Here is a 72,089-nt window from a genome sequence, read left to right as displayed (position 1 = left end):
TCATTGTTCTTTGACATCTATGGTCTTTAGGTATGCTATGGCTGCAATCGCCTTGACTGAAGCATCGCAGAAGATATACATTCTTTGCATCTTGACTTCAGTTGATGGAACGGAAGCATAGAGTTGTGCCACGTGATGGCTGGTCAAAGCTCCAAACAGACTTCTTCCAACCTGTCCACAGGTCCTTTTTCTCAATGGGAAGCGGATCATCCCAATCAGATGTCTCTGTGGTGAAGTTTCTTAACATCATTTTACCTTGGATGGTAACAAGCGCTACGAATCCCAGAGGATCATATAAGCTGTTTATGGTGGACAGAACTCCTCTGCGTGTGAAGGGCTTTTCTTCCTTGCTGATTTGGAAGGTAAATGTATCTGCCTTTAAATCCCAGAGAAAAACAAGGCTCCGCTTCATTGGAAGATCCAAGTCCTTTAGATCACTTGAATGGTCTTGGGGTGAGAAGGCCTTCATTAACTCAAGGCTGTTGGAGGCGATTTTGTGAAACCTCAGATTAGATAGGGCAAGCATCTCTTGAGCCCTTTTCAGGAGACTGATTGCAGTCTTGTTCTTGGGTGTAGATTTCAAGTAGTAGTCCACGTAAAAATCTTTTTCCACAAAGTATCTGACATCAGACCTATACTTTGCTTCACCCTCTCGGGCTGAATGTCTGAGACCGTAGATAGCGACTGCAGGGGAAGGACTGTTTCCGAAGATGTGCTCTCTCATTCGGTACTCTACAATGTCTTCATTGGGGTCGTTGTTGCGGTACCAGAAGAACCTCAAGTAGTTTCCATGTTCTTCCTTGACGAAGGAAGAAGTGGAACATCTGTTGTATGTCACGCATAAATGCTACGGAATCTCTGCGTAAGCGGAGAAGTACCTCTAGAAGTCTGTTGTTGAGGTCTGGACCAGACAGTAAGACATAATTTAGTGAGACACCTTCGCACCCCTGCGCTCGACTCGAATACTACTCGTATATGCCCTGGTTTTTTAGGATGATACACGCCGAATATGGGTAAGTACCAAAACTCCTCAGAGTCTTGGAGTATGGGTGCCATTTCTGCATGGTTGTTCTGGAATATTCTTTACATGAAAGTGTAAGCCGTGTACCGTGGTGGGCTCCCCAGGATACAGCGCAGTCACGAAAGAGAAAAGCAACTCTGACACCAGCTTTTGTAAAACAGACTTTTTACTGTAACGGGTAGTGATGAGCGGCAGGGGCAATATTCGAATTCGCGATATTTCGCGAATATTTGGGCGAATATTTGCCATATATTGCGAAAATTCGCCTAAAATATTCGCATAAAAAATTTGCATGAACTGGTATTTTAAAAAATCGAATATTCGCGATTACGAATATATTTAGCGATATTCTAAATATTCGCGAATTCTCAAAGTGCCGATATTCGCGATTAAAATTCGCAATTTGAATATTCGTGATCAACACTAGTAACGGGTAATCAAACACAACCCCAAATGCAATGAACATAAGATTAGATTACATACACTAAGCCCGGAGGCTGAGGCCCCTGTGTCGCACAGCACGGTGCTCTCCAATGGTAGCTGGAAAATACTTGAGCAATTTACCTACTGCAAGCAGAGCTAACTCTGCCTCGCCATACCTGTTATTACCCTTAAGAACAGGAACAATTGTGTGTGGTGTGAGATACAGGCCAGCCCGCGGTGCGACACAGCAGCTTAAAATCTTGCACTGACGAGACATTTGAGGTGGAAGCAGAAAAAATGAAGCAATCCTTTGTGAAAATTGCACTGACGAGGAGACATTTGAGGTGGAAGCAGAAAAAATGAAGCAATCCTTTGTGAATAAAAAATACCCAACAAAACGGCTGGAACAATCATTGGATAAAGTAAGATCCTTAGACAGAAAAACCTTCTTTGAAGATAAACCAGAGCGAAAAGAACAAACATTGGAGGACAACCAAATGAGGATGGTTCTGCCATATAATACAGAATATAGAAAAATTCTAAAAATCATTCAGAACCACTGGCTCCCAACTTAGGTCTAAAGGTGGCACCATCCATTAGAAAAAATGGTAAAGAAAATAAAATAAAGAGTATCCAAAAATGGGCAGATATAATAGGCTTCTTTAGATGCGGGAAGTGCTCAAATTGCACTATAACATCATTCCCGAGGAAGACCGCTGAAGTAACATCAACTGCGAATTCTCATACCCACTCCATCTCTGAATTTCTGACATGTTACACTACCAGCGTAATATACGTATTGGAGTGTCCATGTCAGAAGCAGTATGTGAGATGTACAAAAAGAACACTTAAAATTCGCGTTGCGGAACATATTTCGAATATAAGGAAAGGGTATACAAAACACACAGTTTCAAATCACTTTAAAATCGCCCATAAACAGGATCCATCTGGCCTTAAATATGCAGCAATAGAGAAGATAGAAAATGATTGGAGAGGAGGTAATCATGTCCGCAGAATGTCTCGTTTGGAGTCACGGAGAATATTTGAATTTGACCCCATAGTACCAAAAGGCTTAAACGCAGAACTGGAGCTCTTTGGCTTCTTATGAGGAACAATTATAGGGGTGGGCGCCTCCCGTCGATGGGAAAATGACAGCTTAAAAATAGCTTGTTTCCCCCTCTGCGGAATTCCCTCACCCCCAATACTACTTGTTTACACGTACCCTCTTAGATTTTGCACATGCTGACCAGATCTTCACCTATTTTATTATTTTATTATATTAACACAATAATATATTTTAATACGTTTTATGACTGTACAATTAAAATGTATATGCTTGTATGTATCTAATTGTTGCGGATATCGATTTATCATGGTAACATTGTTGCAGCACGAACATTCGAATATAGTTCTCGAATATTCGAATATATATAATCGAATGTGTATGTTCATTTGCAATTACAATATTATAGTAGGTCGGATATAGAAAAGATTAGGCGATCTATATATGATTCATTCCGATGCAGTCCGGTGTTCCAGCTTTTAGGGTTAACTTCAAAATACTACCCATAATTCCCTATAAAAGGCCGGTATCCGGAGAAAGACCCTCACTCACTGAAGAAGGGACTTGAGGTCCCGAAACGCGTTTGGGAAAGGAGGGTCCATCGTCTACGAACGTGATCACGAAAGAACAGGATCCCCACAGCAACTATCTTCGAAGCAGTTATCATCGCATTCGAAATATCGACAAAGCTATTATCGAATTTAAAAGTACGGAACTTCCGTGTCATATGACCAAGGTTTGAGGTCACGTGGAGAGGTTGGCTTTCATACCCGGAAGCACATACCGCCGGGAACCTCGAGGACCGCGGACTCACAAGGTCGGAAAAAAGCACAACTTATAGTGTTTACCACGGAAGATTGCTAAAAGAAAGAAGCAACCTCACGGAACACTCTGCAAAGGGGTAGCCATATTCAGAGGTAAGACCAGTGCCATAGACCACGCGGGACGCCCCGTCCAGGCACATCCTCAGGAATCCGGCACCCGCAAAAACCGTGAGTTATCTTGAACTAAAACTGTGTATAGCTTATATATATTTGTCTTTACTCCATAAGGAACAAATCAGGGGTTAACGCACCCACAATAGTGCGAACAACCTGACTATTTTGGGACATATCGAATACCTTGTAATCAAGGAACTATAACACTGCTGCTAATTATTTGAAACCTGTGACTAACGTTGTTATACTAACACACAGAGACTACCCATAATTGATCTATATCCAGTTGAATCAACCAAGGATACCAAGTTTTCTTATTATTACTTAATTTTTACAAAAATTTTTATTTCATTTTCATATGGTATTTTAGTAATTTACGTATATTGTGTATTACTGACTTTTTTTTAACTAATTCCAATTTTAATAAATATAGTGTATCCAGGGGTTAACAGTGAGTGCCTGCTACCCTTTTTTATACTCTTACCGGCCTATACAGTGTTTCCCCCATCCTTTTTTAAAACTGATTTTATGGCACGTCTGGTATTAATCCCAATCAAAACGCTGGACTGACTGAAGTAAAGGTGAATTTCTTTCCTGATCTCCGGTGAGAACTATAACTTGAACTGGTAAGTCCTTGTGGTGAACAATCAACAGTCTTTACGGCCTGCCACACACATAGACCCTAACTACCTAACTAACTGCAGGTCTGAACTCATTCTCTGGTATTTTCAGGCGCCAATACTACAATGTGGTGCGTGCATGATTTTACTGACCCAGGTATGTTTTTTTCATCCAACGATGTTGCAGCAAGTCTTTTCAGCACACATTCGGCCCTGCAGAGAAGATAACGCTTTGTTCCAAAGCTCCTAACAGCCTTCCTGGAAACAATCCTTTTCCTCCAAACGGGCTCTGGGACTTGGACTGTGATCAGCCTCACTCAGGTGCAGCTTCGGCCACTGTAGGAAGCCCAGAAATTTGGATGCCAGTGGATACGGTTCGCACACCGTCATGTTCTGTCCAGCTGCTTCTAAGATTTTTGCTGCTCTGCTTCCTGCTTCTCTTAGACAGACATAAAACTCCCTCTTATAAATATTATAACGTAAGCAGTCTATTACCTGTAACTGGGAAACAGCGGCATCTTGTGGCCAAAACGCAGAATGACAATCTTAATACTTAATTATACACAAACATTGAACAGTGAGAGCTGTTTCACAATCTCACAAAGAAATGTTCTTTCATCTCTGGTGTCCTCTGAAGTTTGTGTTTGAGGGAGATATGTGTAAATCAGCTGTAGACAAGTTCTTTGTTGTTAGGTAAGCGTGGTTTCCGGGGTTTAAAAGGTGCGACCCAGCTTTTTGACTTGTCTTTTACTATTCCTTGATCCATGATATCCAAGAACAGTCTGTCTTCTATGGACACTGCAACCCTGTTGTCTTCTCTTGTCCTGTGGAAAACTGTGCACCCTAAGTGATCTAGCTCACCATCACAGGCATGGTCTTCACAGGAGGTATCTGCGCATGGACAAGGCACAGGAGCACCATGTGGCAATTCTTTTATCAGGAAACTACTTTGACCTTTGACATGGCTGGAATAGGGAAGGACATCCATTTTCAAGTGTGTTGGTGAGCATAATGTTGACTGAGGTCGGCTTGTGTGCTCCTGTAGCTGGCCAGCTAAGACCTGTCCTAGGTTGCTAATATAGCTTGTGTGTTTATACAGCTAGACTTGCCAATAACCTTAATACAGTTCCTATGTTTGTGTGTTAAAGACAAAAGCAGAGTTATTTACACTGACTTCATGTTTGGATGTCATATAACTGTTATATTTTGTGTTCACAGAAGCAAAAAAGACACTGTGCCTTTAAGATTCATTATATAATGTAAGGTAAGCTCAATGACACAGCAGAAACAACAGAAAGCATAGAGTTAAACTGTTGTTGCTGGGCAGGAGTCTAGACCAATCACAGCCAGCCTCACACACAGCTTATGTGGGAAATTCCCCTAGAAGGAGCTGCTAGAATCATTATTCACTAGAGGGAGAAGCTGAACAGACACACTCCACTAAGAGCTGTGTTTTATGGAAGCAGAAAGGCCAAAATAGGTATTTAAAACAGTTATATAATGTTCCTACTGTTAATATAGTGATTAGAACTGTATACTGAACCAGTTATATGTGTGTTTACTTACAGTTCCACAAATTTCAAACCAATTGCAAACTACAAAGTTCACAATTCAAATTCCATATTGCAATCCAAATTGCATGCAACCATACCAGATCATACTCAACCAATCTGCAAATAGTTACTGCTAACTTTGTACTGCAAATTGCGACCAAATTCAGCAAGTAGAACTATTAGTTAGACCTCAGATATATCTCTCAGAGAGATCATAAAGTGCTTAAATAACTTAAAGTGAGAGTACAGATACTGAAGAGAGAAATATATCCACCATTTTATGTTGAATGACAAGATTGAACAGTTGAACCACCATCGTATGCATACTGCCATTTTGTGATATCTTTTCAACACGTGTTTTGTACATGGACTATCTGCTGCAGAGGCGGCAGTGTTATATATGTAGAGAAAAGTTGAAGTTAATAAAGAAGTTATTTGAAGCATTTGGTGTGCTCTTTAAACCTACTGTTTCCATAGAACGGCGCTACAGGAATTACAGAGTAATGGACAGTCTGGTTAAACTAAAAGTCAGAGATATCAAAATCCTTCTAATGCCACAGCGCAAAAGGCACTTCATAGTGCTGCGCCTGCCACAGCTCCTGCTAGACAGACGTCTCCTATGATGACCCATCCTAGGTCAAGTCTCTGGGCATATGGAGCGTTTTGGGAACCGTTAATCTGTCCTCTAGCCTTATGAACTCGTAGTATGTCTCTTCCAAGGAGTATGTACTTCTGTGTCCAGTTCTGGTATGAGATGCCTCAGGTGGGGGTGGTATGCCGCTACCTCTGGTGTAGGTATCTCAGACCGGTTGTCAGGTATGTGATTGCACTCCAGTATATTTGGCAGGGACAAGCAAGTCTGACCATCTATGGACTCTACCTTGTATCCAGTTGCCTTCCTCCCCGCCGTCTCAACGGTACCTACACATGTCCTTAGGGAGTAGGGAGAACCAGGCGTGTCGAAGAAGGTGGATTTAGCTAAAGACCTGTTGCTTTGATCTTTTAAGATTGCATATATCTTGATTGCCTTATTTCGGTGACCGACCGGGTAAACTCTGACAAAGCAGATTTTTGAGCAGGACTTCCCTCCTGCGAGTCCTTTACAGATCTCTGTACAGTGAGAAGTGACTACTGCGGTGTCTCTATCAGTGTCTATCTGCTTTCCATCATGCTCCTCTGCTTGGGATGATACCTGAGAGGGTGGTCCAGGGTGTAAAGCCGTGTTTTGTTCTGTGCTACAGCACTCTGTGCATGTCACACTGACCTTACAGTTCGTGGCGAAGTGCGACAGTGTAGTGCAGCACCTGAAGCAGATGCTGTTTTCTTTGAGGAATTCTTTGCGGTCCTCTAAAGACTTCTTCCTGAAGGCTCTGCATTTTAGTAGAGAATGTGGTTTATTGTGCAGGGGGCATTCCTTGGTAAGATCTTTGTGTTTGTTTTCTTCTTGAGAAGACTTAAACGGCCTGTAAGGAGAACCTGTGGAGGCAACGTTAGTTTTATGGACTGCCACTGGTGTTTTATGAGGTTTGACACCAGGCGTAGTGGGACATGACAATGTAAAGTCAAAACTGGGATAGTTTCTGATCCTTGCCTGTTGAGTAACAAAGTCTACAAAACACCACGAAGGGGGGAAATGGTACATTATGAACCTGGTAATAATAAGAACCATGCATGATCCACTTCTCCTGTAGGTTATAAGTGAGTTTTTGGATAATCGGATTGACACCTCTGGCGGTGTCCAGGAATGCTAGCCATGGCAGATCTCCATCTGCCTGAGCAACCTGTACCTCTATCAAGTCGCTGAGCTTCTGGTAACGCCTACCCACTATTCTGGGAAAATTATCTATTCTCTTATATAAAACATTTTCTATAGCTTCTATTGGCCCATAACACTCAAGTCTTTCCTACACCATCTTTAGGCCTTTGCCCGGAAAGTTTATGTTAATGTGTCTGATTCTTTTGGCATGCTCAGCAGACTCCCTTCCAAGCCACTTCACCAAGAGATCTAACTCCTCACTACAGGAAAGATCTAAGTCCCTTATGCTGTTCTCGAAGAACGCTCGCCATGCCCTGTAGTTATCGGGGCGATCGGTGAACTTTATAAGTCCTTTGGTAACCAGCTCCCGTTTAGCAAAGAACTTAGCGAAGTCCATGGCTGCCTGGTTAGCGCCAATACTACCCGCTGTGTTATTGTTATGCTGCGTGTGAGGTGTATCACCATATGTTTTAGGTGTTTCTGGCTTAGGGAAGTCTGTATAATACTGTTCTGATACGAAGGTTGTCCCTTTAAGCCAAAGCGAAGGTTGCAGCTTTTGTTCTATAGGGCGGAAGTTGTGGTCAGCATCGTTTTGTTGTATACCGTCCTGCTTGAGGTACTGTGCTTCAAAGTAGGATCTTTGACACTGGCTGATATTCTGGATCATAGTCATCATCTGTCTTGGGATGCTGATGGACGTATTCTGAGACACGCTGTGTTGGATTTTTTTCATCTAGGTCTTGCCCAAGTACTTGGTTGTGTTTCTCGGATTCGGGGAACTCTACGGCTTCTAGGAACTCTGCTTTGGCCACTGTGGCTGCCGCTTCTTTCTCTGCGGCAAGTTTTTCCAGTGATGCTTGTAGGCATGCCGTCTCTTCTTCCAGTGGCGCTTGCAGGCGTGCTCTCTCTTCTTCTTCTAGTGACGCTCTCCCTTCTTCCTTTAATGCTTGCAGGCATGCTCTCTCTTTTTCCAGTAATGCTCTCTCTACTTCTACTTTTGTGCAGCAAAGGAAGACCTTACTTTTGCACTTTTGCAGCCTCAGCTTCTGCACGGGCGAGAGCAGCTTTTTCTTTTATTGAGGACTTGCTAGAGCAGCTTGCTCATGACCTGGTCCTGTATGATGATGCCTGGCTAGCAGACATTGTGTGCCTTTTGCTGGCTGTTTAATGTTTCTGTGTAGACTCAGTCTATGTAGAAACAGACTTCAGCATGGTTTGGATTGTGCTGCACTTGCTTGGGGCTGCACTCTGACTTCTTATGACTGTATGGCAGCTGCTGCGATCTTGTACGCAGGACAGCGTGTGTGGTGGCGGCTCTGTATAGTCAGATCCACTATCGCTGGTGACTAGCATCTGTTTTACTGTTCTGTCTTCATACACGTTCACACAGAGTGCAGTCTGACATTCAGCATAAACCATTCCTGTCTTCCAAATAAGAGGACTGTTTTCTGTAGTCTAACTTGTTTATTGGTAAAACAGGAGTATTTGATGATTGGAAAACAGGAGCATTGTTGGTAAAACTACAAGAATACAAATAGCATGTATAAAATTAAAGCATAGAATGACATGTACTATAACATTACATTTTTAAAAATGGCTTCCTGTACATAGGACTGCATGTCTAACATCTAACAGTTATATCAACTCCCTGAGTAACAATACAACTAACTGAACAGCTCTGTCCCTGAAACAAAGTTAGATGTTTCACCAGATATGCTTGCACAAGGATGGTGGAGTTTGAGAAGGAGATCAGCATAGGACAGCTCTGTACTGTGTCCTGGAGAATGGAGACTTCTCTTTCCCAGGATGCTTTGCACTACACACAATGCAGCAGTCTTTGTACTAAGAAAAACAAGGTGCAATATATTTTTTAAGACCATTAGATGGTGCTATAACCAAACTAATCACTACAGAAATACAGAAACTCAGACAGACGTAATTTGTAATGATTCTTAACTCTGCTGGGGCAGAACATTCGGTAATGGATTATTACAGTGAAAAACTCTCAAGCCGAGTTCGGTTTCAAGGTTTTTCACTGTAATAATCAATTACCGAAGTTATTCAACAAAGTCTCGTGCAACTTCGTGAATAACTTACTTCGGCTTATCAGAGCCCATACATTCTAATACTGTACGGAGACGAATCTCCACACAGTATTGTAATGAATTTTTTGGCGAAGCGACTTCGGATGTAGCATACGAAGTTGCTTTGCTCATCTCTATTGGTGACCTATCCTCTTGATCGGTCATCAATATCAGATTGGTGGGGTCTGACTGCTGGCACCACTGCCAATCAGCTGTTCAAAGAGCAGGTGTCTTCTGCCTAAAAAAATAGCGGCGGTGCTGTCTAATTAAAACTGCTTCTCCCATTCCAGTGAATAGGAGGAGCAGTTGTAATTACACTGTGCCACCTCTGCAAGTGAAACAACGCGGTGTCATTTTGAAGCAGAAGCTGCGTTCGCACGAGCGCCGCCTCCTCTTTAAAGGGAATCGATCCTCACCGATCAGATAAACGGGTGCAAAGTATGACTGGCAAATTCTGAGTTCAAGTCTGAGTAGGTTCAGTTCTGGAAAAATACCTCTTTCCTAACCTCAAAAAACACCTGAAGAGAAGAACGTTTTCAAGCTCCACAATAACAGGAAGTCCAGTACGATGTCCTGCCATCCACAGGGAAATGGGGTGTGTGAGCGGTTAACTGGGCATTTCTTTACCTGATCCATAACAAGTGAGAGGAGCATGCGGCCATGATGGGCCTATAACCACACTGTTCACAATACGACTGCATCCACACCCTACCAGTTCCTTCTTCGCTGTCCTCGAATATTGCGGCTGTCCCTATTGTCAGTCACCCGTTATGACCATCAGCAGTGGATATAAGATTTGTATGCACCAAGTTCAAATGTGCTGACCTTGAAACCATGACCTATCTTTTCTCCATAACAGTTTTTTTTTTTAGAACAATCAGGTGTTGGTTTTGAACAAGAACACGGTTCGGGCTAGTAATGGCGCTCAAAATTTAAAACTGAAACTATGCACCATGGTTTGAAGGGCGGAACCAGTTTCTCCAGTGTAAGAAGTCTCCATATGAAAACTGCGGCACTGTAAATTGCCTTTGGAAGATGAACCCTTGACAACAAAGCTTAAAGGCTAAGTACACCTTCAGAGACAATTTTGTAATGATTGTATGTTACTTATTTTTGGCTAAAAATATTTTTTTCAATTGGCCTTTATTAAATATATTGAGCTGCTCGGTCAAAAAGGGTTAACTGTTTTTCTAGCTGTGTGACTGGTACTTTCTCTTTCACTTTGTGCGGGTCATCTAATAAACCTTATCTCTAAATTACTGAGCGGTCAAAAATACTTATTTAAGCCACATTCTTATTAGCAAGATAAGAACTGAGCTATAATGAGTGTTTATGATGTCAGAGAGCAGAGATAAGGAGTCCATCAGCTCCTGGTCTGATCGAAAAGACAGAAAATCCAAACGGAGCTCCTAGAGCATCTCAGCTTTATACAGAAAAAAGGATGACATTTTTTTTTTATAAAGACCGATTAAAAATATATATTTTTAGCTCAAAATGAGGTGTAGATAGCCTTTAAGAGCTTCCACTGAAGTTGGAGTAGAGACTGTGGGTCAGTGTGGGTTGTGGATACACCAGCCTAGAGATAGTGACCAGCGGACAGTGAGAGACTGCCCTGAGTGAGGGGCCTGTTGGTCCATGTCCTGCAGAGTGAGTGGACTGGTAAGGTTAGGAGGAACAGTAACTGCAAGACAAGCTCCAGATGTGATGCCATCCCTCCTCCTTCATAGCAAGGTTGAAGTGTTGTGCTGTATTGTACAATATATACCGTAATGCAAATTTACAGTTTTATAGCTGTATCCAGAGAGTAGACAGACCAGGAGAACCTAAAACACTGATCTGAACTGCACTGGGAGGTCAAGTACACAGGCAGGAGGGGGACACAGCAGGAAAAGAGGTTGGATAATGATGGTAAGAGGCAGTAACGGGGAGGTTTATCAAAACTGGTGTAAAGAACTGGCTTAGTTGCTCATAGCAGCCAATCAAAATGATCCTTTCATTTTCCAAAGGAGCTGTGAAAAATGAAAAGGTGGAATCTGATTGGTTGCTATGAGCAAGTAAGCCAGTTCTACTTTACCCCAGTTTTGATAAAACTCCCCCTTAAGACTGTATTACACAGGCAGATCAGCAATCAATTGTTGGGAGGGAAGTGTTCCCTCAGCATGGGGAGCAGTGATCATTATGCTATCACTCCTTCCATGCTGTCTAGTGTTTTGCCGGCAGCAGATCGCTATTAGACAACATGATCTGCTGCCGGAAAGCACAGATTTTTAAGCATGCTTAAAAATCTGAATTATCCAATGAACGAGCGTTTGCTCGTCCATCCGGCAATCGGCGGCAGTATAAGGCTAAGTTCACACGAACGTGTGTGATCCGTGGCCGTATTGCGGCCCGCAAATCACGGGCGGCAATACACGGCCACAGTTCCGTGTGAATTCCGCATCACGGATGCGGACCCATTCACTTCAATGGGTCCGCAAATCCGGAATCGCGGAACGGCCGCGCGGGACGGGACCCCTCGGAAGCCCTACGGAGTGCCTCCGTGGGGTTACGTCCCGTACTTCCGTTCCGCAAAAAGATAGAACAAGTCCTATCTTTTAGCGGAACGGCCGGATCGCGGACCCATTAAAGTGAATGGGTCTGCGATTCGATGCAGCAGACCTACGGCCGGCGATCGTGCAAATAGCGGGCCGCAGCACAGGCACGGGTCACACACGTTCGTGTGAATGCGAACGCTCGTTAACGATTATCGGCCTATATATTACAGGGGTTTTCCTGTAGGATTAGAGGCCTTCAATGTGGGTCTAGGGAAATTAAGTTTCTCTAACTCCAATGTCTCTACAATGAGAAACTAAATTTCCATTGACCCATGTCCAATTCATTGTTCCCAGGCTCATGCACACGACCGTATATTTGTCCTGCAATTGTACTTTTTATGAATCTGATGTGGACCAATACATTTCAATGGGGCCCCAAAAAATGTGGACAGTACATGTGTGCCATTCGCATCTTCACACCCCTTCCATGGCCCCGCAAAAAAAGACAGAACATGTCCCATTCTTGTCAGTTTTACGGACCAGAATAAGACACTTCTACAAAAAAAATGGAGGCGTGCACTTGGCCAGGATCACTGTTTTGCAGATCCATGATTTCCAAATGGCTAAACATTTACGGTTGTGCGCACAAGAGCATGTGTGATCAGAAAATGATATATTGTTAAAATAAAGTTTTTATGTTAAACATTTTTTTTTAAAGGTACCTGTGACTCTGCTCACACCTGACATATATAGGGCGGGGGCACCTAAACTCCTATGAGGGCTCCTGAGAATATATGCAGCTTTCTGCATAATTTTCAGCCACCACTGTTAGTCACCTATGATGGCAATGAGACTTAATCCTGGCCAAGGCCATATGACCGATGAATGTGATGTCATTGGCCTAGGAAGAGGATGCAGAGCTCATTGGAGTACCAAAGCCTTTTGAAATAGCTGGTTGTGAGGTGCCAGGAGTCGGTAGAACACTGATTCGGTATTAATAACCTATGCAGAGTATACAGTGCATTGTGAAAGTCTTCAGTAGTGATGGACGAACATCGAACAATACATCAAATGTTTGTGAACCGCAAGTTCGCGGCAGGCACCTTCACTTTAATGGCAGGCGAACCTGAAAAACCTTCAGGTCATATTTGCAGCCACCAAATACTTACTAGGAGTGCACAAATAGTCCCACAACATGGACAGTGACATACTAGAGGGGGATCAATGACAAAATTTCCCACAAAAAATATGTATTTTAATCATGGGCTATTTTTATACGTCTTAAAGGGAAATTCTCAAAAATGTGCCCTGCTGGAGCCTAGAAAAGATTTATTTTAGGCCATGGGAGTATAGGACCTAAAAATTAGGCATTCACCTGACATAAAATAAATTGTGATTATGTGGCTCGAGGTACATTATGCGGTCACTGAATAACAATTTTACTGAAGCCCAATGAAGTACAGGCCCTAAACATTAGGCATTCACCGTACAGAAAAGATCAAGTGATTATGTGGCTGGAGGTATATTAGACGGTCATTGGATATCAATTTTACTGCAGGCCAGTGGAGTACAGGCCCCAAACACTAGGCATTCACTGGACAGAAAACATCAAGTGATTATGCAGCTGGCTGGAGGTATATTAGACGGTCATTGGATAGCAATTTTACTGTAGGCCAGTACAAATACATAAACTATGTATACTGAGAAAGGAGGTCAAACCAATATGAGATAAGCGCTCCAGATTACCAAAAGTAAAGGCATTATTCAGAAAGTGGGTAATCTAAAATATAACATTTATTAATAATGCGGATAAAAATATTTCCCAAATAAAGTGTGCATAAGACAGACCTTGGGATAGAAATTGGATATAAACCCTAGAAATCACCTGGGTATCTATCCCAAATGAAAATTACAAGAATACAAAAAAATACACTAAATTAGTGCACGGCGGCACCAGTAACCGTTTGTCCTACCAGTACCGCGGAACAGGTACTGTCTAACCACACCCTCTCTAAGAGTGAAATGGCGGTTATATCCAAGGGACTTTCATTTGTCCCCACTCGCCAACATGATACGTTCACATGGGTTAAAGATCTACACCTGTTTATACGCAAGCTTCGTTGGCACAAACAATTTAAAACAATAGATAGGAAGAAAAGTCAACTTTTAGGAATACCCACAGACCTACTTCAAGATGTAGAACTACTGCATAGTTTGTCAACAGATGTACATACTTTTGAGGGACTTGGCCCATTCACCCCTTTACGTAATAAAAGTAATAAAATGCCACCAGCAGGAGACATATCATGTCTGGACGTCTTTTTACAATTAGTCACTGCAGATATTATGGAACTTCAGAAAACACACAGATCCAACAACTGCTCTTCAGAAGAACAGAGTGCTATCAAATCCCTGAGAGAGGACGTCACTATAGTTATAAAACCGTCTGATAAAGGCGGTAATACTGTAATCATGAATAGACATAGTTACCAGTCCATGTGTGAACAGATTCTGAAAGACAAGACTAGTTATCAGACATTGACTTCCAATCCCACTGCCCCGTATCTGGTAGAACTAAGGGATATCCTGTCTGCAGCCAAAACCAATAAGCTCATTTCTCAGGAAGAATTTGAGTTTATGTATCCTCGACACCCAGTGGCGGCCACGTTCTACAGTCTCCCTAAAGTCCACAAAGGACTAACACCACTTAAGGGGAGGCCGATCGTGGCCGGCATTGGGAGTATAGGACAAAACATAGGGGTTTATATTGATCAGATACTAATGCCTTTTGTTACTGCCCTCCCGTCCTTCACCCGCGATACTATGGACCTACTGAAGCGGGTGGACGGAGTATGTATCGATGACCACTCTTGCCTTGCCAGTGTGGATGTTGAGGCCTTATACTCCTCAATACCACACGAGGCAGGTTTGAGGGCAGTTGGTTACTACTTGAGTATGCGAGGACAGCAGTTTGCGGCTCACAATGAGCTGGTCCTTGAGCTGCTCAGGTTTTTACTAACTCATAATTTCTTCATGTTTGACGGCCGCCTCTACCACCAGCTCAGGGGCACGGCGATGGGTTGTTCCTGTGCGCCGTCTTACGCCAATCTGCTCCTGGGCTGGTGGGAGGCTACAACCGTTTTTGGAGAGGGAGAGTCGATGATCGGGCCCATTACCCTGTGGGCCCGGTACATCGACGATATCCTCATAATCTGGGGTGCTAGCCACACAGCCTTTAAGCTTTTTGTGGAATTCCTTAATAACAATTCCATCGGTCTCCGCTTTACGTATGAGATTAGCAATGAAACACTACCCTTCCTAGATGTATGCATTTCCAAAAAATGTGGGGGGGAGCTGTCAACAAGCATCTACCGCAAAACTACAGCGACCAACTCAGTCCTCCATTGGCAGAGTAGCCATCCGATGCCTCTGAAGCGAGGTATCCCCTATGGGCAATACCTGCGCCTGCGGAGGAACTGCTCAGAAGAACAGGAATTCAAAATACAGGCGGCTGATCTCAGACAGAGATTTTTGGCTAGGGGCTATCCCGACTGTGTTTTGAAAAAGGCTTTTCAGAGAGCTGCCCACATCCACAGAGACACACTTCTAGTCCCTAAAAAGAAGCAGGAGATGGACAAAAAGATAAGGTTTATAACCACATTTGATGGCTCAGCCAACAAGTCAAGAGAGATCCTTGACCGCCATTGGCCCATTCTCCTGATGGACCCTGACGTGAGTGATGTCCTATATGATTACCCACTGGTGACATATAGGCGAGGCAAGATCCTCAAGGATTTGCTGGTACATAGTCACCTTTTACCACCCGCTGCCCCAGATACTTGGCTTAGCCGTCGGCCTGTGGGCAGTTTCAGGTGCAGCGGTTGTGTGGCCTGTAACAGCATTGCTACAGGAAAGACCTTTTTCAGTAACAACCTCAGGCGTACATTTGACATTAGGGATTTCATTTCTTGCAGAACGGTAGGCGTAATATACAAAATTACGTGCATTTGTGATAAAGAGTATATTGGTAAAACCAAACGTGAGTTACGTAGGCGGATAGGAGAACATCTCCTCGACATAGACAAACGACGAGATACGGCTGTGGCCCGTCACGTGTGTGATTTCCACCAAGGCGATCCGCGTGCCATTAAAGTCAATGGTATTGAAGCAGTTGCCCCCCCTAAACGTGGAGGTGACTGGGATAAGATCCTTATATAGCGTGAAGCCCGTTGGATCTTTCTTTTGCGAACGGTCACACCAACGGGCTTAAAAGAACAGTTGAATTATAGCTGCTTTCTGTGATGGATTCAGCTATGCCCCTACCTACGTATAGGTATAGACCCTGTCTATGGTTCTTCCATTATACTGTGACTTTTCTTTCATTATTGGGAACATGACCTTTTCTATTTTATTGTGTCAAGAATATATTCATTAGCCATAACATCATTGTATCTGCTTTTGTCACAATCCAGAGATTTTATCTCAGTCTTTATCTGACTAGTAGCCCAAATACTGAACTTTGCTGACGGTCCGATTCTGGGCTAATGTGCTGTTATGGCGGGGTGAGTTCCGATCGCCCTGCCACTTTGCAGCATTAGTGGACGGTTGTTATTGATCCTTGTCTACAGTGCCGCTGTTAATACAGCTGGCAGCCGCGGCGTCGCGAGAACAAGCGATGCCGCGCATGCGCAGGAAGGAGCCGGCATCCAGGGCACTTCCGTGCGCTCCAGACCTCGCTCCTGTCTCTGCAATGGGCGCATGCGCGGCGCTGACGTGCGAGCGCACGAATGCGCCCATTGGCATTGTCACATTGTGGGCGGCGGAGGCGGCAGCCAGGTACCTATTTAAATATGTTGGGAATGCCATACAGGTTGGCGTCCCATGTGCAGTTTTTTCTGTATCATACTTCTGCATGTTACATAGTCTCTCTATCTATAGAGACCACCCTAGGAGGTATCCATTATCTGGTTATACCCCCATTACTGGCTGACGTACCTAGTCAGGCCGGTCTCTAGGGATGAAGGGCCTATCTTATACTTATCCCTAGTATATTTTCCCTCATCTCCCCTGATGAATTGCCTTAAATTTCGGTTTTTAGGCAGTGAAACATGCGTGTAGGGAGTTCTTTCTAGATCCTTTAGGGACATATAGTTTAAATTTTGTAAGGGACAGGTTCCGGACGGGGTCGTCCTTGTAAGGACGAGTGCCCTGTGGTGAGGCTGCTACCTATTTTTAGTAATAGGGATACTAACATCAGTCAGCCGTAGGGCCTTAACAGGGACCCTGCGCACATGTGCATCACTGCCTGACATTATTTTTTCATCTTCTATCTAATTTGGAGAAACCTCAATCGAAGGCTGGTCGGTGGTGAACGATCCGTATCCTGTTCCGCGGTACTGGTAGGACAAACGGTTACTGGTGCCGCCGTGCACTAATTTAGTGTATTTTTTGTATTCTTGTAATTTTCATTTGGGATAGATACCCAGGTGATTTCTAGGGTTTATATCCAATTTCTATCCCAAGGTCTGTCTTATGCACACTTTATTTGGGAAATATTTTTATCCGCATTATTAATAAATGTTATATTTTAGATTACCCACTTTCTGAACAGTACAAATACATGTCAAATACATATGTTTAAAAGAACTAATAATATAAAATTGGATTAAAAACATGGCTAACGAAATCCCCCCTCTTGAATAAACCCCAAATGCTAATAGGAGAAATTCGATAACACGTGGTCGTCACATGTGTTAAATTCCTCCGAGGCCCCAACAATTAGGCATTCACCGTACAGAAAAGATCAAGTGATTATGTGGCTGGAGGTATATTAGATAGTCACTGGATACCAATTTTACTGCTGGCCAGTGGAGTACAGGCCCCAAACATTAGGCATTCACCGGACAGAAAAGGCCTTATATGCCGCTGTATTTACATAAGACAGGGGCCATTCTTTGTTCTGGGTGGTGGCGGATATGTGGAAATTCAATTAAACATGGCCGTCACAGGTGTTGAATTTCTTCCGAGATCCATGCCTCATTCATTTTTAGAAATGTGAGGTAGTCCACACTGCCATGAGCTAGGTGAGTGCACTTATCGGTCACGATCTCCCCTGCTGCGCTGAACGTCCTTTCGGACAGGACACTTGACAAGGGGCAAGCCAAGAGTTCCATGGCAAATTGTGCCAGCTCTGGCCACAGGTCAAGCCTGCACACCCAGTAGTCCAAGGGTTCCTTGCTTCTCAGAGCTTCCACATTGGCCGTTAACCCGATGTAGTTGGACACCTGCCGGTCTAGGCATTCCCTGAGGCTGGATCCGGAGGGCGGCTGTCGATGGGTCGGCTGCAAGAATGATATCATATCCTAAGTGACCAACACATCTTCAAACCGCCCTCTTCTTGCATGCGCGGTAGGACTGGTACCCGCAACTGTTTCTCTGTGGGTGGAAATTCCTCTGCCAGCGCCCACAACAGCAGAATGTAGCATCTCTCGCAGCAAGGCCTGCTAATGCTGCATTCTGACAGCCCTCTGTGATGCTGGTAACATGTCCGCCATCTTTTGTTTGTACCGATGGTCTAAGTACGTTGCCACCCAGTACTGGTTCTTGCCCTTTATGCTTTTTATACGGGGGTCCCTCTTCAAACACTGGAGCATGAAGGCCCCCATTTGCACTAAATTGGAAGCGGTGGAGCACCCTGGCTCCTGCTCGTCGCCCAGGAGAATGTCGTCCTTGGTCTCCTCCCCCCATCCAAAGGTTTAAAGCCTGCTCTTCTTGCTCCTCCTCCTCCCCGCAGGCACCATCCTCTAGCCCTTCCTTCTAGCCCCCCTGAGAATTCATTCAGCATTGCAACTTCCTCATCTTCCAGCTCCTCGACGGCTTGATCAATGACACGATGCAATGCACGCTCCAGAAAGAAGGCGTAAGGTACAATGTCACTTATGGCACCCTGGCTGCGACTGACCAGTTTGGTGATCTCATGCGTAGCGCATGAGCAGCCACTGGCGCAGTGAAAAGAAACCAAGTTCCCCAGAACCTGTTCTGCTGCAGAGTTCGTACAGGTAGTCATTAACGGCAAGTTGCTGCTGGAGCAGCCTATCAAGCATATACAAGGTGGAGTTCCATCGCGTCGGGCTGTCACAAATCAGATGTCTGATGGGCAGGTGGTGTTGCCACTGAACGTCAGCAAGGCGAGCCATGGCCATGTAAGATCTCCTAAAATGGCCAGAGATTTTCCTGGCCTGCCACAAGGCACCCTGGACCCCGGGGTATTTGGCAACGAATCGCTGCATGACTAAGTTCAGGACATGTGCCATGCAGAAACCGGTGTGTCATTTTGCCCTGTTTCAGCGTGCTGAGCAGATTTGCACCGTTGCCGCACACCACTTTACAAATTGTCAAATTGAGGGTTGGGGTTGGCCACTGATCGGCCTGTGACCGCAGAGCTGAAAGCAGTGCAGGACCAGTGGGGCTCTTGGCTTCCAGGTACAACAGCCACAGCACAGCATGGCAACGTCTCACCTGGCTCGTCGAATAGGTTCTGGGGAGCTTGGGGGGTGCAGCAGAAGAGGCGGTAGCTGTGGAAAAGAAGCAGTCAGCCGAGGAGGAGACGGAGGATGGAGTAGGAGAAGAAGAGGCAGACCTGTATGCAATCCGTGGCAGTAACACCAAATCTTCACGGTGTAAGAAGGCGCAAGGGTCCGTCATTGACAGAAGGTATGTGTCACCGAGATTCCTAGCCTCGGTGAGGTAAGAGCCGGTAATTTCATGTGTCAGTGGCAGCTAGTGCTGGCTGACATGGTTTTGCTATTTAGTATGGCTGTAAAGCAGATCCGGGCCGGCTCTTACTGGGAGCAGCCAAAGTGCAGGGTGGGTGGCTACTCCCCACGTTCCAGGCCGGGTCTTGGTTTGGGCTATAAAACAGGCAGCACTGTCAGGTGGTGGGAATTGACTCCTCTCTGACAGTGAAGCTCTGTCAGTCTCTGTGTTGTGACCTGGAAGTTTGGGCCTGCGTAAAGGCCTGCTACCTTGATGGCGTGAGAGCAGGTAGTTTCTGCTATGTCCAAGGACTTCTGCATTGCTGCATGGTGTGAACACTAGACTCAAGGTGATTGATTTCCTTGAAACTGACTTTTTGTTTTGCTTATCCTTATGTGTGAATAAACACTGAACTGTTTAAGTTAAAGACGTCATTGCCTCTATACTGCGTCCGCAAGCATGTCTACCAGAGAAAATCCCCACAATGGGTGCCACGGGTTGCATGCTTGACAGCCGTCAGAAGGTTCACCCAGTGGGCAGTAAAAGTTATGTACCTTCCCTGCCCGTGTTTGCTAGACCACGTGTCTGTGGTCAGATGTATCTTGGCACCAACACTGTGTGCTAGAGATACATTCACTTGCCGCTGAACGTGGCCATATAGCTCTGGGATGTCCTTCTGAGAGAAATATTTCCTTCCGGGAACCTTCCATTGCTGTGTGCCAATGGCCACAAATTTTCTAAAGGCCTCCGAGTCCACCAGTTTATATGGCAGTAGTTGGCGGGCTAGCAGTTCCGACAAGCCAGCGGTCAGCCATTGGGCAAGAGGGTTAGCAACAGCGGGGATCTCCGTCCTTGGGCTGATCTGGGTACTGTCGTCAGACCACTGGGTGGCAGCTGTTGCTACCTCCTCTTCCTGATCCGATGCCAAGAATGGCTGCGCATTGGTATGGTCTGGGAATGGATGGGGAAATAATTCCTCTGACTCGAGTGGAGGGGCTATGGTGGTGGTGTCTTTGGGGGTGCACAAAGCAGAGAGTGAGGAGGGTGCAGATACAGAGGATGAGTTGGGTGCAGAAGCGGAAGACTGAGTGAGCCACTCAACCAACTCTGGTGCGTCCTTTGACGTAATCGCATGCACCTTCTCCAACTTCCCACTTAAGCTCTAGCCTGGTGCACCTGCCTGACCCCTACCACTCCTGCGGAATGGCCTTCCTCTTCCTCTGCCTGTCATTTTCAAAATGACCCTGTGCCAAAGTCCCTATAGAAGAGCAGTATTTGTGGAAGCGGGTATATTGCAGGCCTCAATCAATATTTGGTGGGAGCTGGTATATCTATCCCCTCTATCAGTATTTTGTGGGAACAGGTATATAGAACCCCTTAATGAGTATTTGCTGGAAGCCAGTATATCAAACCCCTTAATCAATATTTGGTGGAAGCCGGTGTATCACAGGCCTCAATCAATATTTTGTGGAAGCCGGTGTATCACACCCCTCAATCAGTATTTTGTGGAAGCAGGTATATCGCACCCCTTAATCAGATTTTTTGGGGGAAACAGGTATATCACACCAGTTGCAATTAGTTACTCCAAAAGTGTTTGTCCCTTTATCTAGCTGCAGTATCGCAGCAGAACTGCACACAACTGCTGCACAGTTCAAATGCACTATAATATACTTTCTACATTAGAAAGTATATTATAAGTATCTCACACCCCTTAGTATGTCACAACTATCGATAGCACACCTATAACAGTCCTTTAAAGGACTTTTGTGGCCCTATTAGCTATCGTTTGGTGTCCCTAACAGTCTGTCCCTGCTCCACACATCAACCTCTCCCTACACTGGCAAAAGGCTGAATGTAAAATGGCTGCCAGATCGGGTTTATTTATAGGGTAGGGAGTATGTCCATGTGCTGAAACTGTGGCTGCCCTGTCCCACATGATAGATGTGTCATGGGTAAAAGTTCGGTAAAATGCAAAAGAATATGGCGCTGGCTGACATCGAACAAACAAAGTTCTCCGCGAAACGACTGCCTGGCGAACCGCAAGGCCTTCTCTAGTTTTCAGATCCTTTCACTTTTTTCACATTTTGTTATGTGCTAAAATAAAAAAAAGGTTTAAATTTTTCCCCATCATTCTGTACTACTGTTAGAAATCTGATAATTTATTGAACATCTAATTCAAAAATGTTGCATTAACATAAGTACTCAGACATTTACTCAGGACTTAGTTGAAGCCCCTTTGGCAGCGATTACAGCCTCCAGTCATCTGGATTTGGGAATTTTCTGCAAATCCTCCGAACCTCTGTAAGGTTGGATGGGGGCTGTCTTTGGACAGCCATTTTCAGGTCTCTCCAGAGATGTTCCATTGGGTTCAGGGCTCTGGCTAGGCTACTCAAGGACATTCACATACTTACGCTGCTCCTGTGTTGTCCTGGCTGTGTACTTAGGGTCATTGTTTTGTTGGAAGGAGAACCTTTGGCCCAGAGAACTCCACAACACTGTACTTTGCTCCTTACAGCTTTCCCTCAAATGTGACCAGTCTCTCTATTCCCCACATCATGATGCTACCACCACCATGCTTCACTTCACTTTCCTCCAAACATGATGTTTAGAATAGAGGCCAAAAAGTTCAATCTCGGTTTCATTAGATGAGAGAATCAGGTTTCTCACAGTCTGACAGTTCTTTAGGTTTTTTTTGTTTTGTTTTGGGGGTTTTTGTGCAAATTTTCATGTGTCATTTACTAAGGGAAATGCTTCTTTCTGGCCACTCTGCCATAAAGCCCAGATTGTGGTAGTGCTGCAGTAATGGTTGACTTTCTGGAAGATTCTCCCATCTGCACCCAGGATCTTTGGAGCTCAGCCAGAGTAACCCTTGGGTTCTTGGTCACCTCTCTTACCAAGGCCCTTCTTCCTGATTACTTAGTTTGGTGGAGCAGCCAAGTCTTGGAAGAGTCCTGGTTGTTCCAACTTTCTACGATTTAAGAATTATGGAGACCACTGGGCTTCCTGCCGCCACATAATCCCTCCTTGGCTTGGTTTTTGCTCTGATATGCATTGTCAGCTATAAGATTGTACATAGACAGGGTTGTCTTTCCAAATAATGCCCAATGTCACGAAGCAGAGGGTGTGAAGCCACTGTGGCACATGTCCTACCTCCTCTAAGGGCGGTGTCTAAGTGAACCCCTCGTTCTTCACAGTACCCCTGATGGTTGAGATAGACTTTCCCCAGGGGAACACCAGGTCACTACCTCTTGAGGAGGATAGGAACACGAGGCAGCTGGTCCCGGAAGACCAGGGGGTACCTGAGAAAGGTACCAGAGGTACAGGCATCATCAGCAGGCATTACCAGGAGCAACAGTGCAGGACCGAAGGATGAGGCAGAGGCATAGTCAGACAGGCAATAGGTCAGGGCAGGCGGCACAGGTACAGGTCAGGAAATCCGGGTCACAACAGGAGAGTCAAGGAAAGCAGACAGGGATGTAACAGGTAACAGAGTCCAGGAATACGGGTAAAAGTCAGGACGACAGGAACACTAGCAGAAATCAGGAACCTTAGAGGGACACAAGGACCTTAACAATGAGGCATGTGGGAAGGGGGCTTAGTCACTAATATATGTGCAGGAGGGCTAGGATTGGTTGACGAGGTCACATGATCCAGCCCATAAAACACAGGAAGTGACGCACACCGGCCCTTACGAAAATGCTGCATGAAAGAAGCAGCAAGCATGCTGTGGCCAGGTCTGAAAGGAAACCCTGGCAGCAGATCACTGTTACACCCAATCACCTGAATTTACCACAGATGACTCCTATGAAGGTGTAGAAACATCTCAAGGATAATCCAGAGAAACTGGAGCCCCCAGAGTTAACAGTCATAGCAAAGGGTGTGAATACTCATGTCAGTGAGAAATTTTGGCTTACTTTCCTTTTTAATAAATTTGCAAACATTTTTAAAACTCTGTTTTCGCTTTCTCATTATGGGGTAATGAGTGCAGAACGATGGGGCAAATTTGAAAAAGTTAAAAAAAAAAGTGAAAGGATCTAAAGACTTCCCGAATACACTGTACAGGGTAGGTCAGTGATGGCTAACCTCCGGCACTCCAGCTGTGGGGAAACTACGACTTCCAGCATGCTCCATTCATTTCTATGGAGTTCTGAGAACAGCCAAGCAAGTATACATCTTAAGAGTCGTAGTTTTACCACAGCTGGAGTGCCATAGGTTAGCCATCACATCTGTAGTTCATAAATATCAAAATCCCGGTATTTTATTATATGCAATATATTGTTTTAATGATCTTATTTCCCATTGTTGTCTTAATTGCTTTTGTGACAACTGTTCTAACTCTCTAAATATTTCTGACATGAGTTGTGCTCGTGTGGATGTGTTATCCTCACATATATCTCCTTGGTAAAATACATAAGTGTCAACTTTCAATTTCTTTCAGTTTTCAATGTGACTCCAAATGTCCATCGCTAGGATAGGGGAGCTCAGTCTCAAATGGGTGAAAAAGAAGTAGTAGATAAATGAGATGGCTGACCGTATTTAAGGGATGGTTCGGTGCTCCAACTTGAATTGATGCACCCAAATCAATAAAAATATCATTGAATTATATATAGAATAGATGGGCACTCAGCAGTCAGAGTCACACAGAAATCTGAAATAATCTAAATAGTCTGGAAAGAGAATGTTTCTCAAATCCGTTTTTGATATTAGTGACATGTTCTGCTATTCTGATTTTCAATGCTCTTTTGGTCCTTCAATGCTAGAAAGTAGCTAGCCATCGTCAGTTGAAGAGTTTCATATTTATACTTAGATTTGTGTGCACAACCTATATGTATAATATATAATGATATTATTGATCCCTGCTTTAAATTATTGATGAATATATGTCTGGTGTATACTTAATGAATTTTTAATAAAATTTTAAATAACTTGGGATGAAAGCAATGGTTTTATAAAAAAAATAATATATTGATAGTGATCTACAGTTGACCTAAATGCTATATAACCTATAAACGCATCAAGAACGAAAAACCGCATCAAAAACGCACAAAAACTGCAACCCCTCTCAAAAGCGTTTTCTATTCGAAAATCCAGTCCATTTTTTGCAATAAGGAGGAGTATAAAGCCAGCAAAGACTCCATGAAAGTATTACCACTGATGAAGGAGTACAGCAATACTCTGAAACGTGTTTGGTGTCCTATCCAGATACTTGCATAGTGAGAAACTATTGGGATATTATATACATGACTTTACTTTATTTTTATTCTACAAGAAAAAGTGAAGCGTTTCACAGAAAGTACCCAAAAGACACACACCTGAAAAAATACCCATAGGATCAAGGAAGAGGTAAATGGTTGTTTGCTGTACCCGAAAAAAGATCCGATCAATACGTGGGTTTCTGGAGTTATAGTGTCTGGGCTGTAAAACTTACCGAACTCCAAATTGAAATCTGAAACACGTGGGACGCTGAAACTGGAGTCTGAGACACGTGGGACGCCGTATACGCACTTCACAGCAGACAGTCCTCTTGCTGCTGCAGAAGCTGTCCCGCTGTGTATGTGTCGATAACTGTTATATACAGTCGTGGCCAAAAGTTTTGAGAATGACACAAATATTAGTTTTCACAAAGTTTGCTGCTAAACTGCTTTTAGATCTTTGTTTCAGTTGTTTCTGTGATGTAGTGAAATATAATTACACGCACTTCATACGTTTCAAAGGCTTTTATCGACAATTACATGACATTTATGCAAAGAGTCAGTATTTGCAGTGTTGGCCCTTCTTTTTCAGGACCTCTGCAATTCGACTGGGCATGCTCTCAATCAACTTCTGGGCCAATTCCTGACTGATAGCAACCCATTCTTTCATAATCACTTCTTGGAATTTGTCAGAATTAGTGGGTTTTTGTTTGTCCACCCGCCTCTTGAGGATTGACCACAAGTTCTCAATGGGATTGAGATCTGGGGAGTTTCCAGGCCATGGACCAAAAATGTCAACGTTTTGGTCCTAGAGCCACTTAGTTATCACTTTTGCCTTATGGCACGGTGCTCCATCGTGCTGGAAAATGCATTGTTCTTCATTAGAGTTGAGCGAACACCTGGATGTTCGGGTTCGAGAAGTTCCGAACCCGACCCGAACTTCGTCCCGAACCCGAACCCCATTAAAGTCAATGGGGACCCGAACTTTTGGGCACTAAAAAGGCTGTAAAACAGCCCAGGAAAGAGCTAGAGGGCTGCAAAAGGCAGCAACATGTAGGTAAATCCCCTGCAAACAAATGTGGATAGGGAAATGAATTAAAATTTAAAAAATAAAAATTAACCAATATCAATTGGACAGAGGTCCCATAGCAGAGAATCTGGCTTCACGTCAGCAGAGAATCAGTCTCTTCATGCCATAGCAAAGAATCTGGCTTCATGTCAGTAGAGAATCAGTCTCTTCATGCCATAGCAGAGAATCTGGCTTAATGTCAGCGCACAATCAGTCTTCATGTCATAGCAGAGAATCAGGCGTCACGTCACCCACCACTGGAACAGGCCACTGTCACACATTTAGGCCCAGGCACCCAGACAGAGGAGAGAGGTCCCGTAACAGAGAATCTGGCCTTATGTCAGCACAGAATCTGTCTTCATGTCATAGCAGAGAATCAGGCTTCACGTCACCCACCACTGGAACAGGCCACTGTCACACATTTAGGCCCCGGCACCCAGGCAGAGGAGAGAGGTCCCGTAACAGAGAATCTGGCCTTATGTCAGCACAGAATCTGTCTTCATGTCATAGCAGAGAATCAGGCTTCACGTCACCCACCACTGGAACAGGCCACTGTCACACATTTAGGCCCCGGCACCCAGGCAGAGGAGAGAGGTCCCGTAACAGAGAATCTGGCCTTATGTCAGCGCAGAATCAGTCTTCATGTCATAGCAGAGAATCAGGTATCACGTCACCCACCACTGGAACAGGCCACTGTCACACATTTAGGCCCAGGCGCCCAGGCACCCAGGCAGAGGAGAGAGGTCCCGTGACAGAGAATCTGGCCTTATGTCAGCACAGAATCTGTCTTCATGTCATAGCAGAGAATCAGGCTTCACGTCACCCACCACTGGAACAGGCCACTGTCACATATTTAGACCCAGGCAGAGGAGAGAGGTCCCGTAACAGAGAATCTGGCCTTATGTCAGCACAGAATCAGTCTTCATGTCATAGCAGAGAATCAGGCTTCACGTCACCCACCACTGGAACAGGCCACTGTCACATATTTAGGCCCAGGCAGAGGAGAGAGGTCCCGTAACAGAGAATCTGGCCTTATGTCAGCACAGAATCAGTCTTCATGTCATAGCAGAGAATCAGGCTTCACGTCACCCACCACTGGAACAGGCCACTGTCACACATTTAGGCTCAGGCACCCAGGCAGAGGAGAGAGGTCCCGTAACAGAGAATCTGGCCTTATGTCAGCACAGAATCAGTCTTCATGTCATAGCAGAGAATCAGGCTTCACGTCACCCACCACTGGAACAGGCCACTGTCACACATTTAGGCCCCGGCACCCAGGCAGAGGAGAGACGTCCCGTAACAGAGAATCTGGCCTTATGTCAGCACAGAATCAGTCTTCATGTCATAGCAGAGAATCAGGCTTCACGTCACCCACCACTGGAACAGGCCACTGTCACACATTTAGGCCCCGGCACCCAGGCAGAGGAGAGAGGTCCCGTAACAGAGAATCTGGCCTTATGTCAGCACAGAATCAGTCTTCATGTCATAGCAGAGAATCAGGCTTCACGTCACCCACCACTGGAACAGGCCACTGTCACACATTTAGGCCCCGGCACCCAGACAGAGGAGAGGTTCATTCAACTTTGGGTTGCCCCGCAATATAATGTTAAAATGAAAATAAAAATAGTATTGAATGAGGAAGTGCCCTGGAGTAGATTAATTTATTGTTAAGGGGAGGTAGTTAATATCTAATCTGCACAAGGGATGGACAGGTCCTGTGGGATCCATGCCTGGTTCATTTTTATGAACGTCAGCTTGTCCACATTGGCTGTAGACAGGCGCCTGCGTTTGTCTGTAATGACGCCCCCTGCCGTGCTGAATACACGTTCAGACAAAACGCTGGCCGCCGGGCAGGCCAGCACCTCCAAGGCATAAAAGGCTAGCTCTGGCCACGTGGACAATTTGGAGACCCAGAAGTTGAATGGGGCCGAACCATCAGTCAGTACGTGGAGGGGTGTGCACAGGTACTGTTCCACCATGTTAGTGAAATGTTGCCTCCTGCTAACACGTTCCGTATCAGGTGGTGGTGCAGTTAGCTGTGGCGTGGTGACAAAACTTTTCCACATCTCTGCCATGCTAACCTTGCCCTCAGAGGAGCTGGCCGTGACACAGCTGCGTTGGCGACCGCTTGCTCCTCCTCTGCCTTCGCCTTGGGCTTCCACTGGTTCCCCTGTGACATTTGGGAATGCTCTCAGTAGCGCGTCTACCAACGTGCGCTTGTACTCGCGCATCTTCCTATCACGCTCCAGTGTAGGAAGTAAGGTGGGCACATTGTCTTTGTACCGGGGATCCAGCAGGGTGGCAACCCAGTAGTCCGCACACGTTAAAATGTGGGCAACTCTGCTGTCGTTGCGCAGGCACTGCAGCATGTAGTCGCTCATGTGTGCCAGGCTGCCCAGAGGTAAGGACAAGCTGTCCTCTGTGGGAGGCGTATCGTCATCGTCCTGTGTTTCCCCCCAGCCACGCACCAGTGATGGGCCCGAGCTGCTTTGGGTGCCACCCCGCTGTGAACATGCTTCATCCTCATCCTCCTCCAGTAGTGGGCCCTGTCTGGCCACATTTGTACCTGGCCTCTGGTGTTGCAAAAAACCTCCCTCTGAGTCACTTCGAAGAGACTGGCCTAAAATTGCTAAAAATGACCCCTCTTCCTCCTTGGCCACCTCCTCTTCCATCATCGCCCTAAGTGTTTTCTCAAGGAGACATAGAAGTGGTATTGTAACGCTGATAACGGCGTAATCGCCACTGGCCACGTTGGTGGAGTACTCGAAACAGCGCAACAGGGCACACAGGTCTCGCATGGAGGCCCAGTCATTGGTGGCGAAGTGGGTCTGATCCGCAGTGCGACTGACCCGTGCGTGCTGCAGCTGAAACTCCACTATGGCCTGCTGCTGCTCGCACAGTCTGTCCAGCATGTGCAAGGTGGAGTTCCACCTGGTGGGCACGTCGCATATGAGGCGGTGAGCGGGAAGGCCAAAGTTACGCTGTAGCGCAGACAGGCGAGCAGCGGCAGGGTGTGAACGCCGGAAGCATGAACAGACGGCCCGCACTTTATGCAGCAGCTCTGACATGTCGGGGTAGTTGCGAATGAACTTCTGCACCACCAAATTCAGCACATGCGCCAGGCAAGGGATGTGCGTCAAACCGGCTAGTCCCAGAGCTGCAACGAGATTTCGCCCATTATCGCACACCACCAGGCCGGGCTTGAGGCTCACCGGCAGCAACCACTCGTCGGTCTGTTGTTCTATACCCCCCACAACTCCTGTGCGGTGTGGGGCCTGTCCCCCAAACATATGAGTTTCAGAACGGCCTGCTGACGTTTACCCCGGGCTGTGCTGAAGTTGGTGGTGAAGGTGTGTGGCTGACTGGATGAGCAGGTGGAAGAAGAGGAGGAGGAAGCTGAGTAGGAGGAGACAGGAGGCTAAGAATGTTGCCCTACAATCCTTGGCGGCGGAAGGACGTGCGCCAAACAGCTCTCCGCCTGGGGCCCAGCCGCCACTACATTTACCCAGTGTGCAGTTAGGGAGATATAGCGTCCCTGGCCGTGCTTACTGGTCCACGTATCTGTGGTTAGGTGGACCTTGCCACAGATGGCGTTGCGCAGTGCACACTTGATTTTATCGGACACTTGGTGGTGCAGGGAAGGCACGGCTCTCTTGGAGAAGTAGTGCCGGCTGGGAACAACATACTGTGGGACAGCAAGCGACATGAGCTGTTTGAAGCTGTGTGTGTCCACCAGCCTAAATGACATCATTTCGTAGGCCAGTAGTTTAGAAATTCTGGCATTCAGGGCCAGGGATCGAGGGTGGCTATGTGGGAATTTACGCTTTCTCTCAAATGTTTGTGAGATGGAGAGCTGAACGCTGCCGTGTGACATGGTTGAGATGCTTGGTGACGCAGGTGGTGGTGTTGGTGGTACATCCCATGTTTGCTGGGCGGCAGGTGCCAACGTTCCTCCAGAGGCGGAGGCAGCAGCAGCAGTAGAAGAGGCCGAGGCGGCGGCAGCAGCAGAAGAGGCCGCAGCAGCAGAAGAGGTAGCAGGGGGAGCCTGAGTGACTTCCTTGTTTTTAAGGTGTTTACTCCACTGCAGTTCATGCAGGTGCCTGGTCATGCAGGTTGTGCTAAGGTTCAGAACGTTAATGCCTCGCTTCAGGCTCTGATGGCACAGCGTGCAAACCACTCGGGTCTTGTCGTCAGCACATTGTTTGAATAAGTGCCATGCCAGGGAACTCCTTGAAGCTGCCTTTGGGGTGCTCGGTCCCAGATGGCGGCGGTCAGCAGGCGGAGTCTCTTGGCGGCGGGTGTTCTGATTTTGCCCACTGCTCCCTCTTTTGCTACGCTGTTGGCTCGGTCTCACCACTGCCTCTTCCTCCGAACTGTGAAAGTCAGTGGCACGACCTTCATTCCATGTGGTGTCTAGGACCTCATCGTCCCCTGCATCGTCTTCCACCCAGGGGCATTGGGCCCCACCAAATATCGCTGTAAATTCTGCTGGCTACTGGGACCTGAGGTAGTTGGTTCACTAGGACGTGTGGCTGTGGCAGAACGGCCACGTCCTCTCCCAGCACCAGAGGGTCCACTAACACCACCACGACCATGTCCACGTCCCTTATTAGATGTTTTCCTCATTGTTCCCGTTCACCACAATTTTGAGAATGGCAAATTTGGGCATAGTTTTTCAACTCAGAACAAAAACTGTGCTTTTACGGTCACTACCAATAACTTGACCAGCTAAAACAGTACAGATTTAGTTGAATAGAAATGTCAGGTCTATTTTTTAGGCGCTGGGTGACAGGCTCAACTTGCCCCTGATGTAGTATATGGCCAAAAAATAACCACACTATTGATGGTTAAATGCACTTGGGTGACACAGGCTCAGCCTGCACCAGATGTAGTATATGGCCAAAAAATAACCAGACTGTTGATGGTTAAATGCACTTCGGTGACACAGGCTCAGCCTGCAGCTGATGTAGGATATAGCACAAAATAACCACACTATTGATGGTTAAATACACTTGGTGATAGCTTGTGCTGACGCACCACAAGCCACAAAATGGCCGCCGATCACCCCAGAAAAAAGGGATATAAAAACGCTCTGGGCAGCCTAAAAAAAGTGAGCAATTCGATATTAGCACTTCAATGATCCACAGCTGGAGATCGATCACAGAATGAAGTCTTTTGGAGGAGTTAATCTGCCTAATCTCGCCCTAACGTCGCAGCTGCAACCTCTCCCTATGCTTGAATCAGCAGAGTGACGTGCAGCGCTACGTGACCCGAGCTTATATAGAGGCTGGGTCACATGCTGCACTGGCCAATCACAGCTATGCCAATAGTAGGCAATGGCCTCTTGGGGCAAGTAGTATGACGCTTGTTGATTGGCTGCTTTGCAGCCTTTCAAAAAGCGCCAAGAAAGCGCCGAACACCGAACCCGAACTTTTACGAAAATGTTCGGGTTCGGGTCACGGACACCCCAAAATTCGGTACGAACCCGAACTATACAGTTCGGGTTCGCTCATCCCTATTCTTCACCAAACTGTTGTTGGATTGTTGGAAGAAGTTGCTGTTGGAGGGTGTTTTGGTACCATTCTTTATTCAGGACTGTGTTTTTGGGCAAAATTGTGAGTGAGCCCACTCCCTTGGATGAGAAGCAACCCCACACATGAATGGTCTCAGGATGCTTTACTGTTGGCATGACACAGGACTGATGGTAGTGCTCACCTTTTCTTCTCCAGACAAGCCTTTTTTCAGATGCCCCAAACAATCGGAAAGAGACTTCATCGGAGAATATGACTTTGCCCCAGTCCTCAGCAGTCCATTCACCAAACTTTCTGCAGAAGATCAATCTGTCCCTGATGTTTTTTTTGGAGAGAAGTGGCTTCTTTGCTGCCCTTCTTGACACCAGGCCATCTTCCAAAAGTCTTCGCCTCACTGTGCGTGCAGATGTGCTCACACCTGCCTGCTGCCATTCCTGAGCAAGCTCTGCACTGGTGGCACTCCGATCCCGCAGCTGAATCCTCTTTAGGAGACGATCCTGGCGCTTGCTGGACTTTCTTGGACGCCCTGAAGCCTTCTTAACAAGAATTGAACCTCTTTCCTTGAAGATCCTATAAATTGTTGATTGAGGTGCAATCTTAGTAGCCACAATATCCTTGCCTGTGAAGCCATTTTTATGCAACGCAATGATGGCTGCACGCGTTTCTTTGCAGGTCACCGTTAACAATGGAAGAACAATCATTTCAAGCATCACCCTCCTTTTAACATGTCAAGTCTGCCATTTTAACCCAATCAGCCTGACATAATGATCTCCAGCCTTGTGCTCGTCAACATTCTCACCTGAGTTAACAAGACGATTACTGAAATGATCTCAGCAGGTCCTTTAATGACAGCAATGAAATGCAGTGGAAAGTTTTTTTTGGGATTAAGTTAATTTTCATGGCAAAGAATGACTATGCAATTCATCTGATCACTCTTCATAACATTCTGGAGTATATGCAAATTGCTAATATAAAAAGGTTAAGCAGCAACTTTTCCAATATTTATGTAATTCTCAAAACTTTTGGCCACGACTGTACATCCAAACGTGGGACGCCACAAACTTTCTTTAATGTATTGAAGTATCCTACATGTTGCTGTCCGCACTGCACTTTGGATTTTCTTGTGCGCACACGATCTATCGATTGCTAGCGGCTTAGGACTGGTTGAACCATTAACCATTTTTGGACATTTGATTTTATACTTTTCTCCTTCAGCTGCGGTTCCTTAGGTGATACTCGATATTTATTTGACATTTTTATGCATATTCCATACACTGTTTTATCCATTTATCTGTTGTTTTATATAATTGTCTCATTAAATTGCATCTTTAGATTATTTCAGATTTCTGTGTGACTCTGCTGAGTGCCCATCTATTCCATATATAATTCCACAATAGAAACCTAATCCGTCCCCTATTGACGTTCAATGGTGTTCATGACGGATCAGTCATGTCTATAGAAGACATAATACAACTGGATCCGTTCACGACAGATGCATGCGGTTGTATTGTTGTAACGGAAGCGTTTTTGCAGATCCATGACAGATCTGTAAAAATTGCTAGTGTGAAAGTAGCCTAAGAGTTAGAGGGGTTATCCAGGAATTGATAATGATTACCTACTGTATCTTCACGATTGGTCATCATTGTCACATTGGCTGAGGTCCGAGTCCTGGCACCCCCACTGATTGGCATTCGGCAGCTTTCCAAGCACAGCGGCAAACATTGTATAGAGGCTGTGCTTGGTATTGCAGCTCAGCCTCATTCACTTTAATGGGGCTGAGCTACAACTAGGTCATGTGACCAATGTACAGTGACGTGACATGATATCGCCTAGGAAGAGGCCACGACGCTCATGAAGTGATGGCCTCTTTTAAAAGCTGATCGCCAGGGGTCCCTGGTGGCGGGCACCCACCAATCTGATATTGAAGACCTATTCAAAGGATAAATCCTTTAAAACACCATCCTGTTACAGCACAGGTTCTAAATAGGTTAGGTAATTCATCAGAAGGCATCCTAGGCAGCAGGTCTAATAATGAAGCACCCAACCTGTTCTTACATTTCCTCTATGTGACTTCTCCGATGTTTAACAAGTCCTGATTTCTGTCTAAAACATTTCCCACATTCTGAACATGAAAACGGCTTCTCTCCTGTGTGAGTTCTTAGATGTTCTGTAAGAATTGATTTCCCACTAAAACATTTCCCACATTCAGAACATGAATATGGCTTCTCCCCTGTGTGAGTTCTCTTATGCGTAACAAGAACAGATTTTTGGGAAAAACATTTCCCACATTCTGAACAAGAAAATGGCTTCTCTCCTGTGTGGATCCGTAGATGTTCCACAAGATATGATTTATGAACAAAATATTTCCCACATTCAGGACAAGAAAATGGTTTCTCCCCTCTGTGTGTTCTCAGATGATGTTTAACAAGTCCTGATTTCTGACTAAAACATTTACCACATTCTGAACATGAAAACGGCTTCTCTCCTGTGTGGATTCTCTGATGTCTCACAAGAAATGATCTCCGACTAAAACACCTCCCACACACTGAACAAGAAAATGGCTTCTCTCCTCTGTGCATTCTCTGATGTTCAACAAGACCCGGTTTCCGCACGAAACATTTCCCACATTCTGAACATGAAAATGGCTTCTCCCCTGTGTGGATTCGGAGATGATCCACAAGATTTGATTTTCGACTAAAACATTTACCGCATTCAGGACATGAAAACGGCATCTCTCCTGTGTGAGTTCTCAGATGATGTATAACAAGACTTGATTTTTGGCTAAAAGATTGACCACATTTGGAACATGAAAATTTTTTCTCCCCTGTGTGAATTCTTTGATGTTCCCTAAGACTTGATTTCTGAGTAAAATACTTTCCACATTCAGGACATGAAAACGGCTTCTCTCCTGTGTGAGTTCTTAGATGTTCTGTAAGAATTGATTTCCTTCTAAAACATTTCCCACATTCAGAACATGTATATGGCTTCTCCCCTGTGTGAACTCTTTGATGTTCCCAAAGATTTGATTTCTGACTAAAATACTTTCCACATTCAGGACATGAAAATGGCTTCTCTCCTGTGTGGGTTCTTTGATGTTCCACAAGATGTGATTTTTTGTCAACAGAGTTATTGGTGGATAGATCTCTACTGCGATGGGCTGTATTAGGAGACACTGAATTAACTTGTGCAATACTGTTTACTTCTTCGGATAAAAGGAGATGTCCATTAAAGATGTCCTTACCTGGAAAAAAAAACAAAATTTCTTATTTTCCCCCAGTAATTGATTTTTTTTATTTAAACAAGTAAAGCAACAATATATAGGACAGAAAATAATACAGTGTATAATTTCATTAAAGTAGATGCACTTGTAAAAAGAGAGAAAAGAAAGAAATCATGATAGTGTGCATGAGCTCTTTGTCTGTACAGGTTCGAAAATATAACAAAGTTCAAAAACATTACACAAATCCTGCAAAAAAAAGTGTGTATAAGATATACAAGTTGAAGCAAATGCAGCATAGCATGAATAAAGACATGTTACGTGTCATGGTCAGGCAGGCACACAACCCGACAAGCTACGATAAACACTCTGGCATTCATTGCACCTGTGACAGTAAGAGGGAAATCTGCTTCCACCCTCGCCTAACACATTATAATACCAAGGAGTAACACAACCCCAAAAACATCCACATACAACGCTGCCACCATCCATCATTATGGCCAAAGGAACACTCCAGACACACAGCACTCACAGGAGCACACTACGTTCCGGCATACGAGAGGCAAATCTCAAGTGCACTGGCCTTCAATGTTAACACGGCAAAGCAGTACTTAGAGGTTGTGGGTATGTTTAGAGAAGCAAGGAATGCCTTACTAAAATGAATATGTGATATACAAAAAGGTTATAAAAAGATGACAAAAAGAACACACAGATAAGCAAACAGTACAGAAATAAAATAGGGATAAAATAATGAATCGCATACCAATTAGATTGGTTCGGGATCCATGCTCGGAGAATCGCTGAAAGTTACATACAACAAGTAGAAAGTTGTATGGGATAATTCTAATTTGAGCCAAAAGTTCTTGTAGGAATCTCTGAGAAGGATAATATGACCAGCAGGTTTTACAGGATATTTTTACCAACCCAAGCAATCGGTAGGTTTCCTAAGGCCAAAAATCCAGAGGTTTGAGACCAAAGAAGTTCCCCAATCATAAAAACACAGGTTATTTATTACAAATCATGAATTATAACATGCCTGCTTTTGAAGTGTATCTTCTGATTAATGGATCCATACAGCCCTGGTCCCAACCATTGGATGGGGTGGAGACATATGTCTGTGGCATGTATTAATTCAATTAGCACCTCTGTGTTAACTGCCAAGCAGTACAACTTGGCCTTTTGTCTCCAAACTAATTTTTTTCTCACCAAACCAATTTTATTAAGGTTTTATGAAAAGTATACAACACAGTCAAAATACCGTTAAAACAAATCAGCACAAATATGCAAAATTCTGCAGTTGCTTTTTAAAATTGGAATCAGGACTAATTCTCATTGTCCTAGATGACTGAAACCCGAAGCAGATCTTATGGTCCTGCGGAGCCTTACATAGGCATTGGGGAAGAGTCTTCGAGTGGGTGTACATACAGCATCCGGATTTCTAGTATCCCATTGGTTGGGTTATTAGGCTATCTATATGATCTACCAATGACTGACTGGATACAACTAGCAAAAAAGTATTTAATCCGTAAGTTGATATAGTCCAGTCGACCACTCCAGTTATAGGAGAACTAATCAAGCTGTCGCAGTCTCTGATTTTAATGGGATGAGGAGTTTGTATGAAAAGTGTAGGCCATGTAGGCCGGCCAACGTAATGACATCATCACGCGCCCGCATGAGATTTCACGCTGGATCTTCAAACAAAATGGCCGCGTCTGCCTCTTCACGATTAGGCAAGTGTGATTTTTTTAATTTGCAAACAGTAAAATTATTTAAAATGGATCTCCGATGCCGTGATCAGCGATGAGGGGTTCAATGATGGGGGGGGGCGACACAATCGCCGTTCTCAGTCATTGCACCCGCTATTTACAAAGAAATGTGCTTCATGATGAAGTAATTTGTCACAAAGCCAATTTATTTGTAAAGTTCGGCAAAGCAGCCGAATCAACTTTTAGAGAACTTCGCTCATCTCTGTATATGATCTACCAATGACTGACTGGAAACAACTGGCAATAAAGTATTTAACCCGTAAGTTGCTATAGTCCAATCAACTACTCTAGTTATAGGAAAACCAATTGAGCTGTCAAAGTCTCTGATTTTAATGGAATAAGGAGTTTATATGAAAAGTGTTAATCTTGGGAAAATTTGAGAACAGGTGGGATTCATGGTTGCATAGCCCCAGGTTGGCGACTCCTGCTCTCTTGAGAACTAGAGCCGGGCCAACTAATGTAGACAGAACTGCTGCAACGGTAACGAGCAATGAAGAAGCCTATAGTTATTAACTATGTACAGGCTGGGTGGAATAGGGTAATCTTGAGAGAAGTGAATTGCAGGTTGAAGTATCCATGCTATGTGACTACTATGGAGAGATATGCCATATTTCTGGGGCACTGCACAAAGAAGGGAGAATGGTGAGCAGGTAAACTATGAAGGGAAGGCATTGCTCACATGGTGCGCGCCTTCTCTTTAAACAGCCGACACCCAGGAGCCCCGACGATCTGATGTTGATGACCTATCCTGAGGATAGGTCATCGATATTAAAATCCCGGAAAACCCCTTTAACTTTGTCTTCATGATAAATTTCATTTGGTGAAGTGAGAAAACCCCTTTAAGTATCCCTAGGCAGCCAGCCATTGGCTGGTGAAAATTAGGGTGCAGCGCTGGCCCTTTAAGAACCGGAGCGAGCGCGCGCACCCAACAGGCAGCAGAAGGCAGTGTGGGCAGGAAGAAGGCTGCGAAAAGCAACAGCCAGCTACTCCTGCAGCCAGGAGGCGAAGACCAGTGGATCTGAGCCACCATCACACAGGAGCTGAGGAACCCACCAAGGAGAGTGGAGCCATGTGTCATAAATATTTCCAATAAATCTGCCATGTACTTATGGTCAGAGAAATCCACTATTAGGATTTTTCATATAAAGCTGAGTGTATGTGTGTATGTGTGTGTGTATGTCCCCTAAAGGAATCCGCACCGTCACATTTAAAATCATGAAATTTGGCACAAAGTTAGGCCCCTTTCACACGGGCGAGTATTCAGCGCGGATGCGATGCGTGAGTTGAACGCATTGCACCCGCACTGAATACCGACCCATTCATTTCTATGGGGCTGTTCAGATGAGCGGTGATTTTCACGCATCACTTATGCGTTGCGTCAAAATCGCAGCATGCTCTATATTCTGCGTTTTTCACGCAACGCAGGCCCCATAGAAGTGAATGGGGTTGCGTGAAAATCGCAAGCATCCGCAAGCAAGTGCGGATGCGGTGCGATTTTCACGCACGGTTGCTAGGAGACGATCGGGATGGAGACCCGATCATTATTATTTTCCCTTATAACATGGTTATAAGGGAAAATAATAGCATTCTGAATACAGAATGCAAAGTAAAATAGGGCTGGAGGGGTTAAAAAAAAAATTAAAAAAAATTTAACTCACCTTAGTCCACTTGATCGCGGCCCGACATCTCCTTCTGTCTCCTTTGTTGAATAGGACCTGTGGTGAGCATTAAGTACAGTTACAGGACCTTTGATGACGTCACTCCGGTCATCACATGGGACGTCACATAATCTTTTACCATGGTGATGGATCATGTGATGACCGGAGTGAAGTCACCACAGGTCCTGTAACTGTACTCAATGCTCACCACAGGTTCTATTCAACAAAGGAGACAGAAGGAGATGTCGGGCCGCGATCAAGTGGACTAAGGTGAGTTAAATTTATTTATTTATTTTTTTAACCCCTCCAGCGCTATTTTACTTTGCATTCTGTATTCAGAATGCTATTATTTTCCCATATAACCATGTTATAAGGGGAAATAATACAATCTACAGAACATTGATCCCAAGCCCGAACTTCTGTGAAGAAGTTCGGGTTTGGGTACCAAACATGCGCGATTTTTCTCATGCGCGTGCAAAACGCATTACAATGTTTTGCACTCGCACAGAAAAATCGCGGGTGTTCCCGCAGCGCACCCGCACATTTTCCCGCAACGCCCGTGTGAAACCAGCCTTACATCAGGTGTCCGGGAAGGTTTCAGACCGGGTCTCAGCTCTCTAGCACATACTGTTCCTGAGATATTCCCAAAAAAAAAAACATTAGCCAATAGAAGCTCGCAGGCCGTTGGTCTCCACATACACACAGTTTTACTCCAGGTTTCCATAATGGGGACCCGAACTTTTGGGCACTAATAAGGCTGTAAAACAGCCCAGGAAAGAGCTAGAGGGCTGCAAAAGGCAGCAACATGTAGGTAAATCCCCTGCAAACAAATGTGGATAGGGAAATTAATTAAAATAAAAATAAAAAAAATAAAAATTAACCAATATCAATTGGACAGAGGTCCCATAGCAGAGAATCTGGCTTCACGTCAGCAGAGAATCAGTCTCTTCATGCCATAGCAAAGAATCTGGCTTTCATGTCAGTAGAGAATCAGTCTCTTCATGCCATAGCAGAGAATCTGGCTTCATGTCAGCGCAGAATCAGTCTTCATGTCATAGCAGAGAATCAGGCGTCACGTCACCCACCACTGGAACAGGCCACTGTCACACATTTAGGCCCAGGCAGCCAGACAGAGGAGAGAGGTCCCGTAACAGAGAATCTGGCCTTATGTCAGCACAGAATCTGTCTTCATGTCATAGCAGAGAATCAGGCTTCACGTCACCCACCACTGGAACAGGCCACTGTCACATATTTAGGCTCAGGCACCCAGGCAGAGGAGAGAGATCCCGTAACAGAGAATCTGGCCTTATGTCAGTACAGAATCAGTCTTCATGTCATAGCAGAGAATCAGGCTTCACGTCACCCACCACTGGAACAGGCCACTGTCACATATTTAGACCCAGGCAGAGGAGAGAGGTCCCGTAACAGAGAATCTGGCCTTATGTCAGTGCAGAATCAGTCTTCATGTCATAGCAGAGAATCAGGCTTCACGTCACCCACCACTGGAACAGGCCACTGTCACATATTTAGACCCAGGCAGAGGAGAGAGGTCCCGTAACAGAGAATCTGGCCTTATGTCAGCACAGAATCTGTCTTCATGTCATAGCAGAGAATCAGGCTTCACGTCACCCACCACTGGAACAGGCCACTGTCACATATTTAGACCCAGGCAGAGGAGAGAGGTCCCGTAACAGAGAATCTGGCCTTATGTCAGTGCAGAATCAGTCTTCATGTCATAGCAGAGAATCAGGCTTCACGTCACCCACCACTGGAACAGGCCACTGTCACACATTTAGGCCCCGGCACCCAGGCAGAGGAGAGGTTCATTCAACTTTGGGTTGCCCCGCAATATAATGTTAAAATGAAAATAAAAATAGTATTGAATGAGGAAGTGCCCTGGAGTAGAATAATATATTGTTAAGGGGAGGTAGTTAATATCTAATCTGCACAAGGGATGGACAGGTCCTGTGGGATCCATGCCTGGTTCATTTTTATGAACGTCAGCTTGTCCACATTGGCTGTAGACAGACGGCTGCGTTTGTCTGTAATGACGCCCCCTGCCGTGCTGAATACACATTCAGACAAAACGCTGGCCGCCGGGCAGGCCAGCACCTCCAAGGCATAAAAGGCTAGCTCTGGCCACGTGGACAATTTGGAGACCCAGAAGTTGAATGGGGCCGAACCATCAGTCAGTACGTGGAGGGGTGTGCACAGGTACTGTTCCACCATGTTAGTGAAATGTTGCCTCCTGCTAACACGTTCTGTATCAGGTGGTGGTGCAGTTAGCTGTGGCGTGGTGACAAAACTTTTCCACATCTCTGCCATGCTAACCTTGCCCTCAGAGGAGCTGGCCGTGACACAGCTGCGTTGGCGACCTCTTGCTCCTCCTCTGCCTTCGCCTTCCACTGGTTCCCCTGTGACATTTGGGAATGCTCTCAGTAGCGCGTCTACCAACGTGCGCTTGTACTCGCGCATCTTCCTATCACGCTCCAGTGTAGGAAGTAAGGTGGGCACATTGTCTTTGTACCGGGGATCCATCAGGGTGGCAACCCAGTAGTCCGCACACGTTAAAATGTGGGCAACTCTGCTGTCGTTGCGCAGGCACTGCAGCATGTAGTCGCTCATGTGTGCCAGGCTGCCCAGAGGTAAGGACAAGCTGTCCTCTGTGGGAGGCGTATCGTCATCGTCCTGTGTTTCCCCCCAGCCACGCACCAGTGATGGGCCCGAGCTGCTTTGGGTGCCACCCCGCTGTGAACATGCTTCATCCTCATCCTCCTCCAGTAGTGGGCCCTGTCTGGCCACATTTGTACCTGGCCTCTGGTGTTGCAAAAAACCTCCCTCTGAGTCACTTCGAAGAGACTGGCCTGAAAGTGCTAAAAATGACCCCTCTTCCTCCTCGGCTACCTCCTCTTCCAGCATCGCCCTAAGTGTTTTCTCAAGGAGACATAGAAGTGGTATTGTAACGCTGATAACGGCGTAATCGCCACTGGCCACGTTGGTGGAGTACTCGAAACAGCACAACAGGGCACACAGGTCTCGCATGGAGGCCCAGTCATTGGTGGTGAAGTGGGTCTGATCCGCAGTGCGACTGACCCGTGCGTGCTGCAGCTGAAACTCCACTATGGCCTGCTGCTGCTCGCACAGTCTGTCCAGCATGTGCAAGGTGGAGTTCCACCTGGTGGGCACGTCGCATATGAGGCGGTGAGCGGGAAGGCCAAAGTTACGCTGTAGCGCAGACAGGCGAGCAGCGGCAGGGTGTGAACGCCGGAAGCGCGAACAGACGGCCCGCACTTTATGCAGCAGCTCTGACATGTCGGGGTAGTTGCGAATGAACTTCTGCACCACCAAATTCAGCACATGCGCCAGGCAAGGGATGCGCGTCAAACCGGCTAGTCCCAGAGCTGCAACGAGATTTCGCCCATTATCGCACACCACCAGGCCGGGCTTGAGGCTCACCGGCAGCAACCACTCGTCGGTCTGTTGTTCTATACCCCCCACAACTCCTGTGCGGTGTGGGGCCTGTCCCCCAAACATATGAGTTTCAGAACGGCCTGCTGACGTTTACCCCGGGCTGTGCTGAAGTTGGTGGTGAAGGTGTGTGGCTGACTGGATGAGCAGGTGGAAGAAGAGGAGGAGGAGGAAGCTGAGTAGGAGGGGGAGGAGACAGGAGGCAAAGAATGTTGCCCTGCAATCCTTGGCGGCGGAAGGACGTGCGCCAAACAGCTCTCCGCCTGGGGCCCAGCCGCCACTACATTTACCCAGTGTGCAGTTAGGGAGATATAGCGTCCCTGGCCGTGCTTACTGGTCCACGTATCTGTGGTTAGGTGGACCTTGCCACAGATGGCGTTGCGCAGTGCACACTTGATTTTATCGGACACTTGGTTGTGCAGGGAAGGCACGGCTCTCTTGGAGAAGTAGTGCCGGCTGGGAACAACATACTGTGGGACAGCAAGCGACATGAGCTGTTTGAAGCTGTGTGTGTCCACCAGCCTAAATGACATCATTTCGTAGGCCAGTAGTTTAGAAATTCTGGCATTCAGGGCCAGGGATCGAGGGTGGCTATGTGGGAATTTACGCTTTCTCTCAAATGTTTGTGAGATGGAGAGCTGAACGCTGCCGTGTGACATGGTTGAGATGCTTGGTGACGCAGGTGGTGGTGTCAGTGGTACATCCCATGTTTGCTGGGCGGCAGGTGCCAACGTTCCTCCAGAGGCAGAGGCAGCAGAAGAGGCCGAGGCGGCGGCAGCAGCAGAAGAGGCCGCAGCAGCAGAAGAGGTAGCAGGGGGAGCCTGAGTGACTTCCTTGTTTTTAAGGTGTTTACTCCACTGCAGTTCATGCAGGTGCCTGGTCATGCAGGTTGTGCTAAGGTTCAGAACGTTAATGCCTCGCTTCAGGCTCTGATGGCACAGCGTGCAAACCACTCGGGTCTTGTCGTCAGCACATTGTTTGAATAAGTGCCATGCCAGGGAACTCCTTGAAGCTGCCTTTGGGGTGCTCGGTCCCAGATGGTGGCGGTCAGTAGCAGGCGGAGTCTCTTGGCGGCGGCTGTTCTGATTTTGCCCACTGCTCCCTCTTTTGCTACGCTGTTGGCTCGGTCTCACCACTGCCTCTTCCTCCGAACTGTGAAAGTCAGTGGCACTACCTTCATTCCATGTGGGGTCTAGGACCTCATCATCCCCTGCATCGTCTTCCACCCAGTCTTGATCCCTGACCTCCTGTTCAGTCTGCACACTGCAGAAAGACGCAGCAGTTGGCACCTGTGTTTCGTCATCATCAGAGACGCGCTGAGGTGGTATTCCCATGTCCTCATCATCAGGAAACATAAGTGGTTGTGCGTTAGTGCATTCTATCTATTCCACCCCTGGGGAAGGGCTAGGTGGATGCCCTTGGGAAACCCTGGCAGCAGAGTCTTCAAACAGCATAAGAGACTGCTGCATAACTTGAGGCTCAGAGTTTCCCTGATATGCATGGGGGTGATGTGACAGACCGATGGGCTTGGTTTTCATGCGCCATCTGTGCTCTTTCTGCAGAAGACTGGGTGGGAGATAATGTGAACGTGCTGGATCCACTGTCGGCCACCCAATTGACTAATGCCTGTACCTGCTCAGGCCTTACCATCCTTAGAACGGCATTGGGCCCCACCAAATATCGCTATAAATTCTGCTGGCTACTGGGACCTGAGGTAGTTGGTTCACTAGGACGTGTGGCTGTGGCAGAACAGCCACGTCCTCTCCCAGCACCAGAGGGTCCACTAACACCACCACGACCATGTCACGTCCGCGTCCCTTATTAGATGTTTTCCTCATTGTTCCCGTTCACCACAATTTTGAGAATGGCAAATTTGGGAATAGTTTTTCAACCCAGAACAAAAACTGTGCTTTTACGGTCACTACAAATAACTTGACCAGCTAAAACAGTACAGATTTGGTTGAATAGAAATGTCAGGTCTATTTTTTAGGCGCTGGGTGACAGGCTCAACTTGCCCCTGATGTAGTATATGGCCAAAAAATAACCACACTATTGATGGTTAAATGCACTTGGGTGACACAGGCTCAGCCTGCACCAGATGTAGTATATGGCCAAAAAATAACCAGACTGTTGATGGTTAAATGCACTTCGGTGACACAGGCTCAGCCTGCAGCTGATGTAGGATATAGCACAAAATAACCACACTATTGATGGTTAAATACACTTGGTGATAGCTTGTGCTGGCGCACCACAAGCCACAAAATGGCCGCCAATCACCCCAGAAAAAAGGGATATAAAAACGCTCTGGGCAGCCTAAAAAAGGTGAGCAATTCGATATTAGCACTTCAATGATCCACAGCTGGAGATCGATCACAGAATAAAGTCTTTTGGAGGAGTTAATCTGCCTAATCTCGCCCTAACGTCGCAGCTGCAACCTCTCCCTATGCTTGAATCAGCAGAGTGACGTGCAGCGCTACGTGACCCAAGCTTATATAGAGGCTGGGTCACATGCTGCACTGGCCAATCACAGCTATGCCAATAGTAGGCAATGGCCTCTTGGGGCAAGTAGTATGACGCTTTTGATTGGCTGCTTTGCAGCCTTTCAAAAAGCGCCAAGAAAGCGCCGAACACCGAACCCGAACTTTTACAAAAATGTTCGGGTTCGTGTCACGGACACCCCAAAATTCGGTACGAACCCGAACTATACAGTTCGGGTTCGCTCATCCCTATTCTTCACCAAACTGTTGTTGGATTGTTGGAAGAAGTTGCTGTTGGAGGGTGTTTTGGTACCATTCTTTATTCATGACTGTGTTTTTGGGCAAAATTGTGAGTGAGCCCACTCCCTTGGATGAGAAGCAACCCCACACATGAATGGTCTCAGGATGCTTTACTGTTGGCATGACACAGGACTGATGGTAGCGCTCACCTTTTCTTCTCCAGACAAGCCTTTTTTCAGATGCCCCAAACAATCGGAAAGAGACTTCATCGGAGAATATGACTTTGCCCCAGTCCTCAGCAGTCCATTCACCAAACTTTCTGCAGAAGATCAATCTGTCCCTGATGTTTTTTTTGGAGAGAAGTGGCTTCTTTGCTGCCCTTCTTGACACCAGGCCATCTTCCAAAAGTCTTCGCCTCACTGTGCGTGCAGATGTGCTCACACCTGCCTGTTGCCATTCCTGAGCAAGCTCTGCACTGGTGGCACTCCGATTCCGCAGTTGAATCCTCTTTAGGAGACGATCCTGGCGCTTGCTGGACTTTCTTGGACGCCCTGAAGCCTTCTTAACAAGAATTGAACCTCTTTCCTTGAAGATCCTATAAATTGTTGATTGAGGTGCAATCTTAGTAGCCACAATATCCTTGCCTGTGAAGCCATTTTTATGCAACGCAATGATGGCTGCACGCGTTTCTTTGCAGGTCACCGTTAACAATGGAAGAACAATCATTTCAAGCATCACCCTCCTTTTAACATGTCAAGTCTGCCATTTTAACCCAATCAGCCTGACATAATGATCTCCAGCCTTGTGCTCGTCAACATTCTCACCTGAGTTAACAAATAGTGATGAGCGGGAGGTGCCATATTCGGTTTCGCGATATTTCGCGAATATTCGCATGAATATTCGTGTTATATTCGTCGAAATCGAATATTCGCAATTATTCCAATTATCGCGAAATTATTTTTCGCATATTGCGAAAATTTATCTTGATAGTATAAGGCAACGTTCCTATGCTAATGACTATGGCTAGGCTAATATGTGTATTTTACGAAATTTCGTAATATTGCTCTAACTTCGTCTCTTAGAATATTACGAATATTCTAAAAGACGAAGTTAGAGCAATATTAAGAACATTTGCAAAAGTCGAAATTGCGATGCGAGTAATATAACACGAAATAGTCGCATGAAGATTTAAACTTAGCACTGCTATATTCCATATTAGGCTAGAATATGGAATATAGCTGTGCTAAATTGAAATCTTCATGCGACTATTTCGTGTTATATTACTCGCATCGCAATTTCGACTTTTGCAAATGTTCTTAATATTGCTCTAACTTCGTCTTTTAGAATATTCGTAATATTCTAAAAGATGAAGTTAGAGCAATATTACGAAATTTCGTAAAATACACATAGATTGTATTTAAGCTAATATACTGCTATAGTAATAATTTTTAATAGTGTACATATTTTACAAAACTTAAGTTCAGAAGAGGCAAAAAAAATTACAGGAAAAAAAAGGGATTATAGCACTATATTAGCTAAATTACAATCTATATGTGTATTTTACGAAATTTCGTAATATTGTTCTAACTTCGTCTTTTAGAATATTCGTAATATTCTAAGAGACGAAGTTAGAGCAATATTACGAAATTTCTAAAAGACGAAGTTAGAGCAATATTAAGAACATTTGAAAAAGTCGAAATTGCGATGCGACTAATATAACACGAAATATTCGCATGAAGATTTCAACTTAGCACAGCTACACTCCATATTCTAGCCTAATATGGAATATAGCAGTGCTAACTTAGCACAGCTATATTCCATATTAGGCTAGAATATGGAGTATAGCAGTGCTAAGTTGAAATCTTCATGCGAATATTTCGTGTTATATTACTCGCATCGCAATTGCGACTATTGCGAAATTTCGTAAAATACACATATAGATTAGATTGTAATTTAGCTAATATGGAATATAGCAGTAAGTTGAAAGCGCCACTGACTGGAGCAGCCAGGAAGCCAGGAATCCAAAGGACAGGTAAGAACAACTTTAGGGAAGTGGGAAAGAAAAAAATATAATAAAAAAAAAAAAGAAAAAAAACGAATATTCTATTTCGCGAATATATAGAACGATATTCTAAATATTCGCGAAATCTCGAAATTGCGATATTCGAGAAAAAAATTCGCAATTCGAATATTCGCGCTCAACACTATTAACAAGACGATTACTGAAATGATCTCAGCAGGTCCTTTAATGACAGCAATAAAATGCAGTGGAAAGTTTTTTTTGGGATTAAGTTAATTTTCATGGCAAAGAATGACTATGCAATTCATCTGATCACTCTTCATAACATTCTGGAGTATATGCAAATTGCTAATATAAAAAGGTTAAGCAGCAACTTTTCCAATTTCCAATATTTATGTAATTCTCAAAACTTTTGGCCACGACTGTACATCCAAACGTGGGACGCCACAAACTTTCTTTAATGTATTGAAGTATCCTACATGTTGCTGTCCGCACTGCACTTTGGATTTTCTTGTGCGCACACGATCTATCGATTGCTAGCGGCTTAGGACTGGTTGAACCATTAACCATTTTTGGACATTTAATTTTATACTTTTCTCCTTCAGCTGCGGTTCCTTGACATTTTTATGCATATTCCATACACTGTTTTATCCATTTATCTGTTGTTTTATATAATTGTCTCATTAAATTGCATCTTTAGATTATTTCAGATTTCTGTGTGACTCTGACTGCTGAGTGCCCATCTATTCCATATATAATTCCACAATAGAAACCTAATCCGTCCCCTATTGACGTTCAATGGTGTTCAGGACGGATCAGTCATGTCTATAGAAGACATAATACAACTGGATCCGTTCACGACGGATGCATGCGGTTGTATTGTTGTAACGGAAGCGTTTTTGCAGATCCATGACGGATCTGTAAAAATTGCTAGTGTGAAAGTAGCCTAAGAGTTAGAGGGGTTATCCAGGAATGGATAATGATTACCTACTGTATCTTCACGATTGGTCATCATTGTCACATTGGCTGAGGTCCGAGTCCTGGCACCCCCACTGATTGGCATTCGGCAGCTTTCCAAGCACAGCGGCAAACATTGTATAGAGGCTGTGCTTGGTATTGCAGCTCAGCCTCATTCACTTTAATGGGGCTGAGCTACAACTAGGTCATGTGACCAATGTACAGTGACATGATATCGCCTAGGAAGAGGCCACAACGCTCATGAAGTGCTGGCCTCTTTTAAAAGCTGATCGCCAGGGGTCCCTGGTGGCAGGCACCCACCAATCTGATATTGAAGACCTATTCAAAGGATAAATCCTTTAAAACACGATCCTGTTACAGCACAGGTTCTAAATAGGTTAGGTAATTCATCAGAAGGCATCCTAGGCAGCAGGTCTAATAATGAAGCACCCCACCTGTTCTTACATTTCCTCTATGTGACTTCTCCGATGTTTAACAAGTCCTGATTTCTGTCTAAAACATTTACCACATTCTGAACATGAAAACGGCTTCTCTCCTGTGTGAGTTCTTAGATGTTCTGTAAGAATTGATTTCCCACTAAAACATTTCCCACATTCAGAACATGAATAGGGCTTCTCCCCTGTGTGAGTTCTCTTATGCGTAACAAGAACAGATTTTTGGGAAAAACATTTCCCACATTCTGAACAAGAAAATGGCTTCTCTCCTGTGTGGATCCGTAGATGTTCCACAAGATATGATTTCTGAACAAAATATTTCCCACATTCAGGACAAGAAAATGGTTTCTCCCCTCTGTGTGTTCTCAGATGATGTTTAACAAGAACAGATTTCTGTCTAAAACATTTCCCACATTCTGAACATGAAAACGGCTTCTCTCCTGTGTGGATTCTCTGATGTCTCACAAGAAATGATCTCTGACTGAAACACCTCCCACACACTGAACAAGAAAATGGCTTCTCTCCTCTGTGCATTCTCTGATGTTCAACAAGACCCGGTTTCCGCACGAAACATTTCCCACATTCTGAACATGAAAATGGCTTCTCCCCTGTGTGGATTCGGAGATGATCCACAAGATTTGATTTTCGACTAAAACATTTACCACATTCAGGACATGAAAACGGCATCTCTCCTGTGTGAGTTCTCAGATGATGTATAACAAGACTTGATTTTTGGCTAAAAGATTGACCACATTTGGAACATGAAAATTTTTTCTCCCCTGTGTGAATTCTTTGATGTTCCCTAAGATTTGATTTCTGAGTAAAATACTTTCCACATTCAGGACATGAAAACGGCTTCTCTCCTGTGTGAGTTCTTAGATGTTCTGTAAGAATTGATTTCCTTCTAAAACATTTCCCACATTCAGAACATGTATATGGCTTCTCCCCTGTGTGAATTCTTTGATGTTCCCTAAGATTTGATTTCTGACTAAAATACTTTCCACATTCAGGACATGAAAATGGCTTCTCTCCTGTGTGGGTTCTTTGATGTTCCACAAGATGTGATTTTTTGTCAACAGAGTTATTGGTGGATAGATCTCTACTGCGATGGGCTGTATTAGGAGATACTGAATTAACTTGTGCAATACTGTTTACTTCTTCGGATAAAAGGAGATGTTTATTAAAGATGTCCTTACCTGGAAAAAAAAACAAAATTTCTTATTTTCCCGCAGTAATTGATTTTTTTATTTAAACAAGTAAAGCAACAATATATAGGACAGAAAATAATACAGTGTATAATTTCATTAAAGTAGATGCACTTGTAAAAAGAGGAAAGAAAGAAATCACGATAGTGTGCATGAGCTCTTTGTCTGTACAGGTTCGAAAATATAACAAAGTTCAAAAACATTACACAAATCCTGCAAAAAAAGTGTGTATAAGATATACAAGTTGAAGCAAATGCAGCATAGCATGAATAAAGACATGTTACGTGTCATGGTCAGGCAGGCACACAACCCGACAAGCTACGATAAACACTCTGGCATTCATTGCACCTGTGAAAGTAAGAGGGAAATCTGCTTCCACCCTCGCCTAACACATTATAATACCAAGGAGTAACACAACCCCAAAAACATCCACATACAACGCTGCCACCATCCATCATTATGGCCAAAGGAACACTCCAGACACACAGCACTCACAGGAGCACACTACGTTCCGGCATACGAGAGGCAAATCTCAAGTGCACTGGCCTTCAATGTTAACACGGCAAAGCAGTACTTAGAGGTTGTGGGTATGTTTAGAGCAGCAAGGAATGCCTTACTAAAATGAATATGTGATATACAAAAAGGTTATAAAAAGATGACAAAAAGAACACACAGATAAGCAAACAGTACAGAAATAAAATGGGGATAAAATAATGAATCGCATACCAATTAGATTGGTTCGGGATCCATGCTCGGAGAATCGCTGAAAGTTACATACAAGTAGAAAGTTGTATGGGATAATTCTAATTTGAGCCAAAAGTTCTTGTAGGAATCTCTGAGAAGGATAATATGACCAGCAGGTTTTACAGGATATTTTTACCAACCCAAGCAATCGGTAGGTTTCCTAAGGCCAAAAATCCAGAGGTTTGAGACCAAAGAAGTTCCCCAATCATAAAAACACAGGTTATTTATTACAAATCATGAATTATAACATACCTGGTTTTGAAGTGTATCTTCTGATTAATGGATCCATACAGCCCTAGTCCCAACCATTGGATGGGGTGGAGACATATGTCTGTGGCATGTATTAATTCAATTAGCACCTCTGTGTTAACTGCCAAGCAGTACAATCTGGCCTTTTGTCTCCAAACTAATTTTTTTCTCACCAAACTAATTTTATTAAGGTTTTATGAAAAGTATACAACACAGTCAAAATACCGTTAAAACAAATCAGCACAAATATGCAAAATTCTGCAGTTGCTTTTTAAAATTGGAATCAGGACTAATTCTCATTGTCCTAGATGACTGAAACCCGAAGCAGATCTTATGGTCCTGCGGAGCCTTACATAGGCATTGGGGAAGAGTCTTCGAGTGGGTGTACATACAGCATCCGGATTTCTAGTATCCCATTGGTTGGGTTATTAGGCTATCTATATGATCTACCAATGACTGACTGGATACAACTAGCAAAAAAGTATTTAATCCGTAAGTTGATATAGTCCAGTCGACCACTACAGTTATAGGAGAACTAATCAAGCTGTCGCAGTCTCTGATTTTAATGGGATGAGGAGTTTGTATGAAAAGTGTAGGCCATGTAGGCCGGCCAACGTAATGACATCATCACGCGCCCGCATGAGATTTCACGCTGGATCTTCAAACAAAATGGCCGCGTCTGCCTCTTCACGATTAGGCAAGTGTGATTTTTTTAATTTGCAAACAGTAAAATTATTTAAAATGGATCTCCGATGCCGTGATCAACGATGAGGGGTTCAATAATGGGGGGGGGGGGGGGGGGACACAATCGCCGTTCCCAGTCATTGCACCCGCTATTTACAAAGAAATGTGCTTCATGATGAAGTAATTTGTCACAAAGCCAATTTATTTGTAAAGTTCGGCAAAGCAGCCGAATCAACTTTTAGAGAACTTCGCTCATCTCTGTATATGATCTACCAATGACTGACTGGAAACAACTGGCAATAAAGTATTTAACCCGTAAGTTGCTATAGTCCAATCAACTACTCTAGTTATAGGAAAACCAATTGAGCTGTCAAAGTCTCTGATTTTAATGGAATAAGGAGTTTATATGAAAAGTGTTAATCTTGGGAAAATTTGAGAACAGGTGGGATTCATGGTTGCATAGCCCCAGCTTGGCGACTCCTGCTCTCTTGAGAACTAGAGCCGGGCCAACTAATGTAGACAGAACTGCTGCAACGGTAACGAGCAATGAAGAAGCCTATAGTTATTAACTCTATGTACAGGCTGGGTGGAATAGGGTAATCTTGAGAGAAGTGAATTGCAGGTTGAAGTATCCATGCTATGTGACTACTATGGAGAGATATGCCATATTTCTGGGGCACTGCACAAAGAAGGGAGATGGTGAGCAGGTAAACTATGAAGGGAAGGCATTGGTCACATGGTGCGCGCCTTCTCTTTAAACAGCCGACACCCAGGAGCCCCGACGATCTGATGTTGATGACCTATCCTGAGGATAGGTCATCGATATTAAAATCCCGGAAAACCCCTTTAACTTTGTCTTCATGATAAATTTCATTTGGTGAAGTGAGAAAACCCCTTTAAGTATCCCTAGGCAGCCAGCCATTGGCTGGTGAAAATTAGGGTGCAGCGCTGGCCCTTTAAGAACCGGAGCGAGCGCGCGCACCCAACAGGCAGCAGAAGGCAGTGTGGGCAGGAAGAAGGCTGCGAAAAGCAACAGCCAGCTACTCCTGCAGCCAGGAGGCGAAGACCAGTGGATCTGAGCCACCATCACACAGGAGCTGAGGAACCCACCAAGGAGAGTGGAGCCATGTGTCATAAATATTTCCAATAAATCTGCCATGTACTTATGGTCAGAGAAATCCACTATTAGGATTTTTCATATAAAGCTGAGTGTATGTGTGTGTGTATGTCCCCTAAAGGAATCCGCACCGTCACATTTAAAATCATGAAATTTGGCACAAAGTTAGGCCCCTTTCACACGGGCGAGTATTCAGCGCGGATGCGATGCGTGAGTTGAACGCATTGCACCCGCACTGAATACCGACCCATTCATTTCTATGGGGCTGTTCAGATGAGCGGTGATTTTCACGCATCACTTATGCGTTGCGTCAAAATCGCAGCATGCTCTATATTCTGCGTTTTTCACGCAACGCAGGCCCCATAGAAGTGAATGGGGTTGCGTGAAAATCGCAAGCATCCGCAAGCAAGTGCGGATGCGGTGCGATTTTCACGCACGGTTGCTAGGAGACGATCGGGATGGAGACCCGATCATTATTATTTTCCCTTATAACATGGTTATAAAGGAAAATAATAGCATTCTGAATACAGAATGCAAAGTAAAATAGGGCTGGAGGGGTTAAAAAAAAAATTAAAAAAAATTTAACTCGCCCTAGTCCACTTGATCGCGGCCCGACATCTCCTTCTGTCTCCTTTGTTGAATAGGACCTGTGGTGAGCATTAAGTACAGTTACAGGACCTTTGATGACGTCACTCCGGTCATCACATGGGACGTCACATAATCTTTTACCATGGTGATGGATCATGTGATGACCGGAGTGACGTCACCACAGGTCCTGTAACTGTACTCAATGCTCACCACAGGTTCTATTCAACAAAGGAGACAGGAGATGTCAGGCCGCGATCAAGTGGACTAAGGTGAGTTAATTTATTTTTTATTTTTTTTAACCCCTCCAGCGCTATTTTACTTTGCATTCTGTATTCAGAATGCTATTATTTTCCCATATAACCATGTTATAAGGGGAAATAATACAATCTACAGAACATTGATCCCAAGCCCGAACTTCTGTGAAGAAGTTCGGGTTTGGGTAACAAACATGCGCGATTTTTCTCATGCGCGTGCAAAACGCATTACAATGTTTGGCATTCGCGCAGAAAAATCACGGGTGTTCCCGCAGCGCACCCGCACATTTTCCCGCAACGCCCGTGTGAAACCAGCCTTACATCAGGTGTCCGGGAAGGTTTCAGACCGGGTCTCAGCTCTCTAGCACATACTGTTCCTGAGATATTCCCAAAAAAAAACACATTAGCCAATAGAAGCTCGCAGGCCGTTGGTCTCCACATACACACAGTTTTACTCCAGGTTTCCATAACAACCCAGCCATTTTTCTTCACTGCTGTAGGTGAGCTCTAGCAGGAGGCGTGCCTGGGCTCCTTCCTGCAAGAGTGACGCCCACCTGGGCACCTTACTGGCTCATTTGCATACTAAATAAACTGGATTTTCAGAAGATAGAAAACATCTATTGATGGAACAAAGGCACATCTGGAAATAAGGTACTAAGTGCTATTAGGCCATGGCTTTACTTCAATGGCAATTATTAGGCGACAGATTTCCTTTAAAGGGGCAGGGTGCTGTGGATGACACTGTTAAGGGAGCGGAGTTATGTGGAGATCACAGTTTAGGGGGCAGGTAGGGTGGCCATTTAGGCCACCCTTAAATGACGAACTTAAAACCCCCGCCCCCAGGTCCCGCTAAACCACGCCCCTGACCCGGTTATGCCACGCCCCCTCCCACTGCACAGCCGACGGGGATTGAAAAAAATAAAGGTAAAAATCAACTTCTGTCAGCTGCAGGGGTGGGAGGGAGGGTGCCTTTCTCCCTGCAGCTGACGCTCGGACAGCACAGTGCTGCCGTCTGAGAGTGAGCTGTTCAGTGGATGTCACTGTCAAGGGGGTGGGGTGCTGTGGAACTCACTGTTAAAGGGGCAGGCTGCTGTGAAGATCAAAGTTAAGGGGGTGGGCTGCTGTGGAGGTCCCATTTTAAGGAGACGGTGCACCGTGAGGGGAAGGGCAGTGTTAAAGGGAACCCGTCACCGGAATTTTGTGTATAGAGCTGAGGACATGGGTTGCTAGATCGCAGATAGCACATCCGCAATACCCAGTCCCCATAGCTCTGTGTGCTTTTATCATGTAAAAAAAAACGATTTGATACATATGCAAATTAACCTGAGATGAGTCCTGTATGTGAGATGAGTCAGGGACAGGACTCATCTCAGGTTAATTTGCATATGTATCAAATAGTTTTTTTTTACATGATAAAAGCACACAGAGCTATGGGGACTGGATATTGCGGATGTGCTAGCGGCCATCTAGCAGCCCATGTCCTCAGCTCTATACACAAAATCCCGGTGACAGGTTCCCTTTAATGGGTGGGGGCCTGTGGAGGTCCCTGTTTTGGGGGCGGGGTGCTGTAGAGGTCACTGTTATAGTGGATAGTGTCGATATCTTTTAACGACAAACACAAACATTAAATAAAATAGATGAAATATACCCGAGAGAAGCCGGCTCCTTCCGCTAGTTATTAATATATAATCTGGTCAAGAGGTCTGTTCATGTTATTGAGCTGAGGAGGAGGTCTGGTGCTTGTGCTGAAGGACATAAATGATTTTTTTTGGAGTATTGGATTGTGGTGATTAATATCTCCTTGGTGGCCCTATTTCAACTTTTCACTGTGTATTCAATTACCCCTTAATTCCACATTTTTGTTCCCTGTACTGCCTACTTAAAATAGGGTTGCTAGGCATGGTCCGTCTATCTAGACGGAGCACGCAGCATGCAGGGTCACATTACTGACAACCAGGGACTGTAGGTAAATGATTAAAGCCAGGTCCTCCCCAGCAGCTGATAACAGTGCCTGGGCTGTGTGCACTTCTCCCTGTCCCTGCGCTTGGCAGACGCTCCCTCACTCAGCAGAGCTGGAGAATGCAGGGTTGAATCAGCGCAGACCAGGGAAGGGAGATCTGCCGTCTGCTCAGTGTATTAATGAAAGCAACATGTGGTAAGAGGACCCCTTTGTGCTGCAGGAGATGAACCCTTTAGGGGGAGGAGGGCTCTGGTTACTGACACTTTTGGGGGGCTATTGTTACTGGCTAGTGAGGGCAGGCGGGATTAGCCTCAGGGTGAGGGCAGTGGCGGCCATCTTAACTGAATAGGGAAATTGCAGTTTTATGCAGACTGGTTGCTAAGGGCTGAATCTTATTAAATATGGGGTAAGTCAGTCTAATAGTAACCGATTCTGGAATATCATGTTATAAGTAACTACATATATGAAAATTGAAATTAGGGTCTAAATGTGACAGTTATTCTTTAAAGGCTATGTACACCTATGAGCTAAAAATCATTTTTTTCGATTGGTTTTTATTAAAAAAAATTGAGCCTCTTTCTCGATACAGCCTTGAGATTCTCTAGTAGCAGGTTCTGTATTTTTTTTTTTATCTCTGACCTAAACATTTGTCATAGCTCAATTCTCATCTTACTGATAAGAATATGGCTTAAATAAGTGTTTTTGAGCTATTAATGATTTAGAGATAAGGTTTATTAGATAACCTGCACAAAGTGAAAACAAAAGTACTTAAAGCTTATTTGCTACAAAAAACAGAATAAAAAGCGATAAAAAATAAAAGGAAAAGAAAAAAAAAAAAGCTATGCAAAAAAAGGGGGTTTTATTGTGCAAAAGTAGTAAAATGTAAACAAATTATGTATTTGGTATCACTATAATCGTTGTGACCCAGAAAATAAAGTCATTCTGTTTTTTATACCGAAAAGTGAATGCTGCGAAATTTAAAAAAACTCAGCAACAGTAATGCTGTTTTATCGTATCCCCCTCTTATCAGTAAGTTATGTGTACCCACCAATGACACCATTAAAAACTACAACTTGTTCCTCAAACAAAGCCAAACAAACAAGCCCTCATACAGCTTCATAGATGGAAAAATCAAAAAGTTATACAGTAGCTCTTAGATAACAACTATCACTTGGTGACTAAGGCCCAAAACAGGCTGGTAAGAGTTAAAGGGATTCTGTCATCAACTTTATGCTGACCTCACTGAGGATAGCATATAGTGACAGAAATACTGATTTTATCGGTGTTTCACTCATGATCTAAAAGTAAGTGGTTGCCGAGAACCAGCCTCATAATCATTGCAGCCCAGGCCTTGAAAAGTCAAATCTACTTGAGAAGAGTCATGGTGATTCATAATCTCCTGCTCTCCTCGACCATCTGCTGATGATCGGCAGTTCTCTCCTAGAGAGAAAGGGAGTAAACTAGGTAGAAGACTGTCAGTCATCAGCAGGTGGGTAGAGAGAGCCATGACTCTTCTCAGGTGGCCATGACTCTTTTCCAGGCCCAGTCTGCAATGATTGTGATGTTGGTTCTCGGCAACCGCTTACTTCTAACTTTTAAATGACAGACCGCTGAAATCAAATCGCCTGTCTCTACTTTATACTGCCGTTAGAATGTGCAGCATAAAGGTGATGACAGGTTCCCTTTAAATATGGACATGATTCACGTGATTAAAACATAACTCATAACAATGATGATAATGAGGAGGACGTTTTTCTGAACTTCCAATCAGTTTTTCCATTAATAAAGACATTTACAGTCAAACAAGATTTACGAAAGGCTCTTACCATTCACAGACACTGATACGGGTTCTTCGAATCCACTCATCGTTCCTTCAGAACTTTCCTGCAAGGATCCAACATTAATGACATGAGAAAAAAGAAAACGGAACCCAATTTTATCTTATATCCAGGTTAAGTTCAAGACAAGAACCAATCTGCCCTGAAGGAGAAGGATCTCATCAAGTGGTGATTGGACAGGATCAACATTCAGACAAGTATTTTACACATCAACTGAAGTGTTTCTGACATTTTTCTGCATGAAATGTTCTGATCCTATCCTGGAGAGGACACTGTGGTCATCACCACCAGTTCTTACATTATTCAGTAATGTCACAGCTTTTTATCACCGCTGGAGACTGAACCTTCTTTCCTCCAGACTGGCAGAGCTCACTCTTGTGCTTTTTGAGGACCTTACTGTGAAAATCTGCTCACAGTAGTTCTTGTATTTAATTACACTGTATAGACAAATATATTTAACAACCACACATTACACCTCCAGCTGCTAAATCCATAGACATTAATATGGAGCGGTTCCCCCTTTGCTCTTCTGGGAAGGCCTTCTACAAGGATTCAGGATTGTGTTTGTGGGAATTTTTGCCCATTTTGTCAGATGAACATTTGTTGGGGGAGAGAGCCTGGCTCGCATTCTCCATTCTAGTTTACCCCACGTTGGATGAGATTGAGATCAGGGTTGTCAGTGGCTAGTCAAGTTCTTCCACACCAAACTCCCCCAAACATGCCTTTGTGGAGCTCGCTGTGTGCAGTGGGGCACAGTCATGCTGGGACAGAAAAGGACCTTCCCCGAACTGTTCCCACAGTTGGTCTGCTGAAGCATTCAAGGGGTTGGCCTCTTTCTGGCTTCTTTTGACTAATGTTTAGGTAAGATGACTTCATGACACTCATTATTATAGCCTTTGTTGATATTCTGTGCCTTTTGCTTTGTTTCATAAGTCTTGTCCCCTTGCTTGGCAAATCTTCTGTGCAGGCAATGTGTCCATAACATGGCCCCTGATGGAGGGTCATGTGAAGAGGCAAAAATAACTTCAGACACAACACACAGCCTTCTCACTCAAATACACCACATCTGCACTTGCAATGTTGAGAATTTAACGCTAGTGTATTTGAATGGAGGAGACTGAGTGATTTACCTGGTCACATGACCCTCCATCGGCAGCCATGTCATGGACAGGACGTCTGTGTGGACAGCAAAATAAAAGACATGGCCAACCTTGTGAAATATAGAAAATGGTACAAAATATCAACAAAGACTATATTAGTAAGTGCCATATAATCATCTCACAAACACATTGATCAAGAGTAGCCGGAAAGTGGCCAACCCTTTTAATGGAACTAAAGGGCTGAGGTGACCCCTGAAAAGACAACCCTATAGAGCAGGGGTGGCCAACCCGCAGCTCGCGAGGGGAGCGGTTTAGCCAGCTCTTACTCTCTAGGCTGCACTGCTACACATCCTAGTATCTCCTCTTATAAGAGAACATAGCGTGTGCCGCGCTGGGCGCGCGCTATGTTCTCTCCGGCCAGACAGTGGAGAAGGAGGGAGGGAGTCCCTCCCTCTTATGACGCGGCAGCCACTAAAACCTGTAAAAAAGAGCGGGCTCTGAAGCTGCCCGCACCACTGCCACCAATGAATTAAATTAAAGCAGGAGGAGGGACGGGGGAGGTAATAAACTGCTAGTGAGCTCGGCGAACGGCAGCAGCCTCCTCCTCCTGAGTGTCCGGTCCTTCAGCGTCAGCCCGAGCCCCAGCCCCAAAGTCAGTGTGCACTGAGCAGCCATAGCTGGTACCCCACCCCCACACTATGCAAAAGTGATTTTGTACATATGTATCAGGCAGCCAGTAAGATTGGGGTTTTGATGACTCATTAACCCCAATCTTGCCACTGCCATGTTTTAAACATGATGGGGGTCATTTATTTTTAATGTCACATGCTTTTGGACTGGACCCAATGTGCCTCACATTTATAGCAAGTGACCCAACTCAACAACTCAAATTGAGATGATTGACCTTTTGGAAGATGACCGACTCAGGTCAATTCTGAGTGAGGGAACCCTGGAGTTTTGGAAAATCGTCCCTATGGAGAAGTATCCCATTGTAAAACGAGCTGCACTGAAGCTTCTCTCAATGTTTGGCTCAACCTATGTTTGCGAATCTGTTTTTTCCACACTGAAACATGTGAAATCAAAAGCATCGCTCTGTTCTTACTGACACAGAAGGTAAAGAATTGCCTCGAGTAGCAACGACTGAATACAAGCCAGATGTGAAACACATTGTGAAAAACAGAGATTGCCAGAAGTCTCACTAAAGCGGTCTACATTACAGGTAGGAAAGGTGGTTTAAATGCACTTTTTGAAAACTCAATTGCAGCAATACTGTCGTGTGCACGCATATAGGGAGTGCAGAATTATTAGGCAAATGAGTATTTTGACCACATCATCCTCTTTATGCATTTTGTCTTACTCCAAGCTGTATAGGCTCGAAAGCCTACTACCAATTAAGCATATTAGGTGATGTGCATCTCTGTAATGAGAAGGGGTGTGGTCTAATGACATCAACACCCTATATCAGGTGTGCATAATTATTAGGCAACTTCCTTTCCTTTGGCAAAATGGGTCAAAAGAAGGACTTGACAGGCTCAGAAAAGTCAAAAATAGTGAGATATCTTGCAGAGGGATGCAGCACTCTTAAAATTGCAAAGCTTCTGAAGCGTGATCATCGAACAATCAAGCGTTTCATTCAAAATAGTCAACAGGGTCGCAAGAAGCGTGTGGAAAAACCAAGGCGCAAAATAACTGCCCATGAACTGAGAAAAGTCAAGCGTGCAGCTGCCAAGATGCCACTTGCCACCAGTTTGGCCATATTTCAGAGCTGCAACATCACTGGAGTGCCCAAAAGCACAAGGTGTGCAATACTCAGAGACATGGCCAAGGTAAGAAAGGCTGAAAGACGACCACCACTGAATAAGACACACAAGCTGAAACGTCAAGACTGGGCCAAGAAATATCTCAAGACTGATTTTTCTAAGGTTTTATGGACTGATGAAATGAGAGTGAGTCTTGATGGGCCAGATGGATGGGCCCGTGGCTGGATTGGTAAAGGGCAGAGAGCTCCAGTCCGACTCAGACGCCAGCAAGGTGGAGGTGGAGTACTGGTTTGGGCTGGTATCATCAAAGATGAGCTTGTGGGGCCTTTTCGGGTTGAGGATGGAGTCAAGCTCAACTCCCAGTCCTACTGCCAGTTTCTGGAAGACACCTTCTTCAAGCAGTGGTACAGGAAGAAGTCTGCATCCTTCAAGAAAAACATGATTTTCATGCAGGACAATGCTCCATCACACGCGTCCAAGTACTCCACAGCGTGGCTGGCAAGAAAGGGTATAAAAGAAGAAAATCTAATGACATGGCCTCCTTGTTCACCTGATCTGAACCCCATTGAGAACCTGTGGTCCATCATCAAATGTGAGATTTACAAGGAGGGAAAACAGTACACCTCTCTGAACAGTGTCTGGGAGGCTGTGGTTGCTGCTGCACGCAATGTTGATGGTGAACAGATCAAAACACTGACAGAATCCATGGATGGCAGGCTTTTGAGTGTCCTTGCAAAGAAAGGTGGCTATATTGGTCACTGATTTGTTTTTGTTTTGTTTTGAATGTCAGAAATGTATATTTGTGAATGTTGAGATGTTATATTGGTTTCACTGGTAAAAATAAATAATTGAAATGGGTATATATTTGTTTTTTGTTAAGTTGCCTAATAATTATGCACAGTAATTGTCACCTGCACACACAGATATCCCCCTAAAATAGCTAAAACTAAAAACAAACTAAAAACTACTTCCAAAAATATTCAGCTTTGATATTAATGAGTTTTTTGGGTTCATTGAGAACATGGTTGTTGTTCAATAATAAAATTAATCCTCAAAAATACAACTTGCCTAATAATTCTGCACTCCCTGTATTTGTGTAAGGGTCCATTCAGACGTGCGGATCTGCAAAAGACGGACACCGGCTATGTGCGTTCCACATTTTGCGGACCGCACATGGCCGGCACTAAATGGCTATTCCTGTCCGTGATTGCGGACAAGAATAGGACATGTTTTATTTTTTGCGGGGCCGCGGAATGCAAGTGCACACTGTGTGCTGTCCCATTTATTGTTAATGGGGCCGGGAAAGATGCGGTCAGCACCCGGACCGGACCCATTTTGCGGACGTGTGACTGGACCCTAAAAGAATAGCTTGAGGCTCCTGGCAGTCATACTTTTTTCTTTTTCTGGCTCTTTGTGTCTGTAAGGTTGGCCACCCCTGCTATAGAGTTATCCCTCCTCCACCTGATTTTACCGCTGGCACCATGCAGTCAGACAGGTAACGTTCTTCCTGGCATTCACCAGACTCGTTCATCAGACCGCCAGATAAAGACGTGTGATTGGTCACTCTACAGAAGACGTCACCACTGCTCCAGAGTTGGCATGCTTCACACTACTCCATCCCACGCTTGGCACTGCACTTGTGAAGGAAGGCCTGCATGCAGCTGATCATGCCATGGAAACCCGTGCCATGAGGCTCCCGGCACAGCACAGTTTTTGTGCTGATGTTAATGGCAGAGGAGGTCTGGACTCTGCAGTTATGGAGTCAGCAAAGTGTAGGTGACTTTTATGCACTATGCTCCTGCGCATGCGGTGACCCCACTCTGTAACTGTACATAGTTTCCACTTCATGGCTGAGTTGCTGTGGTTCCTGACACTCACAGGTAATGGTGGAATATTTAGGAGTGAAGACATGTCAGGAAGTGACTTGTAGCATCAGTGGCTCATATTACAGGACCACTAGAATTTAGGGAACTTTTTAGCATTCGGTCACCAATGTCTGTAAAAGCAACTGCATGGCTAGGGGCTGGATGTTATACACCTGTTGTAATGACAGACTGCATGGTGAGGGGCTGGATGTTATACACCTGTGGTAATAGCAGACTGCATGGCTATGGGCTGGATGTTATACACCTGAGGTAATGGTAGACTGCATGGCTAGGGGTTGGATGTTATACACCTGTGGTGGTGGTAGACTGCATGGCTGGGACTGGATTTTATACACCTGAGGTAATGGTAGACTGCATGGCCGGGGGCTGAATGTTATACACCTGTGGTAGTGGCAGACTGCATGGCTTGGGGCTGGATGTTATACACCTGTTGTAATGACAGACTGCATGGTGAGGGGCTGGATGTTATACACCTGTGGTAATAGCAGACTGCATGGCTATGGGCTGGATGTTATACACCTGAGGTAATGGTAGACTGCATGGCTAGGGGTTGGATGTTATACACCTGTGGTGGTGGTAGACTGCATGGCTGGGACTGGATTTTATACACCTGAGGTAATGGTAGACTGCATGGCCGGGGGCTGAATGTTATACACCTGTGGTAGTGGCAGACTGCATGGCTTGGGGCTGGATGTTATACACCTGAGGTAATGGAAGACTGCATGGCCGGGGGATGGATGTTATACACCTGTGGTAGTGGTAGACTGCATGGCTGGAGGCTGGATGTTATACACCAGTGGTAATGGTAGACTGCATGGGCGGGGGATGGATGTTATACACCTGTGGTAGTGGTAGACTGCATGGCTGGGGGCTGGATGTTATACACCTGAGGTAAGGGCAGACCGCATGGTGAGGGGCTGGATGTTATACACCTGAGGTAATGGAAGACTGCATGGCCGGGGGATGGATGTTATACACCTGTGGTAGTGGTAGACTGCATGGCTGGAGGCTGGATGTTATACACCAGTGGTAATGGTAGACTGCATGGGCGGGGGATGGATGTTATACACCTGTGGTAGTGGTAGACTGCATGGCTGGGGGCTGGATGTTATACACCAGTGGTAATGGCAGACTGCATGGCCGGGGGATGGATGTTATACACCTGTGGTAGTGGCAGACTGCATGGCTGGGGGATGGATGTTATACACCTGCGGTAATGGTAGACTGCATGGCCGGGGAATGGATGTAATACACCTGTGGTAGTGGTAGACTGCATGGCCGGGGAATGGATGTTATACACCTGTGGTAGTGGTAGACTGCATGGCTGGGGGCTGGATGTTATACACCTGAGGTAAGGGCAGACCGCATGGTGAGGGGCTGAATGTTATACACCTGTGGTAATGGTAGACTGCATGGCCGGGGGGTGGATGTTATACACCTGTGGTAGTGATGCTGAATCACACACCTGAAGTCAATTATCGAGGTTTTTGTCCCAATACTTTTTCCCATATGATTTATTACAATTTTATCAGGTTTCCCCTTAGAAGTTTCTTCCCAAGACTAAATGTATTTACTTTTAATCTTTCCTTATTACTGAGGTTTTCTTATAACGTTTGTTGTTGATCTTGTACTTTTTGTATGATTTCGCCCCTCAATCTGATCTACATATTCTATATGAGGCTGTGCTAATGATTCGTATAAATATATGATCACAGTCTGCATTAGAAGCAGCTGTCTGGCATTGTACTGTTAGGTTGTCTGTACATGGTCAGGTACCTGATGCAGTTTTAAAGATAAAACCAGGTATTACTCATAAAGGGATCTGCATCAGGTACCTGACGGTGAATGGACACCATTAGGCCTCTTTCACACAGCCGATACGGATTGTCTCGGGGTCTGTTCAGGAAAAAAAAAAAAATTTAATTTTCAGTTCAATCCGTTTTTGCCTCCAGATTGCACGCAGTATGTGCACTGTATCCGGATTGCACACGTTTTTCGCTGCTGTGATGAAAAACTGAAGAATAACACTTTACATCTCCGAGCAACCAACAGTGAAAAACCCATTGCATCCAGATGTCTTCTGTTTCACGTAAGCCCCATTCACTTCTATGTAGCCAGGGCTGCGTTAAAAACGCACAATATAGAACATGCTGCAATTTTTCCTGAATGCAAAGATGATGCATGAAAAACTCATGTGCACAGACCCACTGAAAGGAATGGTCAGGACTCATTGTGGGTGCTCTGCGTTCACTACACACTACATCACACCCGGACGGAAAGCTGGAAGGCCTTAGTTTATGGTTTAATCAGGGGCGCACCACCAATGAGGCCAGGTGAGGCAATCGCCTCAGGCAGCACCAGGTAGGGGCAAAAGGGGGGCAGCCGAAGGGCCATGGGCTGAAGGGAAGGGGTTGGGTTAAAAAAATTGGCATAGGATGGGTGACAAGTGTCCAATTAGTAGGTGCCTAATTTGAATGGAGCAGTGTTCAAGCATTCGCGCTGCCGCTCCACTCACCCCTATGGGGCTGCTGGAGATAGCCGAGCTCCACACTTCTCTTCTCTCTGGCAGTGTCACAGACTTTGAATGAAGCAGTAGTTGGAATGCTCTCGACCATTGTCCCATTTAAGTGGGTGATATGGGACCACTTTTCTAGTGATCACTGGAGTCACAATGGTTGGACCTCCACAGATTAGGCACTTATAGACTATCCTGTGGATAGGTGGTAAGCTTAAATCTTGTGCAACCACTTCAAAGGGAATCTGTCAACTCAATGAACCATGGTCCTTTATATGCCTATACCTCCCACATTCTCACACTGTACTACCGCAAAACTATAGTATACTGCCAGACTCATGAGCTTGCACACATAATGAGGAGGATCTCCTGAGTGCAAGCTTATGAGTTCTCTTAGTGTAATACATTAGATATCTGAGGCGACATGGTGGAGGGAAGAGTAGACATAAAATACTGATCGGAGGTCAGTGTCAGCAGTATTACTCGTGGTTAATCAAGGTGACAGATTCCTTTTATCACAAGTCTCAAAGGAAGCAGCTGTTGCTGGGTGATTCAATCATAAGAAGTGTGGAGCTTAAAGAAAATGGTTTTGTGAGATGTCTCCCTGGGGCTACTGCTAGAAGAGATAGAAGGACGTATTATTAATATTGTTAAGCAAGCTAAGCAGGAAGGGGACGTGGATGTTCTTGTCCATCTAGGGACAAATGACCTGGCTTGCAATAAAGTGTCAGAGGTGAAAAAATCTTTTATCACACTTGGTAATGACGTACAGGATTTTGCATCCACCATTTCATTTTCTGAAGTTCTGCCTGTGCATAATGTTCAGAATGATAGGCAGAGGCGCATAAAGGAGTTCAACATATGGCTTGGTAAATGGTGTCAAGAGCAAGGATTTGGCTTTGTTTCTCATGATAGCTCTACTTGGAATAGAAAGGAACTGTACAAAAAAGATGGTTTGCATCTTTCTCTCAAAGGAACAAATGTACTTAGTGAACAACTCCAAGAATTTGCGAAAGAGTATTTAAACTAGGAAGGGGGGGCAAAAGAGTGAAAATAAAAGAGTCCAATTGCCCCCCGAAATAATGCCAGAACAGGTCAGAAGCACAGAGGTTAAGAAATGATAAGCTCAGAGTCCTGTCTACAAATGCTCGCAGTTTAGGTAAAAAAATCAATGAACTTGGGTCAATAATGGCATCTGAGAATGTAGATTTAGTGGCTGTTACGGAGACATGGTTTAATGAAAGAAATGACTGGGACATAACCATACCAGGGTACTCTTTATACAGAAGAGACAGAGAAGGCAAGAAAGGAGGAGGAGTGGCCCTGTATGTGAAAGATAGCATTAAATCTAACCTAATACAAGTTGGTGAGGCCAACATAGAGTCAGTTTGGGTTACGTTGCAGTTTGCTAACCATGCAGTAACTCATGTAGGTGTGATATATAGACCACCTGGTCAAGTTAAAGAACTAGATGATCTACTAGTTGAAGAAATAGCTAAAATGACAATGAAAGGAGAAGTTATCATTATGGGAGATTTCAATCTTCCAGATATAAACTGGAAAACCAAAATAGCAAGTTCTACCAGGAGTACAGATATTCTAAATTCCCTACTGGGGTTATCTCTACAACAAGTGGTTGAGGAGCCAACCCGGAGGGAGGCCATTTTGGATTTGGTATATACAAATGGGGATTCGGTATATGATGTCATTGTAGGCGAAACCTTGGGATCTAGTGATCACCAGTCAGTGTGGTTTAATATAAGAACTGTGAAAGAGTCCCACCGCACAAAAACAAAAGTTTTAGATTTTAGAAAAACAGACTTTTCAAAAATGAAATTAGTCATAAATGAGTCCTTATCAGACTGGAACGGATTACATGGAGTCCAGGAGAAATGGGACTACTTAAAAGGTGCATTATTGAAGGCAACAGAAAATGGCATTAGACTTGTCAGTAAAAGCAAAAAAAGGAGGAGACCACTGTGGTACTCAGCAGAAGTGGCCCAAATCATTAAAAATAAAAAGCTAGCATTTTGTAATTATAAAAAAACCCAGAGCAATAAAGATAAGGAAATCTACAAGATTAGGCAGAGAGAGGCCAAGCAAGTTATAAGAACTTCTAAAGCGCAGGCAGAAGAAAAACTCAGTCTATGAAAAAAGGGGATAAGACATTCTTCAGATATATAAATGAAAAAAGGAAATTAAAACAAGGAATAACTAAATTAAAAACAAAGGACGGAAGGTATGTAGAAGAGAATAAAGGGCTAGCCGACTGCCTTAATGAATACTTCGGTTCAGTTTTTACAAAAGAAAAAGAAGGAGAAGGACCTCCACTAGAAAGGATGACTAATAAATCGTTTGATGCATGTATCTTTACAGAGGAAGATGTTCTAAGTTTGCTGTCTAAAGTGAAGACAAATAAGTCACAGGGGCCTGATGAGATACACCCAAAATTATTAAAAGAGCTTAGTGGTGAGCTGGCAAAACCGTTAACAGATTTATTTAACCAATCATTAGTAACAGGAGTCGTCCCGGAAGATTAGAAATTGGCAAATGTCGTGCCCATTCACAAGAAAGGTAGTAGGGAGGAATCGAGCAACTATAGACCAGTGAGTCTGACATCAATAGTAGGCAAATTAATGGAAACCCTATTAAAGGATAGGATTGTGGAACATCTAAAATCCCATGGATTGCAAGATGAAAAACAACATGGGTTTACTTCAGGGAGATCATGTCAAACAAATCTTATAGATTTTTTTGACTGGGTGACTAAAATAATAGACGGTGGAGGTGCAGTAGACACCGCATATCTAGATTTTAGTAAGGCTTTTGACACTGTCCCACATAGAAGACTTATTAATAAACTGCAGTCATTGAGCATGGACTCCCATATTGTTGAGTGGATTAGGCAGTGGCTGAGTGACAGACAACAGAGGGTTGTAGTCAATGGAGAACATTCAAAACAAGGTAATGTTACCAGTGGGGTTCCACAGGGATCTGTACTGGGACCGATTTTGTTTAATATCTTCATAAGTGATATTGCAAAAGGCCTCGCTGGTAAGGTTTGTCTTTTTGCTGATGACACAAAGATATGTAACAGGGTTGATGTTCCTGGAGGGAAACGCCAAATGGAAAAGGATTTAGGAAAACTAGAAGAATGGTCAGAACTCTGGAAACTGAAATTTAATGTGGATAAGTGCAAGATAATGCACCTGGGGCGTAAAAACCCAAGGGCAGAATATAGAATATTTGACACAGTCCTGACCCCAGTATCTGAGGAAAGGGATTTAGGAGTAATTATTTCAGAAGACTTAAAGGTGGGAAGACAATGTAATAGAGCAGCACGAAATGCCAGCAGAATGCTTGGATGTATAGGGAGAGGTATAAGCAGTAGAAAGAGTGAAGTGCTTATGCCGCTGTACAGAACACTGGTGAGACCTCACTTGGAGTATTGTGCGCAGTACTGGAGGCCATATCTCCAGAAGGATATAGATACTCTAGAGAGAGTTCAGAGAAGAGCTACTAAACTAGTACATGGATTGCAGGATAAAACTTACCAGGAAAGGTTAAAGGACCTTAATATGTATAGCTTGGAAGAAAGAAGAGAGACAGAGGGGATATGATAGAAACTTTTAAATACATAAAGGGAATCAACTCGGTAAAGGAGGAGAGCATATTTAAAAGAAGAAAAACTACCACAAGAGGACACAGTTTTAAATTAGAGGGGCAAAGGTTTAAAAGTAATATAAGGAAGTATTACTTTACTGAGAGAGTAGTGGATGCATGGAATAGCCTTCCTGCAGAAGTGGCAGCTGCAAATACAGTGAAGGGGTTTAAGCATGCATGGGATAGGCATAAGGCTATCCTTTATATAAGATAGGGCCAGGGACTATTCATAGGATTCAGATATATTGGGCAGACTAGATGGGCCAAATGGTTCTTATCTGCCGACACATTCTATGTTTCTATGTAATCTTTTATGAAACCAGAAACCATTTTCAGCCACCAATAACCAGATGCAGTAGAGCGTACAGTATACTCCACTGCTGCTGGGGGAGGTCAGTAGACGGAGCGTACAGTATACTCCACTGCTGGGGGAGGTCAGTAGACGGAGCGTACAGTATACTCCACCGCTGCTGGGGGAGGTCAGTAGACGGAGCGTACAGTATACTCCACCGCTGCTGGGGGAGGTCAGTAGACGGAGCGTACAGTATACTCCACTGCTGCTGGGGGAGGTCAGTAGACGGAGCGTACAGTATACTCCACTGCTGCTGGGGGAGGTCAGTAGACGGAGCGTACAGTATACTCCACTGCTGCTGGGGGAGGTCAGTAGACGGAGCGTACAGTATACTCCACTGCTGCTGGGGGAGGTCAGTAGACGGAGCGTACAGTATACTCCACTGCTGCTGGGGGAGGTCAGTAGACGGAGCGTACAGTATACTCCACTGCTGCTGGGGGAGGTCAGTAGACGGAGCGTACAGTATACTCCACTGCTGCTGGGGGAGGTCAGTAGACGGAGCGTACAGTATACTCCACTGCTGCTGGGGGAGGTCAGTAGACGGAGCGTACAGTATACTCCACTGCTGCTGGGGGAGGTCAGTAGACGGAGCGTACAGTATACTCCACTGCTGCTGGGGGAGGTCAGTAGACGGAGCGTACAGTATACTCCACTGCTGCTGGGGGAGGTCAGTAGACGGAGCGTACAGTATACTCCACTGCTGGGGGAGGTCAGTAGATGGAGCGTACAGTATACTCCACTGCTGGGGGAGGTCAGTAGATGGAGCGTACAGTATACTCCACTGCTGCTGGGGGAGGTCAGTAGATGGAGCGTACAGTATACTCCACTGCTGGGGGAGGTCAGTAGATGGAGCGTACAGTATACTCCACTGCTGGGGGAGGTCAGTAGATGGAGCGTACAGTATACTCCACTGCTGGGGGAGGTCAGTAGATGGAGCGTACAGTATACTCCACTGCTGGGGGAGGTCAGTAGATGGAGCGTACAGTATACTCCACTGCTGCTGGGGGAGGTCAGTAGATGGAGCGTACAGTATACTCCACTGCTGCTGGGGAAGATCAGTATCAGTAGACGGAGCGTACAGTATACTCCACTGCTGCTGGGGGAGGTCAGTAGATGGAGCGTACAGTATACTCCACTGCTGCTGGGGGAGGTCAGTAGATGGAGCGTACAGTATACTCCACTGCTGCTGGGGGAGGTCAGTAGAAAGCTCCATTACATCAGTCTATAGAGGATTTGTAGAAACCTCAGCTTCATCTACCTGATGATCCAGTGCGATATTTGGTTTCTCCTCTGGACAGTCCTGGGAATACGGAGGACTGGGACATCTCTCTGGTGGATTTCTCTGACTGGATCCATCTATAGAAAATACACACAGTGACTGAGTACATTGTCTATATGTGATGATCAGATGATGGAGGAATCTGACCCTCAAAACTGTTCTCTCCTCTACAGTCATGGAAGGTCTCCTCTTACCCGGTGATGTGAGGGGCTGGTGATTCTCCGTCATGACATCCTTGTACAGATCCTTGTGCTCTTCTAAATACTCCCACTCCTCCATAGAGAAATAGACAGCGACATCCTGACACCTTATAGGAACCTGACAACACAAGGACACAGTCATTACCAAACCACTCCCTTGGCGTTATGGTATAATGTCCCAGCATTCCCAGCAGCGCTCACCTCTCCAATCAGCAGCTCAGTGATCCTGGTGGTAAGTTCTAGGATCTTCTGCTCATGTATCAGGGAATGAGGTGGAGGCTCGGTGATGGGGCTCTGGGTCCTGCTCCATCCTACTGACACACGGGGTGTCACACACTCACCAGACGACTTCTTCACTACTGTGTAATCCTGTGTACGGGGAGACGATGATCACTACAGAGATTCTAAGAATCCTTCACCTTTCCAAACATTTCCCTGGTTTATTACTAGAGATAAGAGTGATGTCATGTGAGACTCTCACCTCTCCAGTTATCAAGGAGATGATCTCCAGGGTGAGGTCTAATATCCTTGCAGCCATGTGGTTTCTGTCCTTCTCCATCCTTGGTGGATCATCAATGGAAAGGACCATTGTCTTTCAAAAGAAAATTTTAGCTATGAGAGTCTTGTACCTGGGAACCTGAGGAAAACATGGAGGATGGAGAGCAAAATCACATTTGGAAGAACATCTTACATGAAGTAAAGTGTCTCATGGAATGAGAATTATTAAAGGAGTTGTCTCACCATAGGGTATAATTCCCTACACATAGGATAGAGGATAAGTATATGATCGGTGGGGGTTCAACCACTGGGATCTCCACCAATCACAAGAGTGTATAGAGCGGTGGTCATGGACTTGTGCTACTGCTCCAGTCAACTCCATGGGACTGCCGGAGATCGCCGAGCTCTGAATTCATCTTCTCTTTGTCAGTCCCATAGAGTTGGATGGTGTGACCACCGGTTCATACATTCTGGCACCTCATACTTGTGATTGGTGGGGATCCCAGTGGTCAGACCCCCACCAATCAGATACTTATCTTCTGTCCTATGTGTAGGGAATACATTCCTATGATAAGACAACTCCATTAAGGATTACTTATAGCACACTATACATTGCATCTTTCATATGAACGTTAGTCGGCAGTGCATCGTCCTGTGTAAAGAGGCGGAAATGAACAGCTGCATGAATGATCGCAAGGACTGAATGATCGTTCAAGTGGCCATTTATTGTAATTATGTGCCTGTTGTGACACAGTCAGAGGTTTTGTCTGGGAAAACAGTTATTTTCCTCCCAGCATGTGCTTCTGGGCTGATTTACAGCCAGGTGAGGTCAAATACCGGACCGGTATTGCTGCATGGTGTGAATTACCACCAACACAGCAAGGTGACTTTTTGCTTGTTTATGACTACTTGTTTTGTCACTTGCCTAAAGTGTGAATAAAATACTGAACTGTTTGATCCAAACAAGTTGTTGCCTCTATACTGCGTCCGCTAATCCTGTCTACCAGAGCGAAATTGGTGAAGGATGTGAGCATGAGCAGTGAGGCTGGCGTAAACGCAGATTTTTTTGGTTTCTGCATTTTTCAGGCACGGATGTATGCCATACATTAAACCAGCTGTATTACAACCAGTGCCCCACGACAAAATAGAGGCTGTTGTGAAGGCCCTCATGTAGGCTAATCTGCAGCAGCGAGAGACAAACCTGCAGCAACGCGAGGCTAATAAGCAGCAGCAGGAGACTATCCAGTTGTTGCTACAACACGTGATGGCTTTGCAGAAGGCAGGAGCAACCACGATGCCCGGAAAGCAGTCCGTGCCGCGATTCCTAAGAGGACCCCCGCAGACGACATCGAAACCTACCTGGCGATGAACAAGAAAGTTGCCATTAGGGAAAAGCTACCCCGTGACCAGTGGGCTGAGGTCCTCGCTCCGTTCCTGGCATCCAATTCCCAGTGGGTGTATTTCGACTTGCCGGACAATCAAGCGGCCAACTACCAGAAAGTCAAGGGTGAGATTCTGGTAAGGCTGGGGGTGAATGTGTTGGTCCGGGCCCAGCGGGTGTATCAGTGGGGGTTTAACACAGCTGAGCCTGCAAGACCCCAGTAAGTATAACTTACTTCACCTCTTGCAAAAGTGGCTACAGCCTGACGTGCTTAGTGTCCCGGCTATGCTGGATAGACTATTAGCCAATATGTTCTGGAGGGCTTTGCCATACCCTCTCCAGCACTAGATCGGTCAAGTGTCTCCTGGCAATGCCCTTGAGATGGTGGAACGCTATGAAGCTACCAGGAATCTAAAGGATGGTTCTGTCGGGAGGGGAGTCAGCAAACCCCGGAAAACTCCACCCCAGGCCTGAAGATTTGAGCCAATAAAACCACCCCGGGATGTACCCATGGCAGACCTGGCTCCGATAGTCTTCTGGAGGTGTCAGGAGCCTGGCCATGTAATGGTTGACTGTCTCCATCGGGATGAGCCCATTGACATTAACTATGGCTACCGTCAGTCGCTATATGCCAGGAGGCTGTGTGCAACATGTACCCCAGAGTCTCTAGATCATTTGTGCCAGGTGGAAGTGGGAGACACTCCGGCGGAGGCTCTGCTGGACTCGGAGTCTGGTGACCCTAGTAAGGGCTACCCTGGTACGATCCACTGAGTATACTGGCCAGAAAGTCGGGGTGATGTGCATCCATGGAGACTTAAAAGACTACCCCACCGCGCTGGTGTCTCTAACTACGGTGGCCAGTAGATGGACCCACGAGGTGGCTGTCGCCACAAATCTACATTATGAACTCATAATAGGGAGAGACTTCCCGGGCTTCCTGGCACTGTGGCCTGCTATGAGAGTGACTGAAACCCATGAGACAGGGGTAACCCTAGCAGAGTGGCCTGGCTAAGGGGGGA

General features: G+C 45.0%; 1 protein-coding gene across 1 annotated transcript; it reads right to left on the bottom strand.

Moving 5' to 3' along the window:
• Positions 1-33,384: 33,384 nt before the first annotated feature.
• On the bottom strand, positions 33,385-69,431 carry LOC120999700 (zinc finger protein OZF-like). Its single transcript, XM_040430720.1, has 5 exons — positions 69,393-69,431; positions 69,186-69,309; positions 68,971-69,068; positions 56,425-56,482; positions 33,385-34,780 (listed from the first exon to the last, which is right to left on the bottom strand). The coding sequence occupies exons 2-5, from the start codon at positions 69,268-69,270 to the stop codon at positions 33,591-33,593; spliced, it is 1,431 nt and encodes a 476-aa protein (XP_040286654.1). The 5' UTR covers positions 69,271-69,309; positions 69,393-69,431; the 3' UTR covers positions 33,385-33,590.
• Positions 69,432-72,089: the final 2,658 nt, after the last annotated feature.

This window comes from Bufo bufo, chromosome 4 (assembly GCF_905171765.1).
Source record: "Bufo bufo chromosome 4, aBufBuf1.1, whole genome shotgun sequence".
Lineage (NCBI taxonomy): Eukaryota > Metazoa > Chordata > Amphibia > Anura > Bufonidae > Bufo > Bufo bufo.
Note: the sequence above shows the minus strand (reverse complement) of the source record. Positions and strands in the feature narration are given on the sequence as shown.

Coding starts and splice junctions, on each gene's coding strand:
- LOC120999700 (XM_040430720.1), bottom strand. CDS start 69,270: ATGGAGGAGTGGGAGTATTTAGAAGAGCACAAGGATCTGTACAAGGAT. Junction 56,483..68,970: donor ATATCGCACTGGATCATCAG/GTAGATGAAGCT, acceptor GGATCCTTGCAG/GAAAGTTCTGAAGGAACGAT. Junction 34,781..56,424: donor CGTATCAGTGTCTGTGAATG/GTAAGAGCCTTT, acceptor TTTTTTTTCCAG/GTAAGGACATCTTTAATGGA.